The sequence below is a fragment of the Odocoileus virginianus genome, chromosome 4 (genome assembly GCF_023699985.2).
Source record: "Odocoileus virginianus isolate 20LAN1187 ecotype Illinois chromosome 4, Ovbor_1.2, whole genome shotgun sequence".
Classification (NCBI taxonomy): domain Eukaryota; kingdom Metazoa; phylum Chordata; class Mammalia; order Artiodactyla; family Cervidae; genus Odocoileus; species Odocoileus virginianus.
In genome coordinates this window covers 77629341-77701429 of record NC_069677.1, presented here as the reverse complement: position 1 = coordinate 77701429, position 72089 = coordinate 77629341, and the positions used below count along the sequence as shown (strand labels likewise).

Below are 72089 nucleotides of genomic sequence, written 5' to 3'. Positions count from 1 at the left end.
ATTATGCCAGCAAATTTTAAAACTCAGCAGGTACAGGACTGAAAAAGATCAGTTTTCATTCCAATTCCAAAGAAGGTCTGTGCCAAAGAATGTTCAAAATACTGCACAATTGCACTCATTTCACATGAAAGCAAAGTAATGCTAAAAAAAAAAAAAAAAAAAAAAGTCTCCAAGCTAGGCTTCAAAAGTACTTGAACTGAGAACTTCAAGATATTCAAGCTGGATTTAGAAAAGGCAGAGAAACCATAGATCAAATTGCCAACATCCACTGGATCATTGAAAAAGCAAGAGAATTCCAGAAAAACATCTACTTCTACTTCATTGATTAGCCTAAAGCCTTCAACTGTGTGGATCACAACAAACTGTGAAAAATTCTGAAAGAGATGGGAATAACAGACCACCTTACCTGTCTCCTGAGAAATCTGTGTGCAGGTCAAGAAGCAACAGTTGGAACTGGACGTGACAATGGACTGACTCCAGATTGGGCAAGGAGTACATCAAGACTGTATATTGTCACCCTGCTTATTTAACTTATATGCAGAGAACATCATGAGAAATGCTGGGCTGGATGAAGCACAGGCTGGAATCACGGTTGCCAGGAGAAGTATCAATAAATATGTAGATGACACCATCCTTATGGTAGAAAGCGAAGAGGAACTAAAGAACATTTTGATGAAGGTGAAAGAGGAAAGTGAAAAGGCTGGTTTAAAACGCAACATTCAAAAAGCAAAGATCACAGCATCCTGTCCATCACTTAATTGCATTGAGCCATGGGGAAACAAAGGAAACAGTGACAGAATTTATTTTCTTGGTCTCTAAAATCACTGCAGATGGTGACTGCAGCCATGAAATTAAAAGATGCTTGCTCCTTGGAAGAAAAACTATGACAAACCTAGACAGGATATTAAGAAGCAGAAACATTACTTTGCTGACAAAGATCCACATAGTCAAAGCTGTGGTTTTTCCAGTAGTCATGTACAGATGTGAGTTGGAACATAAAGAAGGCTGAGCCCTGAAGAACTGATGCTTTCCAACTGTGGTGCTGGAGAAAACTCTTGAGAGTCCCCTGGACTGGAAGGATATCAAACCAGTCAGTCTTAAAGGAAATCAGCCCAGAATATTCATTGGAAGGACTGATGCCAAAGTGGAAACTCCAATACCTTGGTCACCTGACTCATTGGAAAAGACCCTGATTCTGGGAAAGATTGAAGGCAGGAGGAGAAGGGGACGACAGAGGATGAGATGGTTGGATGGCATCACCAACTCAATGGACATGAGTTTGAGCAAGCTCTGGGTGATGGTTAAGGACAGGGAGACCTGGCCTGCTGCCATCCATGAGGTCACAAAGAGTTGGACACAACTGAGCAGTTGAACAATAACAATGCACAAAATATATGCTGTGGATATTATATTCCAATAAAATTGCTGATAAAAAAGAAAAAGAATCATGGATTGAAGGGAAGCCAAGGTCAGGGTGAGTGGGAACATAGAATTCTTTGTGTCAGAATGGGACAGGTTTGCCCGCACTGTACCACATGATGTCATGTGGACTGTGTGCATATTGGGGGCAGTGGGGTGGGGGTGGAAGAGAAGTGGAATTGTATGTTGAAGAACCACTGGATTAAACAAAATTTAACAGGTTTCTTTACTGCAGGATTTTTGGGAAACTACAAATTCCATGGGCAGAGTGAACCTCAAGAGTAGATTCACAGGCATGGTTACCCAAATTTCTCTGATCTCTGAACACACTGCCACAGACTAATGAAAAGAATCTAACAGATAAAGAACAGACTGACCAAGTGGTATTACTACCTGGACGGCATGGGTCAGTAGGACATCAAAGGTCATCAGTTCCTCCTGAGTAACCAATCACATGCAAAATGCCTTTCTGATCTCAGAATTTTTTTCTAACCAATTCAAGTCTCCCACATGATGGCTGGAAGATCAGGTTTTCATTAGCCTGAAAAAACTCCTCTGTTTTACTTAATGGAAAAAAAAAGTAGAGACTACAGGTGATCCAAGAAGGAGCTTCAATTAGGTAAGCATGAAGATCATGTCAGATGTCAGCAAAATGAGAACCTGGAAAAGTGAGTGTAAGATATTGGATGTAAGTGTCACAACCTAAGTCTAAAATGGGACATGTAGATCTGTAAAAGAGTGACTCATGGAAAATTCACAAAATAAGCATGCAGCTTAGTTAATTTATATATATATAAATGATGTTCCTCCATGGGAATCAGTTGGTAAACTGACTCTCAGAGTAGAAGCAAAAACAAGATTTACAAGAGAATGAGGGTAGGGAGAAAAAACTTCAGTCTTGGGGTAATCTTACCACCTGTGTAGCATCACTAAAACAATCAGGAAGATGTACTAGCCCATATCTACATCACGGGATGTGTTGTTCAGTCACTAAGTCATGTCTGACTCTGATCCTGTGGACTGCAGCACACCAGGCTTCCCTGTCCTTCCCTATCTCCAGAAGTTTGCTCAAGCCCACGTCCATTGAGTCAGTGATGCCGTCCAACCATTTCATCCTCTGTGGCCCCCTTCTCCTACCCTCAATCTTTCCCAGCATCAGGGTCTTTTCCAATGAGTCAGCTATCTGCATCAGTTGGCCAAAGTATTGGAGCTTCAGCTTCAGTCCTTCCTGAAAGATTGTTGCTGAACGATAAGACGTCGGGATTCTTGGCCTCCGGAGGAGACGAATTCAACCCGGGACCAGAGACAAAGCTGGATCGCTCAGAGCTTTTGTGTAATAAAGTTTTATTAAAGTATAAAGGAGATAGAGAAAACTTCTGACATAGGCATCAGAAGGGGGCAGAAAGAGTACGCCCCTGCTAGTCTTCAGCTGGATGTTATATAGTCACTAGCAGTCTGTTAATGAAAAGAAAGTCTTAAAACTCAGAATGGCACCAGATAATTCATCCCAGGCTATAAAACGATTGACCTGAATCTTGTAGAAGGGCAGATTACCATACAAATAGTTTCGTTTACATAGATTAGGGAAACAATAACATATGATATATGTTATCATACTGGTTTGTCAGGTAGGTTCTGAGCCATTTGGCAGAACAGACTTGAAGACAGAGTCTGGGGTAAATGCCTAGCACATTAACATAGTTTAAGACAAACATTTCCATAAGAAAAATGTATTGGTTAGCTCAGGGTTTGACAATAGTTAGTTTCAGGTGAAACCAGGTGTCAGGGCAACACAGTATTTTAAGAGAAACCTCCTTTTAAATTTGTATAGAGAAGGAAAAAACTATCTCTGGTTTGTTTCCTCCTGCCGCTTAAGGGAGATAAAAATGTCTGGCACTTGCAGTCTATTTCCTCCGTTTGGAGACCCCTGGCCTTCCTGCCTGTTACCCTCTCACTTCCAATGAATATTCAGGACTGATTTCCTTTAAGACTGACTGATTTGATCTCCTTGCAGTCCAAGGGACTCTCAAGAGCCTTCTCCAACACCACAGTTCAAAAGCTTCAATTCTTCAGAGCTCAGCCTCCTTTGTGGTCCAACTCTCACATCCATACGTGACCACTGGGAAAACCATAGCTTTGACTGTACAGACCTTTGTGGGCAAAGTAATGTCTCTGCTTTTTAATACGCTGTCTAGGTTTGTCATAGCTTTTCTTCCAAAGAGCGTTTTTGGAGCCCAAGAAAATAAGTCTGCCACTGTTTCCATTATTTCCCCATCTATTTGCCATGAAGTGATGGGACCAGATGCCATGATCTTTGTTTTTTCAGTGCTGAGTTTTAAGTTGCTTTTACATTTATTCTTATTGCTTCTAATATGCTCTCAATTCCTAGATACAGGTCTCCAGCTCAGATGTTTCTCCTGGGCTCTCAGACCTGTACAATCTACTACCTCCCAGACAGCGTGACTCAAACGGCTCCATCCATTGCAAACTCTCTCTGTGCAAGTTGATAAAATAAAATGCATATGCTAGGGCAAAACAAGAAAAAAACAACATAGAATTCTGTCTGTGTGTCTGTTTGGGCCTCCTCCCTTCTTAATGAGTACTGGGTGTTGGCATTTCACATTAACCAGAGCTGCCAAAGACCAGTGTGACTGCTTGACTGTAAAGATCATTTTCTTTCTTTCTTCTGACTCTAACAGTATAACTTCTTAAACAATAGCATTCTTTTCCAGCTCTGCAGGAAGGCAAGGTGACTTGCTGCTCCCTCTGTCTGTTCTTATCTGGGTCATGCATCCTTGATGAACTTTATATAAAATATCACTATGTCATTTTGATGTACAATCCTTCATCTCACTTTTTCCATTATAGTCCTTCTATCTGTTTTTTATTTGCTTCGTTTTCTAAATTCTTTAGTATAACATTAAATAGAAACAGTAAATTAAGCTTCCTGTCTGGTTTCTTCCTTTAAAGCAGGGTTTCTTCCCTTTGCTGAACTATGTATCCAAAAAAATTTTAAGGCCTTTGAGGTGATGTAATTCAATACAAAGGAACTACATGATCTGGGTAGATTAACACGAGTGGGTCTTAGTTTCCTCATGCATTAATTTGTCAGTTAATTGAGTAATCATTTAGTTAATACTCATTTATTCCACTTTGCTAAACATAAAGTTTTAGAGATGCTAAGCACCCTTTTTTGAAAGTATTTTTTATTGAGGCACTGGTTTATAATATTATATGTTTTCTTGAATACAACATTATCTTTTGACTTCAGTGCAAGCTATATAGCATGTTTGCTGCCAAATGTTTAGTTTTAGTGGCCGCCCTATAGTTGACCTCCTTTACCCATTTTGCCCTTCCCCCACCTCACTTCCCCTCTGGCTCTGACTACTCTGTTCTCTGTATCTTGCTTGTTTTGGTTTGGTTTGCTCATTTACTTGATTTATTATTTTTATCATATTTCATATGTGTGCATGCCAATTTGCTTCAGTTCTGTCTGACTGTTTGCAGCTCTATGAACTTCCAGGCAAGAACACTGGAGTGGATTGCCATGCCCTCCTCCAGGGTATCTCCTGACTCAAAAATCAAACCCACATCTCTTATGACTCCTGCTTTGGCAGGCAGGTTTTTTATCATTAGCACAACCTAGGAAGCCCTATATTTCATACATGAGTGCAAAAAGAAAAAGAAAGCAGGCAGGGTTTCTCAGGCTCAGCACTACTGACTCTATAGGAGGTATATCAGCATTCCTGGCCTCCATCCACTGGACACACATCAACCACACCCTCTGCCCCTGCAGGTCTTGACAACCAAAAACATCTCCAGACATTACCAGATGTCCCCTGAGGGCAATGTTGCCTCTGTCCCAGTCCAGAAACACCGCTTAATGGTTTGAATTTTGCTCTGAGCTTTCTGTATACACCAATTAGGGTTTAGGATTACAAACCACAGAAACTGTTTCAGGCTAAACTAATCACAAAAGTCACAACAAAAGAGAGATATCCGGCTTCTAACAAAATCAATGAGAAGGCTCATAAAAGCAGGCTTAGAGAATAGGTATGAAACAAGGAGTGATGTGGGAAGCCAGGGCCCAGGAAAATTTCCAAGAACAACCTGGTGAGAGTACTGACTAGAAGCTCCTTCCCTTGCCCACCAGAGACAGCCCCACACCAGTCCCGCTTCTTTGTGAAAACTGTTCCTGATCAAGGTCACTGGTAGAGCATCGTATCCACGAGGCTCAAGTCACAAAGCAGCTAGAGTGGGCAGGGATGGGATTTGGACTTTGGGACTTTCTAGAGTGGTAAATGGGACCAGGGTCTCACTGACATTCGCAGTTAAGTGGATTTTCCAGATGTAGGAAGGAGATTCAGATGCTGGGCAGCCTAAAAATATGTGCAAATGTTGTTGTTCAGACACTAAATTGTGTCCAACTCTTTGGGACACCATGGACTGCAGCATGCCAGGCTTCCCCATCCCTCACCATCTCCCAGAGTTTGCTCAAATGAATATCTATTGAATCAGTGATTCTATCTAAACATCTTGTCTTCTGCCTTCCCTTCTCCTTTTGCATGAACATTGAGATGTAAAAGATAATCAGTATGCCTTTATCAGGTTAAGGAAAGAGTTTCAAAGCCAATTTGGGGGGGGGGGGGTGCATGAGGGCTAGTTTATGATTTTTTACATCTATTTTCTTTTTACTTGACTTGAATATGAGTTTTCTATTGTTGTGTAGCAAATTGCCTCGTACCATTTATTCTCTCACAGCTCTGCAGGGGGCAAGTCTGGGTGTGCTGGAGAGGGTTTCGCTAAGGACCTCTCAATGTGCAAGGTGTCAGTCAAGCTGGATCTTTATCTGGAAGCTTGGGGGGAGAATTCACTTCCAGGCTCATCCAGGCTTTTGGCACATTCATTTCCTCGCAGCCGTAAGACTGAAGTCCAACTTCTGTGTTTGCTGTCAGCTGAAGATGCCCACATTCCCTGACAACGGCTGCCCCTCCCTTAACCCAGCAACAGCATGCCATTTCCTCAATCTTAGCATCACTGTGACTTTTCCTTCTGCCACTAGCCAGGAGAAACTCTGTGGTTTTTTTTCTTAATTTTATTCTTGGCTGCACTACAAGACTTGTGGGATATTAGTTCCCTGACCAGGGATCAAACTCACGTCCCATGCATTGGAAGCTTGGAGTCCTAACCACTCGACTGCCAGTCTCCTGGAGAATTCCACGAACAGAGGAGCCTGGCGGGCTACAGTCCAGGGGTTTGCAAAGAGTCAGACACAACTGAACACACACACCCACACACCCATCACCCAGATAATAGCTCTTTTCATTAACTCAGAGTCAACTGATTAGTAACCTTAATTACATCTGCAAAATCCCTTAATCCATGTGATACAACATAATCAAGGCTGTGGTGTTTCATCATATTCACAGTTCTGGAAGTTAGGGTGGGAGATCTTGGAGTACAATTTTAGAATTTGGTCCCACCATATCTTATGAAGTTGTTCATTATCTGGCTCCAAATTATCTAGTCTTGTCCTTTTCAGCTCAGGCTGCCATAATAAATACAATAAATGGGGCAGTTTAAAGGACAGATGTTTATTTCTTACCATTCTGCAGGCTCAGAGTCTAAGATCAAGGCCCCAGCAGGCTCAGTTCCTATGTGAGACATTCTCTCTCTCACATCGCTTCTTATATGGGCATTGATCCCATCACAAGGATTCCATCCTCACAATCTAACCACCTTCACAAGGTCCCACCTCCAAATACCATCACACTGGGGGTAAGGGCTGCAATATATGAATCTGAAGGGGGCACAGACATTGAGTCCAGAGCAAGTCATCACTTAGTCCTTCCCTTTGGACCATGACAATATTCCCCCCACCAACTCACCATGCTCCTACTGACATCCGGCCCTTCCACACACACACCTTTTTGTCCCTGAAGACTTCCAGCTCCTCCCACAAGACTGAGTTCTCACACAGGTCTCAGGTTAGAGTTCACTTTTTCTGGAGAGCTCTCCTGGTCCCCCAAGAATACATCAGTACCTCTCTATAGGCACACACTGCACCCTGCATGTAACTTACCAAAGCCCTTATCACACTGCACTGTGAACACCTGTCTGCAAATCATCTCCTTTTTATAGAGCGCAAGAACCCTGGCCCACAACAATAAATGTACAACAAAGATTTGATGAATGAATGCATAGCAGTTGGCAGTCAGTACACTTGGAAATCTAAGCATCTAATTGCTTTAGTATATATGCCTCTGGAGTGAAGTAAGTCAAAAAGAAAAAAAAAATATCATATACTAATGCATATGTGTATTGAATCTAGAAAAACAGTACTAATGACCCTATTATAGGGAAGAAATGGCGATGTGGATGTAGAGAACAGACTTGTGGACACAGCAGGGGAAGGAGATGAGGAAGAATTGAGATAGTAGCACTGACATATAAACACCATCATGTGTAAAAAGATACCTAGTGGGAAAGTGAAAGTGTTAGTCATTCAGTCGTGTCTGACGCTTTGCAATCCCTTGGACTAAAGCTCACCAGGCTCCTCTGTCCATGGAATTCTCCAGGCAAGAATATTAGAGTGGGTAGCCATTCCCTTCTCCAGGAGATTTTCCCAACCAAGGGACCAAACCCAGGTCTCCAGCATTGCAGGCAGATCCTGTAGACCAGTTAGACCTAAACGCTGATGAAATTGACTCCTATTTACATCACCACCAACTGTCAGAAGAATGTCCATGAGCTGATCATGCCCTCTTTTACTATAAAACCTGTCACTGCCTTCCCCAAGTTGGGACAGTTGGTTTTGAGAGCATTAGCCTGCTGTAGTCCCCTTTGCCTGGTAAAGCGATAAAGTTCTCCTTTTATACTTCACCCAAAACACTGTCTCTGAGATTTGGTTCAACAGTGATGTTCAAAGAAGCTGAGCTTTGGGTATCATGGGTAGCATTCTTTCCTTTGGATAAAGCCTCTGTCTTAATTCATATGATTCCCCTGAGACTGTATCAGTCACCATCTATGACCCTAGAAGCTGCAGGGCCATAAGAATGAACCACAATTCAGATGAGGCCCATCAGAACTCCCTCCCCCTCCACCACCCCTAACCTCGGCAACATGGGCATGGGCCTGTGTCACAAGTAGGCCAGTCAGAGGACTTTGAATGAAGGAACAGAAGCTCAAAAGATGCTTTCTCCTTCTGCAGGTGTAACTCCCAGGGTCCATGGCTTCTGTCCACTGGCAGAGAACTTGATTCAATAGAAGAAAATAAGGCTATCTAGTCTTTACTGGTAAGGTCTTTAAGGTAAAATGAAGTTGTTAGGGTGGGCCCTGACCCAATATAACTGGGTGTCCTTATAAGACATCAGGATAGAGGGGGGACCACCTGAGGACACAGGGAGAAGGTAGTTGTCTACACAGAGGTTCCCAACCTCCAAAATCTGATGTCTAATGATCTGATGTGAAGCTGATGTAATAATAATAGGAATAAAATGCATGACAATGTGCTTGAATCATCCCAAAGTCATCCCCCTTGCCTGCTCCCTCTTGCCTCTGCCCACCCACCTGCCCCCACTCAGCCCCAGGACCAAGTCCATGGAAAAACTGTCTTCCATGAAACCAGTCCCTGGTGCCAAAATGGTCAGGGACGGCAGGAAGCCCAGAGGCTTCAGAAGGAACCAGCACTGCCCACAATACCTTGATCTAGAACTTTCCACCACCAGGGATGACAGCAAATAAATGTCTGTAGTTTAAGTCTCCTGCTCTATGGTATTTTGTTACAGCAGCAGGAGCAGACTAGTACATGTGAAAAGAGGTATCTTGATCTTGGGTGGCCTCAGCCTGCAACAACCTGGAGTAAGGCTTGGGTTCCCAGCCCAAGATTGAGGCTGGGTCGCATTGGATCCTAGCCACAAGACCAGTGGTCAGTGACAGGGGCCCTAGCCTTCAGCTTCTACAAAGATGGAAAGTAGTGAAGCAAGTAAAGTATTTGTTAAGAGGAAAAAAGTGCAGTACATGTGAATAGACACACATGTGGGCTCAAAGTCCCTGAGTCTCACTCTCGTGGCATTTAAATTACTTTTATGAGCTATTTCTTCTGGGTTTCATTTGGCCAGTCATTCTGATTTGTTCTGGCTCACAGGCCATATTTGGTATATCTCAGGAACCTCCCATGTGTGTGCACGCATCTCTTAGCCAAGATGAATCCTACTGAAAAGGCCTGTGGGTAGAACATCCTTGATATGACTCTTCTTTGACCTCCAGGGGACCTTTTCTGCACATGTGTGGTCAGGGAGGTCTCCTGACTTAGGGAATGAGAAGTATGTGGTCTGTGCAGGGTCCAGCCTCCTCCCTTAATTGCCCTGCTATTCTTGTCTTGGAGTTTCTGTCAATAGGGAGTGAATCTCCAACTGCTTTACCCTGGGGAAGTGGGGGGCAGTGGGGTGGGGGGGGTGGCATCTGCCTCCTGCCTCGCTTTGACTCAGAGGGAGCATCAATGACAGGGAAGAGAAGAGGTCTGCGATCTCATCCTGGAGTCCTCCAGTGCTGGCTGGCCAGCCTGGGGAGCACACGTGGAACCAGTGGAGGAGCCCAGGGAAGAAGAGGCCAAGGCGGGAGGAGATCCAGCAGAGTTGTGGTCTCGGACTCGGGGGAGGGGAACCTGAGGGAGCAGGCTGGGCTCAGCAGGATTAGACGGTGCCGAGGGTTCCAGCAAGACGCAGGTGCTGGGCAGGTGGGTCGTGGGTGCCTCCACCAGGATGGCCAGAACAGTGGCCAGGTGAGGGAGAACAGGAGCAGAGGAGGGGTGGCGGGGAGGCTGCTCTTTGGAGAGGTAATAATATTAAGGAAAAATAGAGGGAGGGACCCTACTGAGAAAGGAGGGAAGTCCAGTCTTTGAGTGGCGAGTGAGAACACCTTTGTGTGTTGTGGGAACGTTCTAGAAGGGAGGCATGACTGGCACTGCAGATGGGGGAAGTCACAGCAGTGGGGAGTGGAGTCTATGAGGGGAGCATCAGGAGGGGCAGGTCAGGCCTTTCAGGGGACCAAGGACAGCCCCATCTCATCACTGGAGGGAGCGAAATTCTTGGCTGGGTGGTCACCCATCCTTCTGAAACCAAGCAGGACCCTGTGAGGCTCCTGGGCAAGGAAGCCTTCCTGGGTCACCCATTCCTTATTTGTGGAACCTGACCTCAGCCTCTATGACCTTCTTTGTGTCCCAAAAGTGAAAGTAAAAGTCGGTCACTCAGTCTTGTCTGACTCTTTGGGGTCCCATGAACTGTAGCCGCCAGGCTCCTCTGTCCATGGAATTCTCCAGGCAGGAACACTGGAGTGGGTTGCCATGCCCTTCTCCAGAGGATCCTCCCACCTGTGAGATCAAACGCAGGTCTCCCGAATTCCAAGCAGGTTCTCTACCATTTGAGAAAGCCTCACCAAGTGGAAGTGACCACTTGGGGCCAGGTTAAAGGAATGCAGGCCCTGCACACACCCTGATCCCATCAACCCCATCCTCGAATCATTACTATAAACTCCTCACCAAATCCTCCCAGGTGAGACACACAGTTTTGAGGACACGAGCCCTCTGTGTCCCCCTTTTCCTGGCAAAGCAATAAAGCTCTTCTTTTCTACTTCACCCCAAATTCTTGTCTCTATGATTTGATTCAGCACCAGGGCGGGCTTCCCTGGTAGCTCAGTTGGTTAAGAATCCACCTGCAATGCAGGAGACCCTAGTTCAATTCCTGGGTCAGGAAGATCCCCTGGAGAAGGGACAGGCTACCCACTCCAGTATTCTTGACTTCCTCGGTGGCTCAGAAGATAAAGAACCCACCTGCAATTCGGGAAACCTGGGTTCGATCCCTGGGTTGGGAAGATCCCCTGGAGGGAGGAATGGTAACCCACTCCAGTATTCCTGCCTGGAGAATCACCACAAACAGAGGAGCCTGGCAGGCTACAGTCCATGGGGTTGCAGAGTCCAACATGGCTGAGATACGAAGCACAGCACAGAAGCATCACTTTGAAGCTGTCCCATTCTCTGCCCGTCTCTAGGCTCCCACACCCCCGACACACACAGCCTGCACCCCCTTCCTGATTCCCCCTTCTTTTTTTTTGCCCTATTTGCATTTATTTTTGCAGTATTTATTCCCAGACCATAAGTTTTCATTCCTTCAGTTTCTTCTGGGCTATCTTTTTCTTCTGTGCCACCTCCTCTTCTGGTTTAGGAACAATCTGTTTTTTTAAGTAAGGATCATCTCACTGTGGCAGGGAGAGCCCATGTATGGGTCGATCTGCCCATGAGCTCTGTAAGCCCTGCACCGCATCTGGGGGCTTTGTTCACCTGGATGTGCTCAATGACCAGAGAATCTACATCTAAGCCCTTACGTTCAGCACTACTCTCTGCATTTCTGAGCACGTGCAGCGGAAATTCAGCACTCTTTTTGGGTCACCAACCCTGCAACCAGCCTCACTGCTTGGCCTGCGCGCACCTACCAACTCCACCATTGTAATAATGGAATGGCCCATGTTGCTTCTTAAAGGTGACATCCTTCAGATACATGGTGGCTTTTTGGATATGCATACCCTTAATGGCCTGGGCAGTTTCACAAGTGTTCTCAAAGTAAACACAAAGGTCTGATCCTCTTGACTGGAATGACTTTGTGGGGTTTTCTGGGTCAAGCACACCATCTTTAGAAGTCATGTTTAGAAGTCACAGGTTGCTTACCGGAAAAACTTCCTCCAACTTCTAGCTCAAGTCTGAGATGGGCTGAGGTTGCTGTCTGCAGGAAGCATGGGTGGGTGGTGACCTGCAGGTCTGAGGTACCAAAGGTAATGTGGAAAATACACACTCAAAGAAAAATACATCTGTTTTGATCATTTTATTTCCATGTAAATGACACTTTGAAAGGTCAAGGATTCAAGCTCTAGCTCAGAGATGAGTCACCATGAAAATTCTAAAGGTACAGTTGTATCAGTTCACAAGGCTTGAGTTCTTAAACTTAAATGGTAGTTTTAAAAAATAGAAATATACCTGAGAGAAAGAAAATCGCAACGGGTGCCTGCCCCTAAAGCCCCTGGCTTATGAGTCCCGACAGGAGATCTCATCTCTTGCCTCTCACCAGACACTGTACCCTCAGGACCCCATGAAAGTTACAGCCCCATGTCTTTGCTTCCAAACCTCAAGGTAAACAAGGAATCCCCATTTTGTTCAATGATAAGCATGTCAAGGTTGTTCAGCTTATTTTTCTAAACATATAAAATCAAAATTGAATTTTTTAAGTATTTTCCCCAAACAAAAAAATATAGAAAAACATCAATGGGGGGGGGGGTGGAGGCAGATTGTCCAGTTTAAATCTTACACTGCTGACTTTCTAGAACACAAGTTTATCACATCATCAACAACTGAGAACAAACCAAGTTAAGTGAACTCTGCTATCATAATAGCTTAATTTTATTAAAGATAAATATCATTAATATATAATAAATAAATACATATGCCTATTTCCAAAATATGATGACATAAGAGTCTAGTAAATTCTCCTAAAATACAGGGAGACACATTTTCAGGTTATCAGTCAGTAGTATAGAGTTTTATTTTTACTTCTTGTCTTTTAGGTCCCCAGCCTCCAAGATCTAATGCTTGATCTGAGGTGGAGCTGATGTTGTAGTAATAGAAATAAAGTTCATGATAAATGTAATGTGCTTGAATCATCCCCAAACCATCCCTTCCACCCACAGGTCTATGGAAAAATTATTTTCCAGGAAACCAGCCCTTGGTGCCAAAGAAGTTGGGAACCTCTGAAACAAGCAAATTTTGTCCACGAACACATCATGTGGTCTCAATAGGCATTAAATAATTCCCAGGCATGCTGGATTTTTCTTGATGTTTTATTTGACCAGGTGGAAAACAGATCAATCCCCACCCCCACCCTCTGCCATCTGACATTTTCCAGAGCGTAATTTAACTAAGGATATCACTACTTCTTTGGTTCCTCTCTCTCTCTTTTTAATGTTTATCTATTTGGCTGTACTGGGTCTTAGTTGCAACAAGAGAGATCTAATTACCTAATGGGGATCAAACCCCAGCCCCCTACATTGGGAGCACAGAGTCTTAGCCACTGAACTACAAGGGAATTCCCGGTTTGTCTCTTTGTTTGGGGACTCAAGACTTTGCACAGCCTCCCCCACAGCATGTGTCGCAGGAACTCTGGGCCAGGCTGGGTAAAGGCCACCCCAGCCACCCAAACTGTGTACTCAGCCAGAGTACACAGGCAATGGAACAAACAGATAAGGCAAAACAGCATGCCTCCAAAAACTACATTTGGCTACGGAATTCATTTTTCTACTTATGCTTAAGGCTGACTGTGTCTGATAAGAGAAGAATTAGGTTTTTAAATTAATTAAAAGCTAATTTTTTTTTTTGTCTCTACTCCAATCGGCAGGCACTGGGACATAGCCTGCTTCCTTGTCCCCTCGGCTTATCCAGCCTTCACGGTTCTTTAACCCATGTGGGGGGAAGGTGGCTTCACTGATCAATTTCTGATCTGAGAGCAACGAGTTCTTTCCTCATAGTCATGCTGAAAAAGCAGCAAAATAAAGGAACTCAGGTTCCTAACTTCCCACAAGCTACAAATCCTCCCATCAAATTCAAAACAGAGAATGTCAGTACAATTCACCTCCCAGACACACCGTTGGGAGTTTATTTCTAACACACCTCAGCCCAGGCTCACATACAGACTTCTGGATCATATAGAACCAAACAAATAAAAATATGTAATCTAGAAAAGAGGCTTTAAGAATAGTGTTTGAAGGGACCTGCAGTTCACTTCATCTTTTTCTCCAGTCCACCATTCTGCCCAAACATCTAACCCAAAAACTAACCGACAAAGTATCTCCTCCCTACCAGGCAGGGGGCTGAACAGAGAGAAGGTGCCCCTTCTCGGACACCTGCAAGGAGTTGACCACACCTGGGAAACTGCTAAAATGTCAGTCTCGATATGACAAATACTGAAATAAATTCTTAAAAAAAAGAGAGAGAGAGAGAAGAAAATATTCCCCAGTGGGAGATGTGAAGGCGAGATAAGCATCTCATCTATTTTTAAAATCAGGAGGAACAGCAGCTGCTGTATGAAAGCAGGCTTGTTAATTACTTAATCTCTGGTAAAGCCATAGACTTCTGCCTGGAGAACCCATGAGAACCGCCCCAACCTGGTCTCTCCCCTTTAACCCGTGTATTGGGGCTCAGAGGCACAGACCACTCTAAATAGTAGTGTGTGCACACTACTTCTTGCTTCTGGAGAAATACAGCCAAATTCAAGATGCTGTTTGATCTCTTTCACTTTCTTTCACTTTTTCTACAGATCCTGCCTGAAAAGTGCAGTCCGGAAAATCTCTGAACAAGGCGACTCTAGACCATTCCTGCAGCCTCGATTCCCACCACACCCAGTGCAGCATGAACCTGCCCTGTCATAGAGGACAAAGGGATCTCTCAGACTCTCACTGACGCCCCCAGAGCTGAGAACACTGGGGGCTCCTGCTCTTTACACCCCACTTGAGCAAACTTCACCTCGCTCCTCTTACTGCCCTTCACAGACTCGGGGAGGTCAAGTAACACACAGATACTGGCCAGCACTGAGCACCTGTGCTTACAGCCTCAGATCACCCCCACATGCACACACACACACATGCACACACGCTGATAGAAGCTAATGCCTGTAGTGTGGAATCCACACCATTTTGAGGAATAGCTTCTTTGGCAAGGTCTTTGGGTAAACAGAGGTGGAAAGTGGGCTGGCCTGGCCTGGAGGGGTTCATGTTCTGAAGCCAGACACTTGTTCAAACCATCAGATGGAGAGCTGAGTGAGCTCAGGACAGGGCTGGCCACGACAGGACAGGTCAGAGGACCCAGCTAAAGAGGAGGTTCCTGGAACACCACTGGTGACAAAGGCCAAATCCCAGAAGGTCACACAGGACAGGGAAGGAGCAGAGATGTTGTCGACACTTGGGAAAGAAATGGTGGCAAGGGGAACAAAGACAAGATAGCAGACCCCTGGGACAGCTGGGCCGGGGGCAGAGCTGAGCCTTCTGAGAGACTCAGGAGGTTTACCAGTCCCTAAGCACCGTGGGAGGGCTCACCTACCACGCGCTGGTGAAAGGGGAGGCACTGAAGGCCAGGGGGTGAGGGAGGGCAGTCTTCTCACATCTCAGCCTCCCTGTCAAGTCAACAGGTCACTGAACCTCAACTCAAAACCAGGGGGTTGTTTATAATGAGAATGGCTGCTGCGAGGAATTGAGACAGCAGGTGTGGAAAAGGTTCATGGCGTCTATCGACAGAGATGGCACTGAACAAACACTGCTTCTTTTGGTTGCCAAGGGAACAGACACCCCCTCTATCCTCTTGACATCGTGTGTTTGCCCAGCTCTCACTCTGTTTGCAGAACCCATGGCCGTGAACCTCAGCCTGACCCTCATTCCTGGTGTCCTGTAAAAAGCACTGACCATATTTGCCCGAAGAGTGAATAAACAGATGAGTGAATGGCTGACATGAGCTTTCTGATGCTGGTTTCTGCTCCTGGAGATGCTGGTAATTGAAGGACTTGGCAAAGTCACTCCACTTTCCTGAGTCTTGGTTTTCTTATCTGGAAAAAGGAGGCTATTTTTTAGACTGCAGATAACCTCGAAGGCACCTCCACTCCATTTGTTTATCACCTGCTAAGGCTGTCACCCCTTTTGAATGAACTGAGTCAGAAACACTGTGCTCTGCAATGCTGAAGGACACAACAGATAGAAGAACTTCTTCAGGGGTGCTAAGGAATATCAGAAGGAGAGAAAGGAGCCAGAGTTGAACAAAGTCTTAAAGACTCAACCCAAAGATCTCTTGATTGGCCTGCAGATCACTACAAAATGCACCAAAATCCAAGTCCAGACACTGACCTTCAGCAGAACCACTCAAGTCATCAATCAATTCACACACATCATCTTGACTAACACAATAACCCTGTGAGGTGAGAACAACTATTGTCCCATTTTTCAGATGGAAAAAAAAAAAAAACTAAAGTCAAGATAAGTGACTTGCTTGTTGAGTGAGAGAGGGAGGTAAAATTCAAACTCAGGCAGCCCTACCCCCAGAGTAGCCACATTCAAGAGGATCCAAGAACTCCCATGAAAATTAATTTGTTCTGTTTAAAAAGTGCATGTTAGCACTTTATGCCAGCCTTCAGGGGTCAGTGGAGCATTGCTAGAGTGCCCAGAAGGAGTTGGGGTCACCAGTCTGATCTCTGAAGCAGCCAGCAGCTCGTGAATGGGAGGACAGAATTCCCTGGGGGAAATTGTTCAGCTTCCCTGAGTCTCTGAGTTTCCTAATCAGATCATCTTTACAAAAAAAAAAAAAAGTTTACTCTGTTTACAGCAAAATGGATGGATATAGAGAATATTACACCAAGTGAAGTAAGTCAAAGAAAGAAAATATCACATGATATCACTTATATGTGGAATTTTTTTTAAAAAAGATACAAATGAACCTATTTATGATACAAATAAACCCACAGACTTAGAGAACAAATTCATGGTTACCAAAGGGGAAGGTGGAGGGTTGGGGGGTTGGGTAAATTAGGAGTTTGGGATTAGCAGACAGACACCACCATAAATAAAATAAACAACAAAGACATACTGTATAGTACAGAGAACTATAGTCAACATTAACCTATGATGGAAAAAAATCTGAAAAAGAAAAAAATATATATATAACTTTGCTATATACCTGAAACTAAAACACATAGTAAATCAATTATACTCCAATAAAATTTTTTTAAATTACTCTGGATGTAAAGTGGAGGAAAGGTTGGAGGGCACTGTGATTAGATCTGTGAGATCAGTTAGAAACACGCTGTGTAAGGCCAGCTGACCCAAGATGGTGGCCTACACTGAGGCTGCAATGATGGACGTGGAGAGATGGTGTCAAAACCACAGGGATCTGCAACCAACAGGCAAGGCAGGGCAGCAGAGAGGCAGAGAGAAGTCACAGAACTGAAAGAGCAGATGGTCGGTGACAACATTCCCTGCAACTGGAAACTCTGGGGCAAGACAGGGCTCGGGGGCAGGAGACTGAGAATTGTGTTTTCAATGTGCCTTTTAGATGCACCTGGGGAGTGTCTGGGAGCAGGTGCTACTGGGGAACTCCAGGAGAGGAGGCATGGGGAGTTTTGTTGGTTTGGAGTTTTCCTGGTCTGTTGCTACAATGGTGTGCTTTAAGACAACAGGAATTAAGTACCTACGAAGGAAAAAATCAGTACACAACTGTGGGTGTAGCATCAGACTGAGGGTCAGCACCCCTCTGAATGCTGACTTGAAGCTCTAATTCTACAAATCTTGATATTCACATGTAAACTAAAGGGATGAGCTCTAAAACCTCTTGAAGTTTGGAAGCACAGCAACTCTACCTTCATCTGAAACTGCCTTTGTACCTTCTGTTCCAGCTGTCACCATTTTTAGAAATGAGGTCTATTTCCTGACAACTTGGTTTATTGTTGTTATTCTCCTAGGAGTAAAAGTCGGATACAGTTGAGAAAAATAAGTAAATTTCTACAATCAGGAAAACAGAAGGACCTCCATGGTGGCTCAACAGGTAAAGAATCTGCCTACAACACAGGAAACCCGGTTTCAATCCCTAGATCAGGAAGATCCCCTGGAGAAAGGAATGGTTACCCACTCCAGTATTCTTGCCTGGAAAATCCCATGGACAGAGGAGCCTAGTGGGCTACAGTCCATGGGGTCGCAAAGAGTCAGACACGACTGAGCGACTAAACCACCACCAGCAACAGAAGGAGGTTGTAGATGAGATAAGTGGGGTTGGGAGGATGTGGGCAGGCACAGAAAGTACATTATAGAATTCTGTTTACTTCTCAATGTGAGAGATTTCCTATTCCTTAAAAGGAGAGGCATGAAGTCACGAAGCACTACTACATAGCATTTCTAGGTTTTCAGGTCCTAGTTTTCAGTAAAAATAGGATCTCAGCATCCCATTTACTGAATGATACTGGAACTACATGTTGGATCCATAGTGTTGGCTACATTTTAGAACCCCTTCACCTTTTAGTTGAGGCTCCCTGCTTCCCCTTTAAGATCACCTTAAAATGGCCACAAAGGTCATCGCATGTCCATTCAGCAAATATTTGCTGAGTATAGACTGTGTACCAGGAACTGTGCTAAGAATGTAAGGTACATCAGTGGAGAAAACAAAGAACCATTCCTGCACAAAGCTTTTGTTCAACTGGAGCAAGCTATAAACGATAACCAAAACAGATGCATGATAATAAATAGATATGCTATCAGTTCAGTTCAGTTCCGTTGCTCAGTCGTGTCCCACTCTTTGCGACCGCATGAATCACAGCATGCCAGGCCTCCCTGTCCATCACCAACTCCTGGAGCTTACTCAAACTCATGTCCATCAAGTCGGTGATGCCATCCTGCCATCTCATCCTCTGCCATCCCCTTCTCCTCCTGCCCCCAATCCCTCCCAGCATCAGGGTCTTTTCCAATGAGTCAACTCTTTGCATGAGGTGGCCAAAGTATTGGAGTATCAGCTTCAGCATCAGTCCTTCCAATGAACACCCAGGACTGATCTCGAACTCTGTTAGAAATTATCAGTGCAATGAAACCATATAACAAGGCAAGGGGGCACCAGGTGGGATGAGTTGCAATTTCATAGAAAGTGATCAGGATGAGGTTCTTAAAGAAGGGATGATGCATGACCAAAGACATTAAAGACGCAAAGACATGGGCCATGAGACTGTCCAAGGAAAGGGTGACCCTGGCAGAGGCCCTGAGGCCATTAGTGTGTGCCTGGGACATTTCAGGAAGAGCAAGAAGGCCAGTGTGGCTGGAATAGTACTCCCTTTCAGGGAGGCCAGAGTAAGCAAGGGGAGGGCAGGGAGGGACGAGGTTAGGAAATAACATAGGCAGACAATGATTTAAAAGATGGGACATCATTGGAGGGCTTCCTCAGAGATGGGTTTGGAGCAGAGAAGTGAGATGCTCTGGTCCATATTTTCAAAGGGGCAGTCTGGACACTGCTTAGGAAACAGATGAAGCAGATGTGATGATGGAGGCCAAGAGCCCAGGTAGGAGCAACTGCAGGGACACAAGTCCCAGATGATGAGGGTGTGGGGTGGGGGCAGGTGGGGACAGCGATTGGCTTCTGGATATAAAACAAAGGCAGGGCCAATGCATTGGTTAAGAGAGAGGAGTCACAGATGCCTTCAAAGTGTCTGACTTGAGTCTTTTGATGAAGGTGAAAGAGGAGAGTGAAAAAGCTGACTTAAAACTCAACATTCAAAAAATTAAGATGATGGCATCCGGTCCCATCACTCCATGGTGAATAGATGGGTAAACAATGGAAACAGTGACAGACTTTATTTTCTTGGGCTCCAGAATCACTGTGATGGTGACTGCAGCCATGAAATTAAAAGACTCTTGCTCCTTGGGAGAAAAACTATGACAAACCTAGACAACATATTAAAAAGCAGAGACAACACTTTGCCAATAAAGGCCCATCTAGTCAAAGGTATGTTTTTTCCAGTAGTCATGTATGGATGTGAGAGATGGACCACAATGAAGGCTGAGCAGTGAAGCATTGATGCTTTCCAATTGTGGCACTGGAGAAGAGTCTTGAGAGTACCCTGGACTGCAAGGAGATCAAACCAGTCAATCCTAAAAGAAATCAGTCCTGAATATTCACTGGAAGGACTGATGCTGAAGCTGAAGTTCCCATACTTTGGCCACCTGATGGGGAGAGCCAACTCACTGGAAAAGACTCTGATGCTGGGAAAGATTGAGGGCAGGAGGAGAATCAGGGCAGGGATGAGATGGTTAGATGGCATCACTGACTCAATGGACACAAGTTTAAGCAAACTCCAGGAGATAGTGAAGGCTAGGGAAGCCTGGAATGCTGCAGTCCAAGGGGTCACAAGGAGTTGGGCATAACTTAGCGACTGAATAACAATGACTGAAGGATGGAAGGGCCATTACCTGAGGAAGTGAAGGCTGCAGGTGGTGTGGATGAGGAGCTGGGGGAGATGGTTCAGGACAAATTCAGTTGCATATTTGCTCACTTTGTGATGTCAAGTAGGTCATGAAATTTATGAGGCTGACAAGCAAGAGAGAGCCCCAGGCTGGAGCTAAATGGGCACCCTCAGCACAAGAGGATCCAGTCAAGCCTACTACTTTTTAAACAGTGGGGCTGGATGAGACCACCGGAGTACAACAAGGGGAAATAAATGAGGCCAAGGCAGAGTGAGGAGATCGAACAAGCAAAGAGGGGACCAGTGAGAGGAGAGTCCAGAGCATCCAGTACCCCAGAAGCGGGCAAGATCAGCAGTGCAGGCAGGCTAATGAGGACAGAGACCTGACCTTGGAACCCACATCTCAGGTCATCAGTGACTTCAGTGAGAACCATCTGGTGGAGCCAGGCACCAGAGTCTGCTTAGAGGGGATTTCAGATGGAATAGGAGATGAATTTAGGAGGACAAATATGGAAAACTGTCTCAGGCAGAATACCCAAAGGAGCAGACATGGGGCAGTGAAGGGAACAGGCTTAATGATGGTTTGGAAGATCAGAAACAACAGCCTGTCTGGGTGTGTGGGGGCTGAGTTGGCAGAAGGGAAACACAGCGAGGGTGGAAGTACAACCTGAGCAAGGGGCTTGCTCTGTAGAGGTTAGAAGAGCTGGGAATCAAGCCCCAAAGTGGAAAGCCTGGACCTATGGGAGCCCCACTGGTTCCTTTGCATAGTCTCCAGCCCAGCGGAGGACTTGGGGTTCATGTCCTAAAGGGAGGGGGTGTGTGGTGTGGGAAGTCTGAGGAAGGGCCAGACATGCAGCCTGAGCCCCCAAGGCAGGGGGGCACCTGCCTCCCTCTGAACATGGACTGCATCCCTCAGGCCAGCTGACTGCCTAGGGGCAGCAGTGCTAATTGTGACCAACACGTGTGATGCTCCCAAGAACTTGGGTTCACAACCTATTTCTGCTACACTTCAGCTATGTGACCTTGAGCTAGCTGTTCACGCTCTCTCTGCCTCGGTTTCCTCATTTGTAAAGAAGGTTGGATCGCATCACTGACACGATAGACCTGAGATTGAGCAAGCTCCAGGGGTTGCTGATGGACAGGGAAGCGTGGCCTGCTGCAGTCCATGAGGTTGCAAAGGGTTGGACACGACAGTGACTGAACTGAACTGAAAAGCAGGAAAACTGGGTAGTCACCTCCTAGGGAGTAGTTGAGAGCATTTAAGGTAGTAATACTTATGAAGCCCTTATCTCAGTGCCTGGCAATTAGCCTTGGCCATCAGTGTCACAGACTTCCCAGGTGGTAAAGAACCCACCTGCCCATGCAGGAGATGAGAGTTAGACCCCTGGATGGGGAAGTTCCCCGGGAGGAGACGTGGCAATCCACACCAGTATTCTTGCCTGGAGAATTCCGTGGACAGAGGAGTCTGGCAGGCTACAGTTACTGGGATCACAAAGAATCAGACATGACTTAGCAACTGAGCACACACACCTGAGCACACACATCAGCACCGTTCCTCCCTGGAGCTCTGAGTGAAGACACCAGCCTGGCTCCTCTCCAATCCCATTCTGAACTTCACTTTGGGTGCTATTGCAAAAGCCTCGCTTTGCCTCCTAATTTGCACTTTCACAGTTTCTGACTCTCCCATACAAGCAAGACAGCATCACAGACTACACCTCTGGCTGGAACCTGCACTCCATGACAAACAAGCTGGGAAGTCTTGGGCCAGCCTCCGGGTCTCTTTGAGCTTTATTTTCATCCCACGTAAGTGCCGGACCAAATGAGCACAAGGGTCCCTTCAAGCTCTGTAGTCACAAAACATGTTTTTCCTTAGAGTATAAAAGGCCTTCATTATATAAAGAAATAGAATTGGGGATGGGGGCAAGGGATGTGTTTTTCAGAAAACTGTTTCAGAACAGACAGAGGGTGGAGCTGAGTCTGTGCTTATGCTCCTATGGTGAGGGCTTTGAGCAGGTGCTGAGACCAGATCCTGCATGAGATGAACCTCCCCTCCCAGCCCAGTGGCCACATGGACACCCACACCAGACAAGGTGGACATCTATGCAGCCCTATTGTCAAAGACTCCTTCACCCTCAAAGCCCAGAGCCCACCGTTATCTCCCGAATCAGAGGCAGTCTGTCCCACAGGACTGAGGACTGGCCCTGCAAAAATCCAGGCTTCAGAAAACAAGCTCAGTCCCTGATTTTCCCACCTGAGAAGGTAGCTTTTCTGAACATGACCCAGCACGTTCAGAGAAGCTGGGATAAGAAAACACATCCGCCAAGAAGCTCCATCCAGAAATGAGAAACACTGTGCAAAATAAGATGCCACTTTGCAGATCAACCCGGCTGTGACCATTCTGCAGCAGACACCTCTTCCCGTGTTCAGGTCAGAGATTCATCCAACATTTGTAAGTTTCACAGCCATGCGAGGCCTCGGCCCTGAGTGCTGCTAAAGTTCGGTGCAATAAAGTAGAAAGTAAGAACTGATCCTCCTGGAGATTGGGAGCAAGATGGCTTTGTATGTCATGTGACAGTGGTTGAATGGGCCCAAAAAAAAAAAAAAGTGCTTTGTTTCCACACAACCCTGCAGAACAGGCTCTTCCAAACCCCCAGGAGATGCATACTAAAGTCCACATCACAAAATGCAGCTGTTCCTTGGGCATCTGAGGAATTCGGTGACGCTGAGCTGGGATTGGGCTTAAGACACGCACCCATGGAGACGCACCTTGGACCAGGATTCAGTTCAATGTTCAGCATCCCAGGGGCTGCTTGAGAGGGTCTTGAATTATATCATTACCAGTGCCCAGAAAAGCTCCCAGCATCCTTCATGGATGATGCATCCAACCACCCCCAGTGCGCACTTGGGGATCTGAAGTCCCGACCAAGGACAGGTGCAGCCAACAGACCCCTGTCTGTTGGACAGCGGGAAAGAAATGTGGTGCTGTCAGGGATCCCCCACTCAGCAGAATGGCCAACAGGTCCGTACAGCAGGCCAAGCTTCACAGTGATTTCTGAGCTGAGTCTGGTTTCTAAAGACTGGTTTCTATCCGAAACTGGGTGTTTCCTGCGGGTGGAGCTACAGCCACTGCAACTGTGTCTTTGTAGTGAGTTGAGTGCCAAGCTGCTAACAGGGTCTCAGGCCAGCCAGACTCATTGTGAACACAGGGAACTTGGCACCGGAGGGATGGGGGGCTTTGGTTCACCCCAGTCTCTGCAGTATAAAGCACGAGAATGGGACTTGAGGAGGAGGAGGGGACCCTTACAAGGGACTGATGGATGCCAGCAGCAAGGTCCCCCCTTGGAGCCCCCATCACCACCATCCTCTCCCAGGAGGCAGCTCACAAGGGTGGACTGGGATGGAGGCTGCCGCCTGGAATCTGACGGCATGGGGTTCTCACCCTCGCTCTGGTGTCTAAGCTGCTGTCTCCTTGTGTGTGAAGTGGCAACGGTGACACCCGCCACTCCATGTGGATGCTGTCCCCTGACATGAGAAGATGCAGGTGCACATCATTAGTGCCACAGGGTAGGTGCTCAAGAGATGGTGTCAGTTATGGCTTGGGTACCAAATGGGGCTTCATCCGTGGTGGGCATTTACATTTAGACGGGGAAGGCGGCAGGACCTTGTGTTCTGCCTCTTCCTTCCTCGCTCCCTCCCTAACCTAGGGAGTCTCAGCCACACCATCAAAGATCTTTCAAAAGCCATCACCGCGGTGGTCCACAGGCACTTCTAGGCTCCCCTCAGTTATCTGGACACTCTTCTTGCAGAGAACCTTCCAGAGCCTGCCAATACTTCAGAATGTCTCGCGGCCTGATGTGATGGGAGGCCACAATCTTCTTATAACGGCAGGTGGTGAACGGTAACCCTTCGGGGAAGAAAGTCTGCTCAGAGTGAAGTTCCTCCAGCCTGATCTTCAGTCTTTTCAGGCAGAGCCCTACAAAGACATCTTCCAGTTTAATGAAGGGCACGCTACTGGCAACACGATACACTTCACCCGCCACGTCACTAGAGAAAACGTAGCCAGTGCCGGAGCAGAAGGGCGGGTACTTGTCCCATGGGTATTCGTACTTACTGACAAACCACTTATTGAACCGTCTCCTGATGGGATACTCGTTCAGTTTTAGGAAGCCGGTGAAAAATCGAGTTGTTCTGTTTTTCTTCAGGAGCAGTTCGGTCAGATAGTAGATATTGACGAACATGTCAGAGTCAGTTTTCATCACGAAAGTCGTCTGTGGACAAAAGCGGTAGATCCAATGCATCCCCATCATGGTCTTCAGGGTCAGATTGAAATAAACATCCGTGAAGTCCTTCTGGATAATATCACGAAACTTCTGGCTCTCCTTGGCCACTTCTCTTGAGATGTCTTTACTGGGAGAGGTTCCCAGGAGAAAGAATGTTTTTATCCGCTTTCCCTTTATAATCTTTTCTCTTCCCCACGTGCTCCGGATGACCAAGCGGACAAACCGCTGCTCATGAGATGAAGCTACCAGCAATACAAGAAATGGGGGATCCTGCCCGCAATCTATATCTGGGAGCTGAAGGAAGTCCCCAAGTTCATTCTTGAAAATCACTGGTTCTCCTTTAAAAGGATTCAGATCCTCCAGGTTATAAAACAGACAAAAGACTCCCAGGACCACCAGGGAAATATATACCCATCTCATCTTCATGTAAGCCATCTGAAAGGAAAACAATCAAATGGTTAGACCTCAAAAAGCAGGAATATAGCTTTTCCCTGGGTGGCTGAGATGGGGGACGAGGTGAGACCCATGCTTCATGGCTCAAGTTTTAGAAACTCAGGGGTCTTGTTGCAGACACAAGTGGAATAATGAGATTCCACAGGGAGGCAGAGATGAGTGACACCATCTCTCACTCCCTGATGGAAGATTGGGACCACAGGAATCAGGCAGTGGTCCTGGCTCCTTCATGGCGGGAGTCCTGATCTAGAAGGACATGGAACCTCATGGCTCACTAGGTCTGTCCTTCCAGTTCTGCCCTTCTCTGACTCCATAATGACATCTAGCTAGAGAACCTGCAAGGGTGGAAAGCACATGTCCTAGACCCAAATGTACAGACTCCCGGCACTCTTCTCTGACTGATTTGAGCACCATTTCATCACTCCCAGAAAGAAGCAAGACCAGTCTTCAATGTGCATAACTACCTTGGAATTCCATCCATGCAAAGCAGTGGCTTTTTTTTAATTTGTTTTTTTTTTTAAGGTTACTTTTTAAATCTCCTATTCTTTCATTGGGCTTCCCAGGTGGCACTAGTGGTAAAGAACCCACCTCCTGCCAGTGGTAAACAACTCCTGCCAATGCAGGAGATATAAGAGACATGGGTTCGATCCCTGGGTGGGGAAGATCCCCTGGAAGAGGGCATGACATCCCATTCCAGTATTCTTGCCTGGAGAATCCCATGGACAGAGAAGTCTGGCAGGCTAAAATCCATATGGTCTCACAGAGTCAGATACGACTAAAGCAACTATACATGCACACATGTACTTTTGCTCACCTATCTCTTTTATTCTCCACAAACCCAGGGTCACCCATGTCGGCATTATAACATTAAGAAAGCAAATAACTCACCCTTTTCCTGGGTAAGATGAACTTCTTGTTTGAAAGCTAAGCCAAAGGGTAGATTCCAAGAGCTGTCAGCATATGACATTCAGCACAATTAGGTCTTGCGCTTGGTTTGTTTGCCAGAAAATGATGATTCTCTGCCTCAGCAAGCCCTATGAGGAAAAAACCAAGAACAGCGTCATTCAAATTGCTCATGCCTCAGCAGCAGTTCTTTACTATTTGCTGTGCTGAAGCGTTTGCCGTAGTGCCAATGCATTACTCATCGGTAGGACATTATTCCCCAGCCTCACTTTTCTCATCTGTAAAATGGGTCCAATCAAGACACATCCCACCACATGTTTGCTCTGTTGACAATAATAAGAGCATGCAAATATCTGAAAATCCTTTTAGCCTAATGGGTTAGGACAACATTCCAGAACTTTTTGAGGAGACACAGCAGACAACTAAGGTCAGTTACAGTCACATAATAGAGTCCATGGCTGGTGTTTAAATGCTTAACATAGGGAGGAAACACATCAATTTTCAACTCAATGTCTGTGTTTTCAGAATATCATGCTGGATAAGAGGGGGAAATGGCAAGAAAAGAAACCCACTGTGTGAAACAAAGGAAGGGTCAGTTATTTTAACAGCGAAAGAGCACTTTGAAATTTCATTAAGGAAAAATCTGTTCCAAATACATTCCCCATAAAAGAAATGGAACAACTAGCTGACTCTCTGGAGGTCAACTTAATCCAGCTCCTGTTCTCCTAGGTCCCCCGTGGAGCTCGTAATCAGCTGGAGCCCCCATCGACTTCAGAGAAATCACCCCAGGAGGCAAATGGACTTTGAGAATGATACTGAGCCGATGCTGTAAGAGGCTAAGAAGTCTGTCCCTTTCTTCGTGAGACTGTACTTGCAGGGCTAGGATGTGTAGTCTGTTTTGCCAGGGGAAGGGGGAAGGGAAGCCAAATTCCATTTTCTCCTGCCATGTGCTTTAGAAAGAAACATAAAAGCTAGTGCAGGCAAAAAATGCTCTTTCTCAGTTTTGCTAACTTTCTCGGATAAGTCTACTCTTCCTCAGCGGTTGTCTCAATAGTAACCCTTGGTTCTCATCCTCCATCCTGTGCCCTTTCCTGGGATCCTCCATATGAATCTCAGTCCCCAGGAAGGGATGCTCAGCATCCAGGGGGCAGGATGAGTGCCACGCCTGACGTCTGATGGCCAAAGCTTGCAGGGGCTATTTGTTTTCATGTGCAGTTGGAAGAAACTTCCGGTCTACAGTGCAGAGACCAAGAAGCATGCTCTCCAAACATTCTACTTTGCACCCCCAATTACATCTGCATCTCTGATTGAGTACACGGTGTGTCACCAGGACCCAGAACCCAACCCTCCATTGAAGGACCCGAGTTAACGGCGCCTGGAGACAAAGGCATCAGAAGTCAGGGCTGGGAAGCCAAGGGGACCATCTGGAAAGTTAAGTTTAAGGGGGCTGGTGGGAGGACCACCTGCTGAAGGGAAAGATCTGGAATGGACAGCAGTGGTCCACTTGAGGCCAGAGACAGTGCCTGGGGCTGAAGCACACAACCAAGGGGCCTGTGACTGCAAAGGAAAGAGAACTATCCAGCCTGCTGGATAGGCCACGTGGAAGATGTGGTATTCAAGCTCATCCTTGAAGGGCAGGTGTGATGTGACAGGTGCGAACAGGGATGGGAATCCCAGCCCCAGGACTCCCAGAGAACAGTGGGCAGTCCAGAGGGCTGGGTTTCATCTTCAGCACACCTGCTCCAGAGCCATCATCCTCATACATCTGAGAAGACTCGCCATCCCCCAGGCCACTGGAGAGCAGAAGGGCAGTGTGGGGAAAGCAGAAAGAACAAGCGACGTGCAGCCTGAACAACCCAGAGGCTCTCAAACTCAGTGGGTATAAGAATCTCCCAAGAGGCTGGTTAAAAATGCAAGATCAAAGCTTCCATTCCTTTAAAAAAAAATGAAATAATGCCATTTACAGCAGTATCGATGGACCTAGAGGTGAAGTGAAGTAAATCAGGAAGAGAAAGACAAATATCATCCAATATCACTTATATCTGGAATGTAAAATATGACACAAGTGAACTTATCTATGACACAGCAACAGACTCATGGATGTAGAGAACAGACACGGAGTTCCCAGAGGGAAAGGGGTATACGGGAAGGACAGACTGGAGTTTGGGACAAGCAGATGCTAACTATTATAGGAGGAGCAACCCCACATCCAAGGAGCACGGCTTCATGGGCGCAGGAGGGCCAAGAGAAGCTACTCCACATTCAAGGTCAGGAGGGGCGCCATGAGAAGATAGCCCTGGTCCAAGGTAAGGAGCAGTGGCTGCGCTTTGCTGGAGCAGCCATGAAGAGATGCCCTACGTCCAAGGTAAGAGAAACCCAAGTAAGACGGTAGGTGTTGCGAGAGGGCATCAGAGGGCAGACAGACTGAAACCATAATCACAGAAAACTAGCCAATCTGATCACAGGACCACAGTCTTGTCTAACTCAGTGAAACTAGGCCATGCCGTGTGGGGTCACCCAAGACAGTCAGGTCATGGTGGAGAGGTCTGACAGAATGTGGTCCACTGGAGAAGGGAATGGCAAACCACTTCAGTATTCTTGCCTTGAGAACCCCATGAACAGTATGAAAAGGCAAAAAGATAGGACACTGAAAGGTGAACTCCTTAGGTCGGTAGGTGCCCACTATGCTACTGGAGATCAGTGGAGAAATAACTCCTGAAAGAATGAAGGGATGGAGCCAAAGCAAAAATAACACCCAGTTGTGGATGTGACTGGTGATAGAAGCAAGGTCCGATGCTATAAAGGACAATATTGTATAGGAACCTGGAATGTTAGGTCCATGAATTAAGGCAAATTGGAAGTGGTCAAACAGGAGATGGCAAGAGTGAACATCGACATTCTAGGAATCAGCGAACTAAGATAGACTAGAATGGGTGAATTTAACTCAGATGACCATTATATCTACTACTGCAGGAATCCCTTAGAAGAAATGGAGTAGCCATCATGGTCAACAAAAGAGTCTGAAATGCAGTATTTGGATGCAATCTCAAAAATGACAGAATGATCTCTGTTCGTTTCCAAGGCAAACCATTCAATATCACGGTAATGCCAAAGAATGCTCAAGCTACCACACAACTGCACTCACCTCACACGCTAGTAAAGTAATGCTCAAAATTCTCCAAGTCAGGCTTCAGCAATACATGAACCATGAACTTCCAGATGTTCAAGCTGGTTTTAGAAAAGGCAGAGGGACCAGAGATCAAATTGCCAACATCCACTGGATCATCAAAAAAGCAAGAGAGTTCCAGAAAAACATCTATTTCTGCTTTACTGACTATGCCAAAGCCTTTGACTGTGTGGATCACAATAAACTGTGGAAAATTCTGAAAGAGATGGGAATACCAGACCATCTGACCTGTCTCTTGAGAAACCTGTATGCAGGTCAGGAAGCAACAGTTAGAACTGGATATGGAACAAGAGACTGGTTCCAAATAGGAAAAGGAGTACGTCAAGGTTGTATATTGTCACCCTGCTTATTTAACTTCTATGCAGAGTACATCATGAGAAACGCTGGGCTGGAAGAAACACAAGCTGGAATCAAGATTGCCGGGAGAAATATCAATAACCTCAGATATGCAGATGACACCAACCTTATGGCAGTGAGTGAAGAGGAACTAAAAAGCCTCTTGATGAAAGTGAAAGAGGAGAGTGAAAAAGTTGGCTTAAACCTCAACATTCAGAAAACTAAGATCATGGCATCTGGTCCCATCACTTCATGATAAATAGATGGGGAGACAGTGGAAACAGTGTCAGACTTTATTTTTGGGGGTTCCAAAATTACTGCCGATGGCATTGCAGCCATGAAATTAAAAGATGCTTACTCCTTGGAAAGAAAGTTATGACCAACCTAGATAGCACATTTAAAAGCAGAGGCATTACTTTGTCAACAAAGGTCCATCTAGTCAAGGCTATGGTTTTTCCAGTGGTCATGTATGGATGTGAGAGTTGGACGATGAAGAAAGCTGAGCACAGAAGAATTGATGCTTTTGAACTCTGGTGTTATGGCTTCTCGGCCTTTTGGCTAAGATCAAGTGTGAACTGTGGTGTTGGAGAAGACTCTTGAGAGTCCCTTGGATTACAAGAAGATCCAACTAATCCATCCTAAAGGAGATTAGTCCTGGGTGTTCACTGGAAGGACTGATGTTGAAGCTGAAACTCCATTACTTTGGCCACCTCATGTGAATAGTTGACTCATTGGAAAAGACCCTAATGCTGGGAAGGATTGGGGACAGGAAGAGAAGGGGATGACAGAGGATGAGATGGTTGGATGGCATCACCAACTCGATGGACATGGGTTTGGGTAGACTCCAGGAGTTGGTGATGGACAGGGAGACCTGGTGTGCTGCGATTCATGGGGTCGCAAAGAGTCGGACATGACTGAGCGACTGAACTGAACTGAACTATTACATACAGAATGGATAAACAACAAGGTCCTACTGTATGGCACAGGGAACTATATCCAATATCCTGTGATAAACTGTAATGGAAAAGAATACAGAAAAGAAAGTATATACAGGTAAAGCTGAATCACTTCAATGGACAGTGGAAATTAACACATTGTAAATCAACTATATAAAACTATATTTATTTCAATAAAATAAATTGTTTTTAAAAAAAAGGTTCCATCCCACACAGGCTCATATAAAGCAGGTCTGGGACCCAGACCATACTAATCTGCATTTTAGTATGTCCCAGGTGATTCCACTCTAGGCTGGCCCCTTTGAAAACACCAGTGGGCACCACTTGGATAAAGCTGTATGAATGAGGCTCTGTACAACTGCCCCAAGCCCACGCTAGGCCACAGCTCTCAGCTGCCAGCCAGAGTCCAGCCTCAGCCCATTGAAGGAGAGCCGGGGGTCAGCATCTGAAGCTACGGGAGCAACACAGTTCTTCAGGGCAATGACTGTGTGTCAGCTTGCCTGAGCCATGAGTTGCCTGAACACCTGGTCAGACATGCTGGTTGTGTCTGTGATGCTGTTTTTTGCATGATATGAATATTTGAATCAGGAGTCTGGATAAAGCAGATTGCCCTCCCTAATGTGGATGGAACCCCTCCACCCATCCCACCACACAGTGGAAGCTCAGAGTTTGAACCACTGGACTGCCAGGGAAGTCCCTTGAAAGGTTTTCTGTATATTATGATGCTTTTTTAAGGTCAAAACACCATAATAGAGAGAAAATTAAAAACAGGATTAACACAACCCCAGGAAGTCTGGGCTTTACTTTTTCTGCAAACTCTGAAGACTGGATGGCTGCTGGCCTGGAAGGCTGCTGTAACATACCAGTTGGCCAGACATGAAAGGCAGGCTTCCAAATCAAAGTGTGTGGTTGCTATGATGATGCTACAATATTTCATTAATTGCCAAATCAGTATGCACTCCATTTTCCGTTTTAGATCAGTTTAAGATGCTGCAGAGCAGATTCTTAAAAGTCCTCTTTTGTTAACTTCAGGCAGCCTGCTGGGATGGAAAGATGGAGGAATTTGGAAACAAAAGATCTTGTTCACATCAGGCTAGATCACAAGAGAGTGTTATTTGAGGCAAAGTTTTTAAATACTCCCCACTTGTGTCTATGTCTCCAACTGGGGAGAACTATGCCTGCTTCTCAATATGGTGGGAAACCATTAGATGTCTGGTGGCAATTACTTCTGTCATGACTTTTTGGGGCCTTACGGCAGCTCACTCCAAAATATATTTCAATGGCACATGGATTATTTTGAATTCAGTTATTTAAGAAGCAGCCAATGCAAGGGACACTTTGACCCTCCTTTCTGTCCCCCCAAAATAAAAAAATCTCTCATGTGAAAGGTGCCCTCTTTGAATTTGGAAGTAGAGAGACACCTTTGTCTCCAGAAATGAAGAATCTGAGGCAGAAAAGCTGATATAAACAAACCTTATTACTTCTTTAATTTACTACTCCGCCCAGACACTGTTCAGATTCTCCACTAAGGTAGCACCCAAAACTTTAGTTACTTTATCTTGTCAACATCCCACAAGTCTATTGTTTCTTTGTCTCAAAAGTTTAAAGGCTGCCTGCTTTGACCTCTTCTCAAGTCCTAATTCTATGAGATTTCCGTACATAGCGAGCAAAATTGTCTCTTTTTCTCCTGTTCATCTGCCGGGGTCCAGTTTTGCTAAGAGTACAACCAGAAGAGCTCCAGATGGGTGGAGAGGGAAATGTCAGCCTCCTGACTTCTAACTGAAGCAGGATGGGGACATTCCACACTGTCACCTCAGTCCTCCCCTTTCCAGTCTACCTTGCAAGGGGATTCTGTCACAACAAGCAGAAGGTGCCTACCCAGGGATGAACCCAGCCCGGAGGAGCGTGGGAAGAGTGGTCCAGGGATGCCCCAGAGCTCCACCCCTGGCTGGATGCTCACATCACAGGCCACAGCCCTGGAGAGTCTGAGAGCACTAGAGAGAAAACACAGTCTGGTGGGTTCAGAGGACAGTGAACGGAAGAGAACTGGGCCTCCTAACAGTTCTCTGTGGAAATGAATTCTTCCTGAAGCCAGCGGGAGCCACAAACCCCCCACAAACATTTTTATATCATGGAAACTTTCAATGCAGTTCATAAAACAAAAGATACAAGATAACCAAGGAAATCAAGTATTTTGAAATAAATGTATCAAAATACTTTTTAAAGTGTACCAAAATAATACTCAGACTTCCCTGAGGGCTCAATGATAAAGAATATGCCTGCATAGCAGGAGACCCAGAATACGTGGGTTCGAACCCTGGATCAGGAAGACCCAGCACAGCCAAAAATAAAATAAATAAATATAAAATTTTAAAAGAAATGGGACACAGATAGGCACACTGGAAGAACACCAAGCGAAGAAGAAGAAGATGGTGGTGATATGTCTACAGACAGGGATCATCAAGGATTACCAGCAAGCAGACGGGGACAGACTCTCCCCACAGCCTCAGAAGGAACCAACCTTGCCCACACTTGACTGCAAATTTCCAGCCGCCAGCCCTGTGAGAAGACAAGCATCTGTCGACAGCCACACCATCCTGATCCTCGGGTCCTGAGCCCTCGGTTTGCGGTACTTTGTTACCACAGCCCTAGGAACCTAACAGCACCGTATTCGTGATGGAAGGAAGTGCTTTCACTAAGTTTCAGTGAAAGGTTTATGAAAAAAAGAAAGTAATTTTTTCTCCCTTTCAAGGTGCTGGACCTGCTCTGGTGCTCAGTCTTCTGTCACCACTGGTAGACAGGTTGTCACACACGAACTGAGGGATGGTCACGCTTCAAAACCGTGATGGCCATGATCCCAGGAGAGGGAAGATGCGTGCATGCTCAGTCATGTCCAACTTTTGCGACCCCACAGACTGAAGTCTGCCAGCCTCCTCTGTCCATGGGATTCCACAGGCAAGAATACTAGAGTGGCTTGTGACTTCCTTCTCCAGGGGATCTTCCCGATCCAGGGATGGAACCCGAGTTTTCTGCATTACAGGCAGATTCTTTACCACTGAGACACAGGGAAACAGGAGGAAAGATAGCAGTCCTAGCTATTTGAAGCACAGGGTGACATCACCCCCACATTTCCAGTCCCTCTAAGAAGGTTTTAATACTTGTTTTTATCTGACCTCCCTCAAGGGCCTGGGCGTCAGGGCTGAGGTTGGGTGAAGTGGAAACTTTGCACATTTTTACCACTTTTGGGGGGTAAAATATATTTTTCAGTTTCATGGGTGGGGGGAAGGGTGATGGTGGCTGACCATTTTAAAATTTTTTTCTATTTAACAAAATAAACCATCAACTCTATTTCAACTCCTCTCCCATTTCAGAAATGTTCAAAACCATCTGCTCTGGCTCCCTGTGCCAGCTCCGTGAAGGTCCCCCCTCCCTTCCCCTGGGAGGCGTCCTTGGACTGTGGCCACGCACACCAGCTGCCTGTGATGCTGTGGGTCATCGCTGGGCCAGTGGCCGGAGTCTGGGCACAGAGGTGTTCAGAGGGCATCTGGGGCCTCCTCTTTGGGAGAAGGGAATTTGAACATCCAGACCCATGACAAATGGTTTCTTTCTCTGCCTTTCCCATCACCTCACGACCTCAACCAAGGACCGTGAACAAAAATCCCATTCACCATTCACCGCTCCTGCTGCTGGGACTGCAGGAAATTATATTGGTGAAGTGTCCCCACTGACACAGCCTCAGGGGTCATCCTGTGCTCGTCCTCTATGGCTGACCAGCTAGGGCAGGAACACTTCCTACTTGAAGAGCTTTCATGAGGGGGCTAGCCCGGGGCCCTCACAGCCTGGATGTTTTCACTGCCTCAGAAAACCTCTTCTGAGTGTCTCCTCTGCGGAGGAGGGGCGGGGTCCAGAGACCTGGGGCTCAAGGATAAAGAAAGTAAACTTCTGAGGTGCTCACAGCCCTCAGGATGAGCATAGCTATAATGGACATGACACAACAAGGAGAACCTGCCTATGAACCTGAAAGACCATCCTTGACAGAATTTCCATCAGCCTCCTCTGAACCCCCTTCTCAGCAAGACCTCAGCCTCGGACTCCCGCGCCATCTTTGAGTCACCCAGCTTCATCAAGCATCCTGCTAAGTGGGTTTACCCAGAATCCTTCACCCTCAATATCTGGTCAAGGGCCTTCCCTGGTGGTCCAGTGGTTAAGAATCCACCTTGCAAGGCAGAGGACACGGGTTCAATCCCCAGTCGGGGAACTAAGAACCCACACGCCTCAGGACAACTAAGCCTGGTTGCCACAACTACTGAGACCATGCACGGCCACGAGAGAACCCACATGACCTAATGAAGATTCCACATGCCGCAACTGAGACCCAACACAAATAAATAAGTTTTTTTATTATTATCTGGTGAAGTTCCCTTCCCCCAAACTTGGGGCCCACCTTCGGCAATCATCCTGTCAAATTCAGCTTGGCCAGAACTCCTTGACCCCTAGTGTTTCCTCACAGTAATTCCCCAGCCACGAACCCACTCCACCCCCCCAACCTCCTCCTTGGCTCTAAGTCCCCAGTTGTCGAGGCCGTACTCAGAGTTGAGCTCAGCTTGTGGCAAGGTCAAGTTTCCCCTCTGACAGTACTTCTGGAATACAACCTGTTCTTGCTGTTTTATCTGCATCCCACTCTGGCTTTGCTTTACAGCACAGAGGAGAGAAGTCCTACCTGAGGATGCTCAGGATTGCTGCTCCAAGGAGGCCCACAGGCAGAGGCAGGAATCTAGGAAGGACAAAGGGGAAGCTTGGAAGTGAGGCTGGAGACCAGCATGGCCTCGAGGAGTCTGACTTTTCTGAGGATATCAGGGAGTTGGTCCAGAGCTTCTCTAGGGTTTATGAACTGCTGAGTCTGGGGTCCTGGGGTGGGAGGACCTCTCTCCCCATCCATAATACGACACAGAAGCCTCCCACTTACTTTGAACATGGCAGCTCAACTACCCCAAGTGGCTGAGAAAATAGAGCCCAGAGATTCACACCAATGATCTCTGGTCTCAGAACCAGCGGATGCTGAGCTTTGAGAACACATTTAGTCTCCAGTTCTGTTTTACAGTATTTAACTATTATCACAGAAAAGAAATGGCCAGAAGAAAGCCATGATTGTTAGTAAGTTAGCACTTAGCGACTTAAAATACACCAAGGCAGGATAATTTCACTGGTTAATAATAATGCATTATATGAATTGCCTGGATAGAAAACTCACAGGCAAGATTGGAATCAAGACTGGAATCAAGATTGCCAGGAAAAACATCAGCTACATCAGATATGCAGATAATATCACTTTAATGGCAGAAAGTGAAGAGGAACTAAAGAGCTTCTTGATGAAGGTGAAAGAGGAGAGTGAAAAAGCTGGCTTAAAAATCAACATTCAAAAAATGAAGATTATGGCATCTGGTCCCATCACTTCATGGCAAATAGATGGGGAAAAGGTGGAAACAGTGACAGATTTTATGATTTGGGGCTCCAAAAAGCACTGCAGATGGTGACCACAGCCATGAAATTAAAGGACACTTGCTCCTTGGAAGAAAAGCTATGACAAACCTAGACAGCAAGGTCTGTATAGTCCAAGCTATGTTTTTTCCCACTGGTCATGTACAGATGTAAGAGCTGGACCATAAAGAAGGCTGAGCACTGAAGAATTAATGCTTTCCGACTATGGTGCTCGAGAAGACTCTTGAGAGTCCCCTGAATTGCAAGGAGATCAAACCAGTCAGTCTTAAAGGAAATCAACTCTGAATATTCATTGGAAGGACTGATGCTGAAGCTGAAGTTCCCATACTTTGGCCACCTGATGGGAAAAGCCGACTCACTGGAAAAGACCCTAATGCTGGGAAAGATTGAGGGTAGGAAGAGAAGGGGGTGACAGAGTATGAGATGGTTGGATGGCATCACTGATTCAATGGACATGAGTCTGAGCAAACTCCAGGAGAAGCCTGGAATGCTGCAGTTCACGGGGTCGCAATGAGTCGGACACGACTGAACAACTGAACAGCAACTATAATAATGCACGTGTTGTATCTATTTGCACTTCTAATGGGACAAAAGGAGAAAAAATAAAGGTAATGAAGCCTGTTGCTGTTGGAATTTAAGTTGTTCAAAATAAATATAATTCTATATGGTACTCCAGAAATAATGCTCTACTGGTAATTCCACCCCTCTCCCAACCCATATTGAGACAGAAGGAAAAAACAAGCTTAGTTATTTCATATGTAGACTTTAAACATTAAAAGCACTAACAATTATGATGTTCTAAAGATATTATTAGGACATGGATGAAATCCTAATGAAGAGTCGAGTGTGTTATTTCATTTAGGTAAAAGTGAACAAATAAGTTTAGGCAATGCAGCTAGTTTAAAAACAAAGGGGAAATGATATTTTATGAATTCATTCAATGTGTGAAAATTCAATGAAACTTGTAGTTATGGTATTTTTTTTTCTGTACGCATATTGTTCTTTAAGGAAAAGTTATCTCTGAATTTTTTTTTAAGGCATTTTAAGGCAGTCTTAATAGAACACCATTGACATGGAGGCTTAAACCACGGACATTTATTTTCTCACAGATCCCACGGCTGGAGTCTGAGATCAGGCTGGCAGTAGGGCTGGGTTGCAGGAAAAGCCCTCTTCCTGGCTTGTGATGGCTGGTTTTTCCTTCTGTCTTTGCGTGGCTGAGATGAGAAAAGAGGGAGGAACGGAGGAGGGGGAGAGAGAGAGGCAGAGAGAATGCACCAAGTCGAAACCTAGTCACCTCCCAAAAGCCCCAACCCCAAACATTACCATATCATCACAGTAAGCGAAGTAAGTCAGAAAGAGAAAGACAAACAGCCTATGATACCACTTATACGTGGAACCTAAAATATGACACAAACAAACCCACCTGTGAAACAGAATCAGGGACCTAAAGAACGGACTGGTGGCTGCCAAGGGGGAGGTGGGTAGGAGACGGGAGGAGTGGGAGGCAGGGATTAGCAGATGCAAACTTGTATATATAGGATGAGTAACCAAGGTCCTACCGTAGAGCACAGGGAACCATATCCAATATCCTGTGATAAATCATAGTGGAAAAGACTATGAAAAAGAATATATGTGTGTGTATAACTGGGTCATTTGCTGCACAGCAGTAATTAACACAGCATTGTAAATCAGCCATATTTCAATAAAAGAGAGACAGAGAAAAGATTGTCTTCATTTAGAGAATAGAGCACACACAGTAATTTTTGTTGTTGTTCAGTCGCTCAGTTGTGTCTTTGCGACCCCATAGACACCAGACTTCCCTGTTCTTCACTGTCTCCCAGAGTTTGCTCAAACTCATGTCCACTGAGTTGGTGATACCATCCAACCATCTCATCCTCTGTTGCCCCCTTCTCCTCCCACCCTCAATCTTTCCCAGCATCAGGGTCTTTTCCAATGACTCGGCTCCTCCTCCAATGGCATCAGGTGGCCAAAGGATGGTAGCTTCAGCCTCAGTCCTTTCAATGAATATTCTGGGCTGATTTTCTTTAAGATTGACTGGTTTGATCTCCTTGCTATACAAGGGATGCTCAAGAGTCTTCTCCAGCAGCACAGCTGGAAAGCATCAATTCTTTGGCACTCAGCCTTCTTTATGGCCCAACTCTCACATTCATACATGACCACTGGAAAAACCTTAGCTTTGACTATACAGACTTCTGTTGGCAAAGTGACGACTCAGCTTTTTAATATGCTGTCTAGGTTTGTCATAGCTTTTCTCCCAAGGAGCAAGTGTCTTTTAATTTCGTGGCTGCAGACATACATAATAAACCATTGCTGTCCGGAGGCAACATTCAAAAGCCTAGGTCACTTGTCAATACAGCAGAGTGACTTTTTTAAGAAGCAGATAAATCTCTGGCAGAACAGCCTCTTGACTTACAAACCTGCCCCTCCACAGCACAAGCAGATAACCCTCAACCAGAAATTTCCTTTCAGTGTGAGGTGACTTTCTCACCACGGATTTCATCACTCAGCGGCTCACTCTCAAGCATGACAGTCAACAATCAAAGAAATCTACAAGAAGACTGGGGAAAACTGAATCCAAACACAAGCAATCACATCCACACAGGCAGGCCCACTCAGCCCATGTTACTTATGACTGTCGCCATCTGTCTTCCGCTGAAATGTCCTTTGAACTGTGAGCTATTTCAGGTCCTAGGCGTCACTGCAAGAAGTGTGGTAGGACAATCTGATTTCACAGTGGATGCTCTTATAACAAGTGCATGATGTCTACCCAAGATGACCAATACTTCTTTAACTCCATCATCTTTTCCTCTATAGTAATCACATAGCTTCCTCCAGCCTGTTGTTACTCACTGCTTTTCTTTAAGGAAGTGGGTAGATTCTACTGATGACCTGTGGCTAGTAAAGGAGCTCTGTTTTTCTAGCAAACATACAGAAAACCTCGTGACCTCTGCGAGGTTTCCCTGGTGGCTCAGTGGTAAAGAACCTGTCTGCCAATGTAGGAGACACGGGTTCAATCCCTGGGTCAGGAAGATCTCCTGGAGAAGAGAACAGCAATCCACTCCAGTATTCTTGCCTGGGAAATCCCATGGACAGAAAGCCTGGCAGGCTACTTCAGCCCATGGGGTCGCAAAGAGATGGACGTGACTAAGTGACTAAATAAATGGGCTTTCCTGATAGCTCATTGGTAAAAAAAAAAAAAAAAAAAAATCTGCCTGCAATGTGGGAGATCCCAGTTCAATTCCTGGGTCAGGAAGATCGCCTGGAGCACGGAAAGGCTATCCACTTCAGTATTCTGACCTGGAGAATTCCATGGACTTTATAGTCCATGGGGTTGCAAAGAGTCAGACAGGACTGAGCAACTTTCGCTTTCTTTCTTCCTTTTCTTTAGTAACTAAACAGCAGTAGAAATAGCATGACTTCTGCTCACTGAGTTCAAGATCATTTGTCCTGGCCTGAAGCAGACCCTGTCCCCAGGATCTAGACAAAATGTTGAAGCCATGACGCTTGGCCAAGAAATTCACTGATGGGGGAGAGTTAAGACCCCCTTTTTCTTTATTCAAACACTGACCTACACAGTTGCCAAGAGACTTCACTCAAACTCCCAGATTTTCATTTACAAAAATCTTCGTGAAGAGTAAACAGTAAACATTTGTGGAGAATTAGCAACTAGGAGGAAAGATTGAGCAAACATCTCCGAGGTCTTCTCAAGAAAGCAAATTTCCACATGACATGCTAGATAAAAGTTTCCCAACTGCCACATGTATATAAATATTGTGCTGGTTATGAACATTCCTACTTAGACCCTAGTTCAGACCTTGTCAAGACCCTTCCATAGCAATATCTGTTAACCATCCTGTATTTCCAGGCCTTAGAGAGTGCAGAAGCAAAGAAAATGAATGCCACTGCACAATATTCACTAATTTAAACGTGACCTTTCCTTACATTTTTAAACTTGGGATCACCTACCATAGTGGTGACAGGTATGCTGACAGGTATCACACATACTTTTTTTTTGAGGCCATTATTACCAAAGGACTTCCCTGGTGGCTCAGATGGTAAAGTGTATGCCTACAATGCAGGATACCTGGGTTCGATACCTGGGTTGGGAAGATCCTCTGGAGAAGGAAATGGCAACCCACTCCAGTACTCTTGCCTGGAAAATCCCATGGACAGAGGAGCCTGGTAGGCTACAGTCCATGGGGTCGCAAAGAGTCGGACACGACTGAGCAACTTCACTAATTATTACCAAGGGGCCCAGGTATAAATACAGCTAGTCGTGTGATGGATGGAGCCACCTGTCTACATCTGCCTCCCCAAATACAGCAATCATGAAACCATTCCCCTGCTTACAGACTTAAAAGACTCGGTCTTTTAATAGAAGAATTCAATAGCCAGTTACCATTGGGAATTTTTGGGTTAGGAAAAAAAATTAGCAAGGGAATGATGGGATATTCTGTCCACCTGCTACATTCCCAGGAACCCCAAAGAACAGCACAATTGGAAGGGAATGGTGGGAGATGCACAAATATTTGCTGAATAAATCATCTGGGGGAAGTCTATGATCATAAAACAAAGGACACTTTTTTCCCTGCATCATTCCCTATCATTCTCCTCATTCCTTCCCCTCAAGGTGGACTCCCATTCACAGCTCACCCTGTTCTCATAATGTTTAAACATCTTTAAGTAGAAAGTGGGGCTTCCCAGGTGGTTTGAGGGGAGAAGAACCCACCTACCAATGCAGAAGACACAAGAGACATGGGTTCAGTCCCCGGGTCAGGAAGATTCCCCTGGAGACGGGAATGGCTACCCACTTCACTATTCCTGCATGGAGAAATCCATGGACAGAGGAGCCTGGAGGGCTACAGCCCATGGGGTCTCAAAGAGTCAGACACAACTGAGCACACACACACAGTAGAAAATGTTCCTATTCTGGGATCCAGGTTTCTGGCTGGGGATGGGGAAGGATATTGTGAATTTCTTCCTCATCAGTTCCAATGACAATACATATTGATAACAAGGAATGCAAATGGTATTGTTTCTTTCTCTTAAGATAACAGCCACTACCTACATGAATTTCTGCTTTAAGTATGGTTTCAAAACAAAACTTCATTCCTCCCCCCAAAAAACGATTAAGGAACCTTATCTAAGTAACCTGACATCTTCTAGTAAGCCTCTTATTTTCTTGTTTCCAAATCAAGCTTCTGGAATAAATAGTCTCCACTCACCACTTTGGATGGTCTTATCCACCAATGAATTAATCTTCAGCACACTGTAATCTGCTTCTGCTCCTGTTGCTTATCTAAAAGCATTCTAGCAAAAGTCACCATTACCCTGCTTTGGGTCAGCAAACAGTTAACAGAGGAATACTGACAGGCTATTCCTCTGACCCACTCTGCCAAGAATGCTGCCATTACCAACATGCTCCTTGAATGGAATTAAGGTCACAGTTCAGTTCAGTTCATTTCAGTCACTCAGTCGTGTCCGACTCTTTGCGACCCCATGAACCGCAGCACACCAGGCCTCCCTGTTCATCACCAGCTCCCAGAGTTTACCCAAACTCATGTCCATTAAGTCGGTGATGCCACCCAACCATCTCATTCTCTGTTGACCCCTTCTCCTCCTGCCCTCAATCTTTCCCAGCATCAGAGTCTTTTCCAATGAGTCAACTCTTCACATGAGGTGGCCAAAGTATTGGAGTTTCAACTTCAACATCAGTCCTTCCATGAATACCCAGGACTAATCTCCTTTAGGATGGACTGATTGGATCTCCTTGCAGTCCAAGGGACTCTCAAGAGTCTTCTCCAACACCATGGTTCAAAAGCATCAATTCTTTGGCACTCAGCTTTCTTTATAGTCCAACTCTCACATCCATACATGACTACTGGAAAAACAATAGCCTTGATGAGACAGACCTTTGTTGACAAAGTATTGTCTCTGTTTTTTAATATGCTGTCTAGGTTGGTCATAACTTTCCTTCCAAGGAGTAAACGTCTTTTAATTTCATGGCTGAAATCACCATCTGCAGTGATTTTGGAGCCCCCCCCCAAAAAAAAAATAAAGTCTCTCACTGTTTCCACTGTTTCCCCATCTATTCGCCATGAAGTGATGGGACCAGATGCCATGATCTTAGTTTTCTGAATGTTGAGGTTTAAGCCAACTTTTTCACTCTCCTCTTTCACTTTCATCAAGAGGCTCTTTAGTTCTTATTTACTTTCTGCCATAAGGATGGTGTCATCTGCATATCTCTGGTTATTGCTATTTCTCCCGGCAATCTTGATTCCAGCTTGTGTTTCATCCAGCCCAGCATTTCTCATGGTGTACTCTGCATATGTTAAATAAACATAGTGACAATATACAGCCTTGATGTACTCCTTTTCCGATTTGGAACCAGTCTTTTGTTCCATATCCAGTTCTAACTGTTGCTTCCTGACCTACATACAGGTTTCTCAAGAGGCAGGTCAGGTGGTCTGGTAGTCCCATCTCTTTCAGAATTTTCCACAGTTTATTGTGATCCACACAGTCGAAGGCTTTGGCATAGTCAATAAAGCAGATATAGATGCTTTTCTAGAACTCTCTTGTTTTTTCAATGATCCAGCAGATGTTGGCAATTTGATCTCTGGTCCCTCTGCCTTTTCTAAATCCAGCTTGAACATCTGGAAGTTCACGATTCATGTATTGCTGCCTGGCTTGGAGAACTTTGAGCATTACTTTACTAGCGTGTGAGATGAGTGCAATTTTGCAGTAGTTTGAGCATTCTTTGGCATTGCTTTTCTTTGCGGCCACTGCTGAGTTTTCCAAATTTGCTGACATATTGAGTGTAGCACTTTCACAGCATCATGTTTTAAGATTTGAAATAGCTCAACTGGAATTCCATCACCTCCACTAACTTTATTTGTAGTGATGCTTCCTAAGGCCCACTTGACTTCACATTCCAGGATGTCTGGGTCTAGGTGAGTGATCACACCATCATGATTATCTGGGTCATGAAGATCATTTTGTACAGTTCTTCTGTCTATTCTTGTCACCTCTTCTTAATATCTTCTGCTTCTATAAGGTCCATACCATTTCTGTCCTTTATGGGCCACAGATGAGGGAAGAATTGAGAAATACTGAAAAAGATAGAGAGCTGCCAGAACAGAAGAAAATCAACATGGAAGATAAGAGGTGCCAGGATCAAAGAAAGGGATAGGGAGGGTTGCAGACACAATGGAGGATTTAGAGCAAGGGGACAGGGTAACTCAAAAGGCAGAAAATTACAGGGAGGGAAGAGGGAGAATTTAAACTTATGTTTTGCATTATGAATGGAATCGCCTTTGGTGTTCTTCAAAAGATTTCAGGGAACCTCCTTGGTGGTCCAGAGTTTAAGAATCTGCCTGCCGATGCTGGGGACACAAGTTTGATCCCTGGTCTGGGAAGATCCCACGTGCCGCAGAGCAGCTAAGCCCACAAGCCACAATTATTGAGCCTGTGCTTTAGAGACCCAGAACCACAGCTATTGAGCTGTCATGCTACAACTACTGAAGTTCAGGCACCTAGAGCCTGAGCTTTGCAACAAAAGAAACCATGCAACTAAAGAAAGCCTGCATTTAGCAACAAAGACCCAACGAGACAAAAATAAATAAATAAAAGGTTTCAGTAAAGATTCTAAATGCCTTTTGGCTATCAAACTGCTGATATTTTCATATATATCAGATGAGACTGTAAAAGATATACTGTCAAGACTGAGCCACAGGAATGTCCCTGGTGGTCAAGTGGCTAAGACTCTGCTCCCAATGCAAGGGGCCTGGCTTCAATCCCTGGTCAGGGAATTAGATCTCACATGCTGCATCTGAGAGTTGCTCATCTGTTTCTTCTCTCAGCACTCTGAGTTTTCATTCTGACTCTCTTTTGTTAGCTCCTGTCCTCATCTTGCCCTTAAAATTGAGGTGTGCTCTTGACCCTCTCTTCTTACTTAACACAATCTCACTTATCCACTTCACTGGTTATACACAAAATCATCCCTCAATCCATATTGTCCTTCCACACTTTTTGATACATGCTCACTCAGTCACTAAGCTGTGTCAGACTCTTTTGCAATCCCATGGACTATAGCCCATCAGGCTCCTCTGTCCACGGGATATCCCAGGCAAGAATATTGGAATGGGTTGCCACTTCCTTCCCCAGGGGGCCTTCCCGACCCAGGGATCAAACCCGAGTCTCTCGCATTTTCCACATTGGCAGGCAGATTCTTTACCACTGTGACACCTGGGAAGCCTGTTCCATACTCCAAATCAAAAAGCCTATGAACATCCATAGACATCTCAAATCCATCTCCTTTTTTCAGGCTTAAGGGTCTTTGAATCTGCCCACAAGAAGCAAACTCGAACCCATTTTCACTGCTTTATCTCACCAACACTAGACTTAATCGCCTCCACTCCAGTCTCTATGTTGCATGACTCTGAACTTTTCAAAACCACAAGTCCAACAGCATCATCCCAGCACCTAAAACTTTCCAGTGTCAATGGAATATTACTCACCCTTTTAAAAAGAATGCAATATTGCCATTTGCAGCAACACGGATGGACCCAGAGACTGTCATAATGAGTGAAGCAAGTCAGACAGAGAAGAACAAATGTCATATGATATCACTTACATGCAGAATCTAAAATATATATATATATAATATACATGAACTTATTTACAAAACAGAAACAGGCTCACAGACTTAGAAAACAAACTTAAGGCTACCAAACTAAACATTCTCTGCGTGTATAAATAAATATTACTGTTAATGGTTTGAATTGTCTTTCCCCTAATCCATATGAAGTTCTAACCCTCAGGACCCCAGAAAGTGGCCTGATGTGGAAACAGGGTCCCTGCAGATGTAACTACTTAAGATGAGCTCACACTGGAGCATGGTGGTCCCTGGTCCAATATGACTGGGGTCCTTAGTGAACAGAAATTTGGATGAAGATGAGCACACACACAGAGAGAACACTGAGTGACAGTGAAGATAGAGATCAGGGTGATGCTTCCATAAGCCAAGGAACATCAAAAGTTGTCATCAAAGCACCTGGAGCCTGTTATACAGGGTGAAGCAAGTCAGAAAGCAAGAAACAAGTACTGCGTATTAACACATATATATGAAATCTAGAAAGATGGTACTGATGGTATTTGCAGGGCAGGAATAGAGACACAGACATAGAGAAAGGACTTGTTCACAGGTGGAGAAAAGGGAAAGTGAGATGAATTGAGACAGCAGTACTGACATGTATACACTACCAGTGACACACACAACTACCACAGACAGACATACACTACCACAGACACACACACACCCACAGACAGACATACACTACCATTGACACACATACACTACCACAGACAGGCATACACTACCACAGACACACATACACTACCACAGACACACATACACTACCACAGACAGACATACACTACCACAGACACACACACACCCACAGACAGACACTACCACTGACACACACACACCGACAGACAGACAGACACTACCACTGACACACATACACTACCACAGACACACACACACCCACAGACAGACACACTACCACAGACACACATACACTACCACAGACAGACATACACTACCACAGACACACACACACCGACAGACATACACTACCCACAGACACACATACACTACCACAGACAGGCATACACTACCACAGACACACACACACCCACAGACAGACATACACTACCACAGACACACATACACTACCACAGACAGACAGACACTACCACAGACACACACACACCCACAGACAGACACTACCACTGACACACACACACCGACAGACAGACAGACACTACCACTGACACACATACACTACCACTGACACACATACACTACCATTGACATACTTATACTACCATGTGCAAAATTTGATACCTGACTCCTCTGCCTTTTCTACAAGAACCAGAGATCAAATTGCCAGTATCCGTTGGATCATAGAAAAAGCAAGGGAATTCCAAAACAACATCTACTTCTGCTTCATTGACTATGCTAAAGCCTTTGATTATGTGGACCACAACCAACTCTGGAAAATTCTTCAAGAGATGGGAATACCAGACCACCTTACCTGCCTCCAGAGAAACTTGCATGTGGGCCAAGAAGCAACAGTTAGAACCAGACACAGAACAACGGACTAGTTCAAAATTGGGAAAGGAGTGCATCAAGGATGTATATTGTCACCTTGCTTGTTTAACTTTTATGCAGAGTGAAAATGAAAGTGTTAGTCACACAGTCATTTCTGACTCTTTGCAACCCATGAACTGTAGCCTGCCAGGCTCCTCTGTCCATGGGATTCTCCAACCAAGAATACTATACCACAGTGGGTTGCCATTCCCTTCTCCAGGGGATCTTCCCAACTCAAGAATTGAACTCAGATCTCCTGCATTGTAGGTGGATGCTTTACCATCTGAACCTCATACGAAATGCCAGGCTGGATGAATCACAAGCTGAAACCAAGATTTCTAAGAGAAATATCAACAACCTCAGATATGTAGATGATACCACCCTGATGGCAGAAATTGAAGATGAACTAGAGAGCCTCTTTCTTGATGAGGGTGAAAGAGAAGAGTGAAAAACCTGGCTTAAAACTCAACTTCCAAAAAACAAAGATCATGGCATCCGGTCCCATCACTTCATGGTAAACAGATGGAGAAAAAGTGGAAACAGAGACAGATTTTATTTTCTTGGACTCCAAAATCACTGCAGACAGAGGCTTCAGACACAAAATTAAAAGACACTTACTTCTTGGAAGAAAACCTATGACAAATCTAGACAGCATGTTAAAAAGCAGAGACATCACTTTGCCAACAAAGGTCCATATAAGTCAAAGCTATGGTTTTTCCAATAGTCACGTATGGATATGAGAGTTGGATCTTATATAAAGAAGACTGAGCACCAAAGAATTGATGCTTTCAAATTGTGGTACTGGAGAAGACTCTTCAGATTATCTTGGATGGCAAGGAGATCAAGCCAGTATATCCTAAAGGAAATCAACCCTGAATATTCATTGGAAGGACTGATGCTGAAGTTGAAGCTCCAATACTTTGGCCACCTGATACGAAGAGCCAACTCATTGGAAAAGACCCTGACGCTGGGAAAGACTGAGGACAGAGAAGGAGGTGACAGAGGATGAGACGGTTGGATGTCATCACTGACTCAATGGACATGAGTTTGAGCAAACTCTAGGAAATAATGAAAGACAGGGAAGCCTGTCATGCTGCAGTTCATGGGGTCGCAAAGAGACACACCACTTAGCAACTGAACGATATGTAAAACAGACGGCTAGTGGGAAGCTGCTATATAAGACAGGGAGCCCAGCTCTGTGCTCTGTGATGACCTAGAAGGGTGTGATGGGGAATGGTGGGAGGGAAGCTCAAGAGGAAAGGACCTATGTATACTCATAGCTCATTTACTTTGTTGTACAGCAGAAACCACCACAACATTGTAAATCAATTATCCCCCAATCAAAAAAATTTTTAAAGGAAAAATGAAAGGAGAGGCCTGGAACAGATTTCCCCCTCACAGGTCTCAAAACCAGTCCTGCAGACACCTTGACCTCAGAATTCCAGCCTCCAAAGCTGTGAGACAAGCAATTTCTATTCTTTAAGACCCTCACTTCTGGTCCCTTGATATGTCAGCCCTAGAACACTTCAGCATTTACTAAGTGAATAAATGAATAAAATTACTCAAAGCAGTAATTGCCTGAATATCAGCAATGCACCTGTGCAAGCTTTGCTAAGTGCAAACACAATAGCGGGGTATTAGGCAGAATTCCGCCCACAAGCCATACTGCATTTAGATCTGTCAGGATAGACTTCCTCCTCTCTCTATGAATATTTTGAAAGGAAAACAGTTTTTTCCATAATTTTTACCCACTAGGTTTTTATTTCTGTTTAAAGAAAGCTCGAAAGGCAGGAACTGTAACTGAAGAGCAGACAGATGGTTACAACATTCAAGAGTCGAAAACAGATGGAAGTACTTCCATTCAGCTGTGTCCCCTCCTTTCTTAATTTTTCCTGCCACATCTTACCTCTCCAGAACTGCCCCCCTTTCCTGAGAAATGGAGTATTTCCTGCCGTATCAATAAACAAGATTGTCACAACCATCAGCAACTCTGGCCCTCCAAATGTGAATTTCTGATCCGCGAGGGCACCCAGGAAGAACCATACCTATGATCTGGCAGCCCACCCACTCCCTAAGGCAGTACTGAGGAGCTATGGGGGGAGGGACACTCACAGACACACACACACACACACACACACACACACACACACAAAACAGGATACAGTCCCTTAAATAGCAAGGAGATTAAACCAGTAGATCCTAGAGGAAATCAACCCTGAATATTCATTGGAAGGACTGATGCTGAAGCTGAAAGTCCAATACTTTGGCCACCTGATACGAAGAGCCGACTCATTGGAAAAGAGACCGATGCTGGGAAAGGTTGAGGGCAGGAGGAGAAGGGGGTGATGGTTGGATGGCATCACTGACTCAACGGATATGTGTTTGAGCACACTCCGGGAGACAGAAAAGGAAGCCTGGCATGCTGCAATCCATGGGGTTGCAGTCAGACCGACTGAGTTACTGAACAACAACTAGCCCCAGACAGCTAAGGTGCATACGAAAGGAAGTGATTTCAGTGAGACCAGACTCTTGCATCTTCCCTTACAGAGAAAAGTGCAAAATTCCTTGAGATATCTGCTTTTCCTTAACTAACGATAATCTTTCGATGTTCAGACTACCTGCCCTTTGCTGCAAAACTTCTATATAACCTGGCCCCCCTCTTCACTTCCTTGGAACAGTTCTCTCAGAATCACTTGAAATGTATTATCTAGGGTCTAACAGATCACCAGCCCAGGTTGGGTGCATGAGACAAGTGCTCGGGCCTGGTGGACCGGGAAGACCCAGAGGGATCGGGTGGAGAGGGAGGTGGGAGGGGCGACTGGGATGGGGAATACATGTAAATCCATGGCTAATTCATTTCAATGTATGACAAAAACTACTGTAATGATGTAAAGTAATTAGCCTCCAACTAATAAAAATAAATTAAAAAAAAAAAGAAAAAAAAAAAGAAAAAAAAAAAGAAAGAAATGTTGTCTCCTAGGCTTGAAGTCCTAAAAATTCCCACCAAATAAAATGTAACTCTCACTTTCTAAGTTGTGACTATTTTTTTAAGTTGACATTCCTCTGCCACCTCTAGGTCATCATAACTTGTCAGTAAATCTACATAAACCACCTTTCCTGAAATGAAAAAGAAAATACTAACATGCAAACATCATCTCCTGCCTGGATCAAATGCCAGTCATTTCCTTGTGTCTTTCATGGTTTCTCCCTTGGAAACCCAGCACAGACACCATGAATCAGTGGAAGAAGGAGAAATATGTGAGAGAGACATTTCACTGACCTAACTTACCAATTCCCAAGTAGTTCTGAATGAGTCACTGCCTTGGGACATCAGGGATTGTGGCTAAGATTGCCCCGAAGGAATGAATAGACCCGAGTCCCACATGCTCAGGAAATTTCCCCTCAGGCACTTGGGTTTCTAATGGATTCTGCTTCCAGCTCACTCACATTCACTTTGATCCAAATCTGGCTGAAATCACACAGCTTCATTAAATATAACATTGGCAGGAAGACCATAGATTTTAATGTGAAATGATTCAAAGTGAAAATATGACACTTTGGAAAAGCTCATTAAAATTGTTAAATGCTGATGGGTTTGTTAGCTAGTCCTACTGTTCAACTTAACAACAGCTCTTCATTTTTTCACTCTGTGCTGGTTGTTACAGAACAGATTGGAACCATTTTCCTATAAAAACCAAAGCTAGAAATGTGCCCTAAGAATTTTATTGAGAATATATATTTTATTTTAATAATAAAAGAAACAAAGCACAACAGTTGGAGATACAATAACTCAAAATTTATACTAAAGTAAGTGAATTATAGGAGAAGGCAACGGCACCCCACTCCATTACTCTTGCCTGGAAAATCCCATGGACGGAGGAGACTGGTAGGCTGCAGTCCATGGGGTCGCTAAGAGTCGGACACGACTGAGCGGCTTCACTTTCACTTTTCACTCGCAGGCACTGGAGAAGGAAATGGCAACCCACTCCAGTGTTCTTGCCTGGAGAATCCCAGGGACGGCAGAGCCTGGTGGGCTGCCATCTATGGGGTTGCACAGAGTTGGACACGACTGAAGTGACTTAGCAGCAGCAGCAGCAGGTGAATTATAAGCACTGTTCTCAAATCCTGCTGATTTTCATTTCAAACCAGCATTTCCATAATTATAACTACGCATATTTCTAAATAGCAATATAACTGTATATAGACTTAAGAGGAAAACAATGGGCCATCATTGCATCAATAAACTAAAACCAAGAAGTAACATTAAGTTTAACAAGAAGAGAATGGCTACCCACTTCAGTATTCTTGCCTGGAAAATTTCATGGACAGGAGCCAGGCAGACTACAGTCCATGGGGTCACAAAGAGTCAGCTATGACTGAGCGGCTAACATTTTTTAACAAGATCATCAAATCCCAGTCACTTAGAAATAAAGAAAATTAACTATGAGGTGAAAAGGAGATATTAAAGATGTAATGACAGATTACTTAGAAAACAAAAAAGAACACTAGATAAGATCCTTGAGAACGTGTTCTAAGTTGCTTTCAGAGGCAAATGTTATTAGCCTTAAGTATTTCCATTATTAAAGAAAAGAAGGAAAGTAAAGGACTCAGCTCATAAAAAGAATTTAGACAACAAATGAAAATCACAGAAAAGAGTGAGAATAAAACTAAAAGCAGGATTGAAATCATTCAAACATTAAAATGAGATATTATTGATAAATCACACACATCATCTCTTTGAAAGGAACTAAGCTCTAGTGTATCTAAGAAATATAGGAAGGGGGGCAGGAAAGAATAAAATGAGAAATGGAAAATGGGAAATGATACATATAAAAGACAATCAAGATGTTAAGAGTTCTGTGTTTGGAACCCAAGGAACTGGGTCAAATCTTAAGTCAGTTACTTGTTAGTTATGAGACTCTAGGCATATCTACTTTCTTAAGCCTATTTTCTCTATAAATGAGAAATGGAAAATTTCTAAAAAGAGAAGATAATACTACATCCCTCCTAAAGTTTTTGCAAAAGTCAATAAAGTACCTCAAAGTATAGGAACTAGTAAGCACCAGGCTCTATTCTAGATCATTCCTAAGATTTCCGTGACATTAGTTTGATTTGTAAAGCCCCACCATCCCTTCTTACATTCGCTCAAAATATAATCACTTAACATGGTCCTGTTCAGGGCATGGTGCAGGGTGACACTTGTGATTTCCTCTTCAAAATAATGCAATTCAGGGACTGTCCCGGCAGTCCAGTAGTTGAGACTTTATCTTCCAATGCAGAGGGTGCAGGTTTGATCTCCGGTCAGGTAGCTTAAGATTCCACATGTCTCATGGCCACAAAAAATCAAAAAATAATACAAATGCAATATTGTAACAAATTCAACAAAGGCTTTATAAAGAAAGGCCTACATCAAAAAAAAATCTCAAAAATAAAAAAAAAATGCAATTTATGGAAATAAGTGAAAGATCAAATTTGTCCAGGCTTTAAGTGGAACTGACATGGCTGTGTATGAGATGGTGAGGGGGCAACTGACATGGAGTGCTTTGACAAGGAACAAAATGTCCTCTCCAAAATACATCTATACAGCAGTTTCATGCTATAAGAAGTCTCCTTTTAAAAGGTAGAGAAGTGACCTGGTGAGAATCTGCCTGCATAAAGGTGGACATTGAAATGATAAGAACAAGACAATGTCTAGGAGAAGAACAATGAGAAGCAAAGAACAGAAGTTAGTAAACAAGAGTCAGGAGGGGAACAAACAGAGGTGAAAAGGGATTAACTGGACACACAAGGGGAAAACCAATTACATTCACCCCTCCATGTCTACGGGAGGCTGGTCTAGCACCCCTGAGGACACCAAAATTCAAGGAAGCTCTAGTCTCATAAAATGGCAAAGTATTTACATGTAATCTATGCACATCCTCCTGTATACTTTAAATCATCTAGAGATGATACATCTCTAATACAATCCAAGTGCCACATCAACACTAGCAGGTACAAGGCAACTTCAAGATTTGCTTTTAGATACTTTTCATAATTTCTCTTCCTGAATATTTTCTATGCACAGTTGGTTAAATTCAAGGATACAGAGCTCCCTGATATGGAGGACCAACTGTAATGTCCCAGTAGTGGCTAAAAATGAACACTTCCTGTGTGTGAACTACTGTGTCTAAGCAGGTTTCATGTGATACTCATTCCGTGCTCATCACACATCTCCAAGGTGGATGTTAATGATCTCCTTCACTGAGGGGAATCCCACAGAATGAAGTCACCAGCCTGGTTCTGAGAGTGAGTTCATGGTCAAAGCTGGCATCTGCACCCAGGCAAAGGCCCATAGTTCTAAACCCCACTGCTCACTCCCTTCACAGAGAAGTGTCCCAGGGACCAAAGGAGCCTCAAGAAGGAAGAAATCATCATTAGTGTCAATTCTACAAAAAAAAAAAAAAAGTGGAGTCAGAAGCTCCTGGACTTCCCATATGCAAATTCAGTGGAGGAATTGTGGCTAAAATCAGAAAGCATAGGACAATCCTTAGGAAGAAAAAGAAAGCAACAGACAGCTGGCTTAAGTAAAACTCTCCAGCCAAGGAATCAATGGTTAAAAAGACAAGAGTCCAAACAAGGGATGTGGGAAGGGAAGAGAAGGAATGGATGTATTGGGTCAACTCTGAGAATACAACAAACTAGGACAGCAATAAATAATAACTGATAGGGAACTATGATGGAGAGAGAAAAGCAGAAAATAAATAAAGTGCCAGTCAATATCTTTCCCCAAAGTAAAGTTCATGACAGTAAAAATATCTTCAGTTCAGTTCACTCAGTCATGTCCCACTCTTTGTGACCCCATGAATCTCAGCACACCAGACCTCCCTGTCCATCACAAAATCCCATAGTTTACTCAAACTCATGCCCATCGAGTTGGTGATGCCATCCAGCCATCTCATCCTCTGTCGTCCTCTTCTCCTCCTGCCCCCAATCCCTCCCAGCATCAGGGTCTTTTCCAATGAGTCAACTCTTCACATGAGGTGGCCAAAGTATTGGAGTTTCAGCTTCAGCATCAGTCCTTCCAAAGAACACCCATGACTGATCTCCTTTAGGATGGACTGGTTGGAGCTCCTTGAAGTCCAAGGGACTCTCAAGAGTCTTCTCCAACACCACAGTTCAAAAGCATCAATTTTTCGGTGCTCAGCTTTCTTTATAGTCCAACTCTCACATCCATACATGACCACTGGAAAAACCATAGCCTTGACCAGACGGACCTTTGTTGCCAAAATAATGTCTCTGCTTTTTAATATGCTATCTAGGTTGGTCATAACTTTCCTTCCAAGGAGTAAGCGTCTTTTAATTTCATGGCTGCAGTCACCATCCGCAGTGATTTTGGAGCCCAAAAAAATAAAGTCTGACACTGTTTCCACTGTCTCCCCATCTATTTCCCATGAGGTGATGGGACCAGATGCCATGATCTTAGCTTTCTGAATGTTGAGCTTTAAGCCAACTTTTTCACCTCCTCTTTCACTTTCATCAAGAGGCTTTTTAATTCCTCTTCACTTTCTGCCATAAGGGTGGTGTCACCTGCATATCTGAGGTTATTGATGTTTCTCCAGGCAATCTTGATTCCTCCAGCCCAGCATTTCTCATGATGTACTCTGCATATAAGTAAATATCTTACCTGTTAACAAATAGGGGCTCATCAACAACAAAAAACAAACACCCTGATTTAAAAATGGGCAAAAGACTTGAATAGACATTTCTCCACAGAAGATATTCAGACAGCAAATAAATGCACAAAAAGATGTTCAACATCACTAATCATTTGAGAAATGCAAATCAAAGCCACAGTGAGCTACTACTTCACAACCCCCTAGGATGGTTATACAATCACAGGTTTTTAAAAATTAAAAAGTGCTTCCAAGTATGTGAAGAAATTGAAACCTACCCTGTGCACTGCTAGTGGAAATATAAAATGATGAGGCACCATGAAAAACAGTATGGCGATTCTTAAAATAAGAAGACAGAGGCATACCATATGATCCAGTAGTTCTCCTCTGAGTATAAATTCAAAACGAAACCAGGGATTTGAAAAAATATTTGTACACCCATGTTTATAGCAGCATTATTCACAATAGCCAAAAGGGTGGGAGCAACCTAAGTGCCCAGTGAAAGATTAATGGATAAACAAAATGTGGCATATTCATACAATGGAATAATATTCAGCCTTGAGAATGAAAGAAATTCTGATACACTTTACAACATGAATGAATGTTGAAGACTTGATGCTAAGTAAAATAAGCCAGTCACACAAGGAAAAATACTTATATGAGGTTTCTGGAATGGTCAAACTCATAGAGAGAAGGCAGGATGGGGGCTCCCAGGGGCCAGGGTCTCTGGGGAGAAGTGAATGATAACGGGTATAGGGTGTCTCTATGAAATGATGAAATGTTCAGCAACTAGATAGTAGAAATGGATGCAAACCATGAAGGATGCACTAAATGTCCTGGAATTGTGGCTAAGGTAATCAACTTAATTTAAATATATTTTACACAAGTTAATAAAAAAGAATTTCAGATTCAATGAATTGTAAATTCTATGCATAATATATATGTTGTGGCTATTATATTCCAATAAAACTGTGACCACACTGTATACCACATGACATCAAGTAGTTGCTAAGACTTTCTGCGACCCAATGGACTGCAGCACACCAGGCTTCCCTGTCCTTCCCTGTCTCCAGGAGTTTGCTCAAGCTCATGTCCACTGAGTCAGTGATGCCATCCAACCATCTCATCCTCTGTTGCCCCCTTCTCCTGCCCTCAATCTTTCCCAGGATCAGGGTCTTTTCCAGTGAGTCAGCTTTTCACATCAGGTAGCCAAAGTATTGGAGTTCCAGCTCCAGTACAGTCCTTTCAATGAACATTCAGGGCTGATTTCCTTTGGGATTGAATGGTTTGATCTCCTTGCAGTCCAAGGGACTCTCAAGGGTCTTCTCCAGCACCACAGTTAAAATGCATTAATCCTTTGGTGCTCAGCCTTCTTTATGGTCCAACTCTCACATCCACATGTAACTACTGGAAAAACCATACCTTTGACTAGTCAGACCTTGGTCGGCAAAATTACATCTCTGCTTTTAAATATGCTGTCTAGCTTTGTCATAGCTTTTCTTCCAAAGAACAAGTGTCTTTTAACTTCATGGATGCAGTCACCGTCCACAATGATTTTGGAGCCCAAGAAAAGAAAATCTGCCACTGTTTCTTTTTTTCCCCATCTACTTGCCATGAAGTGATAGGACTGGATGCCATGACCTTAGTTTTTTGAATGTTGAGTTGTTGTGTTTTTTTTTAATAAAAATCATTTCAATAATTAACCTTTATTGAATGCGTATATGTTCTTTGCACTTTGCATACATCAGCTTTAAGTCTTACAGTATAACCAGTGTATAAAATTATTGCCTGTCTTTTATAGATAAGAAAACCAAGACTCATACCTTTCTCTGTTTCTTAATAAGGTCACAGGTTACTAGTGACAAAGCCTTGAACAAAATCAAAACTTTTTAATACTTTTGACATATTTGGGCTTTGGTCATTTAAAAAGTATGCCTTAGTTATGTCGAGAATTTGTCAATACTGAATAACCCAGTTTCATATTTTTTCAAATCAGGTACATTGAAAGGCTAAATCGTTTTATTTTTTTCAAGGTTTTTTTTTTTCTTTTTTCCATTTATTTATATTAGTTGGAGGCTAATTACTTTACAATATTGTAGCAGTTTTTGCCATACATTGACATGAATCAGCCACGGATATTCCCCATCCTGATCCCCCCTCCTGCCTCCCTCTTGAGTGTTGAGTTTTAAGCCAGCTTTTTCACTCTCCTCTTTCACCTTTATCAATATGGGACACAAAAATGGCACAGAAGTAGACCAAATACGTGATTAAATTTAATTAATTTATATCCATGTAAAGAATTAATTTTTCATGTCTGAAAAGTGATAACCAAACTCTAGAAACAGTTGAAAAATAAAGGAGGGCAGTTGTTTGATAATTAAAGTGTGCCAAGGTCCTCGTCATGATACAGAAATTGATAAAAAATGCTGAAAAACTTTAAATTATATATGGTTAAAATGCTTCACTGAAAAGACCCTGATGCTGGGAAACATTGAGGGCAGGAGGAGAAGGGGGTGACAAAAAATGAGATAGTTGGATGGCATCACCTACTCGATGGATGTGAGTGTGAGCAAATTCCAGGAGATAGTGAAGGACAGGAAAACCTGGGGTGCTGCAGTCCATGCAGTCACAAAGAGCGAGACACAACTGAACGACTAAACAACAAAAATGGACCCGACTGTTTCCTCCCACAAACAGCTCTAACCCCAATTTGACTGGGGCTTTTAGAAGGTCATTAAGAATAAATGAGGTCATAGGGTGGGATTCTAATTCAACAGGATAATCTTTTGAGAAGAGGAAGGGCAAGATCTCACTCTCTTGTGAAGACACAGCCACAAGTCTGCCACAAGCTAGGAAGAGGGTTCTCATGAGAACCCAACTCTGCTGACACTATGCTATCCCACTTCCAGCCTCCAGAACTGTGAGAAAATACATTTCTGTTGTTTAAGGCACCCACTCTATGGCATTTTTGCTATGGCAGCCTGAGCAGATCAAAATAACCAATAAAAGAGAAGAGACAGCCTGGAAATCTACATGCATACACAGAGAAATGGTATCACAAATCACCAAGGAAAGGACTTGACTACTGAATGAATGATCTGGGGCTAGTGATAATTCAAATGGAAAACTTCAATTTGAAACCCTAGCTCACAACATACTGTCAACTACAAGTTGCCACAAGCCAAGGGCGTTTGCCATCTGCCTCTGCAGAGATTGAATCCACGCTGCTGCAGCTGTTGGCCTTCCTGAAGGAAGTTCACGGTGGAGAACGAGGCACTTTGTGCTCCAGGAAAACTGGTAGAACAGCTTTTCCGATAGATATTTTCAGGACCTGATTTCATGGCCCCAATCCCTGTACCTCCTCATATCTAGAAAAGCACTAAATCCCTTTATGGTGATATCAGCTACTCAAGACTAACAGAAAACCGTTTGTAAGATAAGTGCTTTAATGCATCGAATTTCCCCTTCACCAAAATCACATATACTGACCTTCCACCACTACCTTTTTGGAGCAGTTTCTCAGCTCTCTGAGGCGCTGTGTCCCAGGCTGCAGTCCTCATTTCTGCCCCAAATAAAACGTAACCCCCAACTCTTACGTAGTGTGTCTTTTTGAAGTCGACAACAGCAAAAGTAAATTCAAGGAGAATTAAAAATCTGAACATGAAAAGCAAGAAGTAAAGATGATTAGAAGAAAATATACAAGGCTACTGGTAAAAAGTGGGGAAAATTTTAAGACAGAAGAAAAAAGCACAAACCATAAATGAAAATTAGCAAATTAAAAATGAAAAAATATAAGCCATAGGCTAGTAGTAGATATTTACAAGGCATATTACTGACATGAAGGATCTAGAATGTGTAAAAAAGACTTCTCTAGATCAAAAAGATACTCCCACATGAAAAAGGAGCAAAAGACATAAACAGACCATTCATAGATGAGTCATTACATATATATGTATACATATACATTTTTATTATTACATATATATATATATACATATATATATGAAAAGATGCTCTACTAGAATCAGGCAAATGCACATTAAAACAGAGATGCTATTTAGATAGCCAGTGGGAATTTGCTGCATGCTCAGGGAACTCAAACCTAGGCTCTGTCACAACCTACAGGGGTAGGAAGTGGGAGGGAAGTTCAAGAGGGAGGGGACATATGTATACCTATGGTTGATTCAAGTTGACATATGGCAGAAACCAACACAATACTATAAAGCAAGTATCCTTCAATTAAAAATAATTTTTTTAAATCAGCATAAAAAACTATACTATTTCACACCCATCAAATTAACAAAAATTTTAAAGTCCATGATTCAGCAATTCCACTCCTGGGCATACATCTAGACTAAACCATAATTCAAAGATACATGTATCTCATATGTTCATAAAAGTCCAATAATTCTAAGCAATGAGGGGGCTACAGAGAAACAGAAACTGTACACTGAATAGGTGGGGGCATAAATTAGTACAACCACCTTAGAAGGATGGAGTTAACATGACTTTTTATCCATTTACTGTCTGCTGGAAATGTACTCTAAAGGGAACACACCTGTGTGCAAAAGGAGACACAAACATACAAGAATGCTGTTGTCATATTGTGAATTTCCAAGAACTTTCCAAGAAACTTTGAATAAAATGACAGGAAAAACAGATACTAAATCCACCAATCATGATTGGTGGATCCAATCCACTAACATCATGATTAGTCACAACTCCAGCTACACCATTAAAAAATAACTAAGCTCAAAAAAATAATAATAATAATAACTAAGCTCGTAGAACCCGGTCCCATCATTTCATGGCAGATATAAACGGAAAAAGTAAAAGCAGTGACAGATTTTCTTTTCTTGGGCTCCAAAATCACTGCAGATGGTGACTGTAACCATGAAATTAGACGATGCTTGCTTCATGGAAAGAAAGGCATGACAAACCAAGACAGCATATTAAAAAGCAAAGATATCACTTGCTGACAAATGTCCATATAGTCAAAGCTATAGTTTTTCCAGTAGTCATGTATGGATGTGAGAGTTGGACCATAAATAAGGCTGAGTGCCAAGGAATTGATGCTTTTGAATTATGGTACTGGAGAAGACTCTTGAGAGTCCCTTGAACTGCAAGATCAAACTGGTCAATCCTAAAGAATCACACTGAATATTCATTGGAGGGACTGATGCTGAAGCTGAAGCTCCAACACTTTGGTCGCCTAATGTGAAGAGTCAACTCACTAGAAAAAACCCCTAAGTTGGGAAGGACTGAAGGTCAAAGAAGAAGAGAATGGCAGAGGATGAGATGGTTAGTAACATCACTAACTCAATGGACATGAACTTGAGCAAACCCTGGGAGGTAGTGAAGGACAGGGAAGCCTGGCGTGATTCAGTCCATGGGGTCGCAAAGAGTCGGACACGACTTATGCCCCAACAAAAACAACCAGCTAGACCTTCTCCTCCTTCATCTCCTCAGGCAACAGAAAAGCAGATAAAGCATGATGTCCAGGATGCAAACTGAAGCTCAGACAAGAAAACACTTCTCACACAAGGACAGAAGCCATCAAGGACAAGTGACAAGGAGAGCTGAACCTGCCCTTCTTAAATATACTTGACATAAAAAGAAATGGCAGAGCAAATACACACAACTATGACAAAAGTAAAGAAGGAAAACCAAGTGCAGAAGCCAGCCTGGAAGGAAATATCCTCCCAGAAATGGGTGAGAAGTTCTTATACAGGTCCTGGTGATAGCCAACATAAGAAACGTACCTCTGGGTGGCTATTTCTCCACCCTTGATTCCATCTCTAGATCAAGCATTTTTTGCCTTGAGCCTGATTTGGAATATTTCATTAGAAACTGGAATGATTAGTACTTCTCAACTCTTTTAAAGCTGTCTGTGGAACATCCCCTGGTCCAGTGGTTAAAGACTCTGCACTCTCAATGCAGGGGGCATGGGTTCAATCCCTGGTCAAGGAACTAAGACCCTGTGTGACTCGAGGTGTGGCCAAAATATTTTTAAAAATTAAGCTATCTGTGTCCTACCACTCACTTCAAGCTATAAAAGTGTTGACCACACTCTAAGCTACAAAAAGAAAAAAGTTCTTCCAATAAATGATCTACTATGAAAAATTAAGAACATAAAATCAGCAAAACAAGAAAGAAAACATGAGAGGACAAGGCAAAGAAAGGAGATTACAAAGGGAAACTATAGAATTCAGGAAACATCCTGAGAGCAAAACACCTCTACAAAACTAATAAATAAATTAGAAATGGTGAGAAATAGCATAGACAGTGTTGAAAACTTAAATAGTAATGCCCAGGAATGGCTTGAAATAATTACAGAGAGTCAGAAGTTAAATAAAAGGGTTTAGAGACCAAAACTGAGACATCAAATTAAATACTACAGCCCTGACATTAGTTATTTTATTCCAGCAATTTCTACTACTGCTCAAAATAGTTTGGGCACCTTTGGGGGACAATTGCTTTTAAAACCAAGGTGGCTTTTTTTTTTTAATTTAATAAAAGAAAACTAGCTTTGTTACTTTATTTTCATTTCTCATTCTTGACCCTCAACAATTGTATACAACATGGTTAAAGGCTTGGCCCGTAAAAGGCAAATAACAGTAATAGCTGTAACTTCTATAACACATATCACATAATGGCACTATTGTAAAACTTTACACCTATGAAACCATTTAATCTCATAACCATCCCCCAAGGAAATAAATACCATTATTATCTCCCATCTCAATAGAGTAAAGTGCAAGTGTTAATTGCTCAGACGTGTCCGATTCCTTGTGACCCCATGGACTATAGCTCGCCAGGCTACTCTGTCCAGGATATTCTCCAGGCAAGAATACTGGAGCAGGTAGCCACTCCCTTCTCCAGGGGATCTTCCCAACCCAGGGATGGAACCCAGGCCTCCTGCATTGCAGGCAGAATCTTTACCGTCTGAGCCAGCAGGGAAGCCACTGCGGAAAGTGAGGAAGAGAGAAATGAAGTAACTTGCCCAAGATCACTAAACAAGTACCTGACGCAGCTGGGATGTGAACTCAGGCACCTGGGTCCAGCATTCAAAATCTTTCTCCCTCCACGAATGTGTGAATAAATGGCCGGCTGCTTCCTTTACCCGGCTTGGTCCCACTCCACTTCTTACTCTTTTTCTTCTATTGAGGCTATGGGAAACCGTTCAAAATCAGCTATAAAAATTCTGGTTGATGTCTTCTTTCAAGTGCATCTCATTCCACAATACCCATATCTCCTAATCTGGTTTTCTTTTTTTTTTTTTTTCATTTATTTTTATTAGTTGGAGGCTAATTACTTTACAATATTGTAGTGGTTTTTGTCATACATTGACATGAATCAGCCACGGATTTACATGTATTCCCCCATCCCGATCCCCCCTCCCACCTCCCTCTCTACCCTATCCCTCTGGGTTTTCCCAGTGCACCAGGCCGGAGCACTTGTCTCATGCATCCAACCTGGGCTGGTGATCTGTTTCACCCAAGGAAGGTCACACTTGTTGTCAAAATGTCTAGAAGCCACCTTACCCATCCCTTCACCTTGCCTCTTCAGACACAGGTTCAGTCCCTTAATAAGTGAGGTCTTGTCAAAACCCACGAGAGGCCAGTCACAGAAGCAAGCTCAGGCCAAGGGCAAAAGAGAAGAGTCTAGGAAGGCTGAAAGAAGCCCCTACCCATTCAGGGGGCTTTCCTGGAGCAGAGGGGAGCAGTCGCAGAGGGGGTCAACAGAGCACCACAGGAGGTCACACACCTGGCATCACCCAAGAGCATCAGTCGGGGATGGGGTGGCAGTAGACCAAAACCAGGATTCTACACAACAAAGTCAGTGCGCTCCGGGCTGGTACTGACAGTTATATTCAGAGGGGTAGGAATGAGGTAGTTCAAAGTCTCCAGGCTCATCTCAGGCAGCCTCCCAGGCATCTGGGGAGAGAGGCTGACCAGGGTCAAGCTGAGTTTCAAGCCCACAGGAACCTGGATCCACGACAAGGATCTACCTTCTGGCAGAGAACCAAGTGAAAATTTGATCGGAAGCTGGGTCAAAATAGACAAGCATCCTGAGAAACAAAGGACTCTCCTGGGACACCAGCGCCTGGCTTGAAGTCCAAGTCCAAGTCCATGCCCAGGTAGGCAGCAGCGGAGCCCCTGACTCCCTTCCAGAATTGGTCTGAACTGACCTGAGTCTGCACTTGTCCACTGCCTGCAGATGAGCAAGTAGGACTGAGGAAGGAGGGTTGCACACTGGCCCGTTCATGAAAGGATGAACCTGTCACCCCACAAGGAAGCCTGGGACAGGAATGTAGCCTCTCAGAAAATCAGACAAAAATTATGATCCTTGTTTATTCAAAAGAGGAGAGTGAAAAAGTTGGCTTAAAGCTCAACATTCAGAAAACTAAGATCATGGCATCTGGTCCCATCACCTCATGGCAAATAGATGGGGAAACAGTGGAAACAGTGGCTGACTTTGTCTGGGCTCCAAAATCATTGCAGATGGTGATTGCAGCCATGAAATTAAAAGATGTTTACTCCTTGGAAGGAAAGTTATGGCCAACTTAGACAGCATATTAAAAAGCAGAGACATTACTTTACCAACAAAGGTCCATCTAGTTAAGGCTATGGTTTTTCCAGTAGTCATGTACAGATGTGAGAGTTGGACTATAAAGAAAGCTGAGTGCAGAAGAATTGATGCTTTTGAACTGTGGTGTTGGAGAAGACTCTTGAGAGCCCCTTGGACTGCAAGGAGATCCAACCAGTCCATCCTAAAGGAGATCAGTCCCAGGTGTTCATTGGAAGGACTGATGTTGAAGCTGAAACTCCAATACTTTGGTCACCTGATGTGAAGAGCTGACTCATTGGAAAAGACCCTGACGCTGGGAAAGATTGAGGGCAGGAGGAGAAGTGGATGACAGAGGATGAGATGGTTGGATGGCATCACAGACCCAATGGACATGGCTTTGGGTGGACTCTGGGAGTTGGTGATGGACAGGGAGGCCTAGCATACTACAGTTCATGGGGTCGCAAAGAGTCGGACACGACTGAGCGACTGAACTGAACTGTTTATTCAAAACATCTACTGAGGAATCCTACAGAAGAAAGGGTGCCCATGTGTGGAAGACTCTTTCCAAAGACAGCATTGTCCTTGTCAATTTTTTAAGGTTACAATTTAGTGAAATATCTTTATACTCGAGTTGCATTTGTAGGAGTTATATGTCAATGGATCTCATATTGAAATCCTCTTTGCACATATCAGAGCTTAATTTTACCTAACAAAGGAACTACTTAAGGTGAACTGACTTGAGAAGAGAAAGAAAAAATGAAAAGACATAGAAAAGAGATCTTAATAGATTATGCACCCATTCCTTAAAAGGAAGATTTGGGAGAGAGATTTATTTTTCCCTTGTATTGATAACATTCTCAGGATGTATTTCTCTTATAACCTTGTAACTTTTGAGCATCTTCACTCATTCTGCCTAACACCCCTCTACCCCAGTAGTAGGAATTCCTAATAATGTACTTTCACAACCTTGAGAAATTCCACCAAAATAGCACATGCAAAAATGGTGTATATTAAGAAACTGTGTTAATGATTATCTTTCATGCTTTTCTTAGCATAATTGCCTTGTTACAAACTCCAAGGCCAGACCCAGAAGGGATCATAACTGGGATCATGAAAGCATGGACCTTGGAACACCGGGTTCGCATCAGGCATGAACACTGCCTACGCACTTGCTGACTGTTCCTGAGACTAGCCCAGAAGGAAATGGCCTCGGGTAAAAACAAGGAGATCTGGACCATGTCAGCATAGTGTCTTGAGAAAGATAAGATCAAAGAAAGTCTTGTAGCCTGCAATTAGGGATAAAAGCTAGACTCAGAGTGGCCTCTGCGCCTCAGTCCAATAGAGGCTGCAGGTCCCCTGACCCATTGCACCAGATTTCATGTTCTGTCTTCATTCATGTTGCTCGTTCCTGGACCATTAGGGCAAAGCCCCCCAACCCCACCTCCACCCCCTACTCTCGCAGCCTCTGATCACTGCCATCTGTTCTCTATATCTCTGGGTTCAGTTTTGGGGAGGTTTTTGTTTGTTTGTTTTAGATTCCACACATAAGTAAGATCATACAGTGTTTGTCTTTGTCTGACTTATTTCACTTAAAGGAAAATACGAAATGCTCTCCTTGGAAACAATTTGCTTCTTACATGTAGCTATTTAAGAAGAAACCCCAGGGCTTCCCTGGTGTCTGGGTGGTCACCTGTCAATACAGGAGACACAGGTTGGATCCCTGGTCAGGGAAGATCCCACATGCCCCAAGTAAGCCTGTACGGGAGTATGCCATAACAACTGAGCTTGTGCTCTAGGGCCTGGGAGCTACAACTACTGAAGGCTGTGTGCCTAGAGTCCGTGCTCCGAAACAAGAGAAGCCGCAGCAACGACAAGCCTGCACACCACAGAGAAGAGGAGTCCCTGCCACAACTAGAGAAAGCCCACCCGCAGAAACAAAGACCCAGCAGAGCCAAAAATAAATAGATAATTAACTAAAAAACAAAAATAAAAACCCATCCGTTTATTTAAAAAAAAAAGAAGAGGAAGCGCCATAAAAGATGGCCATCTACCACACTCTGTAACTTAACTGAAATATTCTGTTACATGTAAGGATGGTCAGAACCAGCATGCATTTAATAACAAATGTGACTCTAGGAATTTCCTGTCTATAAGACACTCTACACAGTAGCCATGCCCCACCACCAGTGCTCACTAGAATATGACACTTTCCCCAGATCCCTATCTTCATTAAATTCTACTCCTCCAACTCAAGATGCAGGGCCATAAACAGTAAATGAGGGAGACAAGGGGATGGGAGGTACTACTAATTATTTACAAAAGGCAAATACATAACAAAGATTTTTTTAAGTTTGTCATGCTAACATAAAGAGAAAGTGAAAAATAACTTCACAGTATCTGATTACTGGTGATTTGGAAAGGATTTTGGAAGCTGTATTTATCCCCAACACATCAAATACCAAAACAAACAAACAAAGGAAGTGAAACAGAAATAGGATTCTTTAAAAAGTTAGGCGAAATGTTTACCATGTATAACACACACACACACACACACACACACACACACACATGACTAGCAGAGATATTACTAAAATGTTGATTATAAAATTGTAAGGCATTTAGGAATGAGCTAAAAAGACTCAAAATCAAAACCCTACAGGCACTCAGTGAAAAGACGTCTTTTCAGTCTTTTCACCACATCGCCTGCCTGTCAGCACCCCCACAATGCCCACACTCTGCAGGAGCTGTCTGGGCCCAGTGCTAAGGAATTGATTTTTTTTTTCTTAAATTGGCTTATTCGTTTTAACTGTGAGACCTTCTATCCAGTGTTAATTCCCTAGTCTTCTGCTTGCACTGTGTCCAGTCAGTAATCCAACTTCCTGGGCGTGTAATGAGTAGGGATAACACTTCAGAAATCAATACAGTTATCAATAGCATGCATGCACGCTCACTCAGTCATATCCAACTCTTTGCGACCCCATGCACTGTAGCCCACCAGGCTCCTCTGTCCATGGGATTCTGCAGGCAAGAATACTGGAGTGGGTTGCCATTTCCTCCTCCAGTTATCGATAACAAGAAATAAACAAAGCATCCAATTTAAACATGGGGAAAAAGCAAGGAATCTTTCTTCCCAAGAAGACATACTTATGGCCAACAGGTATGTGAAAATGTGCTCAAAAACTGTAATCATCAGGGGAATGCAAATCAAAACCACAGTGAGACATCACCTCACACCTGTTAGGATCCTTATTATCAAAAGAACAAGAGAGAACAATGTCCCCCAGCATGTGGAGAAAACAGTAACAGAACAGGTGTACTATTCATGGAAATGCAAACTGATGCAGCCACTGTGGAAAACAGTATGGAGGTTCCTTAAAAAGTCAGAACTACCATAGGATCCAGCAATTCCGTCTCTGAGTACAAAACCTAAAGGAAACGAAAACATCATCTCAAAGAGCTAACTGTACTCCAATGCTCACTGCTGCATTATTCACAAGAGCCAAGATACAGACACAGTCTAAGTGCGGACAGGCAAAAGATAAAGGAAATGCTATATGTATGTATATGTATGGATATAGATAAAGATATACAGACACTCCATGCGTTCAGCCTTAAAAAGTGGGGGGAAAATCCTGCCCTCTGTAACACCATGGATGACCCAAGAGGGCATTATGCTAAGTGAAGTAAGCCACAGAAAGACAAGCGTTGCCAATATTACCTGGTATCACTTATATGTGGAATCTTAATTTTAAAAAAAAACAAAGTGGAAATCATAGAAACATTAGAAGAATGGTTGCCAGGAGCTAGAGCGGTGAAGGAACTAGTGCTTCTGACAACCTAAAGTTTATAGCAAGGTGGCTATATAGCGACCCCATGGACTGTAGCAGGCCAGGTTCCTCTGTCGTGGAATTCTCCTGGCAAGAATACTGGAGTAGGTTGCCATTTCCTTCTCCAGGGGATCTTCCGGACCCAGGGATCGAACCTGGGTCTCCTACATTGCAGGCAGACTACCGTCTGAGCCACCGGGAATGAAGACAGTTGATAACACTATGTTGTATAACAGAAATCTGCTAAAAGGTTAGAACTTCTCAACAACAAAACAACAACAGCAACAACAAAAAGGTAAATTTTTTAAATGAGTGCACGGTTACAGACCAAGTTTGGTCAAATCTGGTCTTGTAACCATTTCCTTAATTCACAAAGCAGAAAGAGAGAAGTCAAGCCCGCAGTAGGCTAGGCGATCCTCAGAAGTGCACGGGGCCCGCGCCCCCGCCTCCGGGTCCCCCGGGGCCTCATCTCGCGCGCCCCCGCACCGTCCGCGCCACGCGCCGCGCCGCCGGGCCTCACCGTGCGCCCCGCACTGCCTGCGCGGAGCCGAGCCGCTGCCCGAGCTCAGAGCCGCACTGCGCCGTCTCTGGAGTAGCCGGGTCCTGACGGAGCGCGGCGGTCCCCTGCGCTGGCCTTTAGGAGGTGGGAGGAGCGGCGCGCGGTGCGCACAGGAAATCTGATAGGTGAGCAGCCGGCGGGCGGGCGGGGTCTCGGGGCGCTGCTGCCGGGGGTGGCTGGGCCCCCCGCGTCCCCAGCAGAGCCCCTGGGGGAGGTAACTGGACCCCAACGCCCAGCGCCAAGGGAGGCAGCAGGCACCATCTGCGCTGTTCCGCTTTGGTGGGCCCCCAGCGGAAGAGCATCTTTCGCGCAGCACCGGACATTCTCGGCGGCGGAGTTTGCTCAAATTCCCCTTGTTGTTGTTGTTTAGTCGCTCAGTCGTGTCCAACTCTTTGGGACCCCAGGGACTGTAGCCCGCCAGGCTCCTCTGTCCATGGGATTTCCCAAGCAAGAATACTGGAGTGGGTTGCCATCTCCTTCTCCAGCAGAACACCCACCCACACACACACGCACACACACCTTGAGGGGAGGGGGGAGCTTTGAGTATCTCTCCCTGCCCACCATGGAAACGGTCCCGAAGTTAACTTCGAGAAAACCAAAGTGCCCTCTGTGCGGGAAGGCCCCCGCGGTCCCGCACTTCCTCAAACCCCAGATGCCTCGAGAAGGAGCGCCTCCGCTCTTTCAGAAAAGAGATGCCATTTTCAGAGCCGTTTGGTGATGAGCAGATTCGAGGTCAGATAACAGAAGGGCAAATTACGGGGACTGTTTAATCCTTAGGACCGCCGAGTGAGGTAGGCCCTGTTCCCACTTAACAGATGAGGAAACTGAGGCGCAGGGAAGTTAGGGAGCGTGAGGAGGTCAGATGGATGAGAAGGTGCTTGGGAGACCCCAGCTCTCTCTGGCAGGGAAAATATAGACAGATGGATACTCATGTGGGCTTCCCAGGTGGTTCGGTGGTAAAGAGTCCACCTGCCAATGCAGGAGCTGCAGGTTCAATCCCTGGGTCAGGAAAATCCGCTGGAAGAGGGCATGGTAACCCACTCCGGTATCCTTGCCTGGAGAATCCCATGGACAGAGTCTGGCAGGCTACAGTCCATGGGGAGCGCGAAGGGGGTCAGATGAATGAGAAGGTGCCTAGAGGACCCCAACTGTCGCTGGCAGAGAAAATATAGACAGATAGATATTCATGTACAAAGATATACATGTATGTTCCCTGGTGGCTCAGCTGGTAAAGAATCCACCTGCAATGCAGGAGACCTGGGTTCGATCCCTGGGTTGGGAAGATTCCCTGGAGAATGGAAAGGTTACCGACTCCAGTATTCTGGCCTGGAGAATTCCATGGACTGTATAGTCCATGGGGTCGCAAAGAGTCGGACACGACTGAGCGACTTTCGCTTCTCTTTCGCTTTTTTATTTTTATTTTTTTAAAGAGCGGGGGACTTGTCCATGATCATCTAATTCAGGGGTTGTCCACCCTGGCCGCACAGTAAAATTGCGTGGGGAAGTTTTATAATTCCCAATGCTCAGGCCCTACCCCAGGCCAAATGAACTGACTGCTTTTCCTTAAGCTCGTATCTGCCATAACCTCGGGAGACTGTCAGGCCTTATTTCGCCACGGGTAGCACGTGATCGTTCTGGCGCAAAGATAAAGCGCGCTCTCATGGGGGGAAAGGGAGGAAGAAGACCCCGAATATTTAGTGAGCTGCAGCGCCAAAGCCTAAGAGGCGCAGAACCGCCCTTTTGGGCTTGCAGAGAAAGGAAGTGGCTCCCGGGACCCAGTGGGCGGAGCTGTGTGGCGGGCGGACCCCCGGGGAAGAAGCTGATCTGATGCGAGTCAGCACTAGTGTCAGGGTGGCGCGATCACCCGCCTCCCCCGCGCCCCTGCTCAGCCCGCGGTGGATACCGCATGTTCCCTGGGATAACCAAACGGCCTCACAGCTGAGCGCTTATCGACCAGCATGACCAGGCGGATGCAGGCTCCACAGCGGTTAGGTGGGGCGGGCAGAGCGCAGCGGGTGAGCAGATGAGCGAGGTGCAGCCTGGTCTCCCAGGGACCCCTCTCCTCCCTCTCTCTCTCCCTCTCTCTCTCTCTCCCTCAGCCAAGTCCCTCCCAATCTCGCGCTCCTTTTTCTGAACGTGGGTACCAAGTCGCAGACACTTCAGCTCCGTGGGCTGAGGGCTTCGCTTCTGGTATCCCTAGGGACCGTGACAAGGAGCAGATATATTTTAATCTTGAGGGAGTGGGGAGGGGGTGTGCGGCGGAGCAAGGGGAGTTCAGGACCTAGAGAAAAGAGCCTGCGGACATGGGCCCCGGGGTGGAGGCCAGTGTCCCCCTGAGATGAGAATGCTGAAAAGGCAGAGGGAAGGCTGAGACTGGAATTTGCCTCTCGGCGGCTCAGCACTACCACGTGCTGACTGTGGTGGGTGTGCACAAACCACGCAGCATTGAACACACCTGTCCGGAAAGGGGAAGTGCCATCTTCTGGATCCCAGGACGCTGGGATTAGCTCTGACGCTGACTGGTGTTTGCTGAGCTCCAGGAGCGGCGGGACGAGGGGGTAATTCTGGCTGCTCTGCCTGTCACCGTGGGGTGGATCCCCATCTGCCCCCTCGCCCAGCCCGCCATAAGTGCTGTGAACTGCGCTCCCCTTGAAGAAAGGGTTTTGCTGGGTGGGATGTTTCAAGAGAACAGCATCGAAACATGTATATTATCTAGGGTGAAACAGATCACCAGCCCAGGTTGGATGCATGAGACAAGTGCTCGGACCTGGTGCACTGGGAAGAACCAGAGGGATCGGGCGGAGAGGGAGGTGGGAGGGGGGATCTGGATGGGGAATACATGTAAATCCATGGCTGATTCATGTCAATGTATGACAAAAACCACTACAATATTGTAAAGTAATTAGCCTCCAACTAATTAAAAAAAAAAAACATCAAAAGAAAGGGTTTTGCTGAAACAGAGGCATCTCTGGCTCTGTGTCCACCGCCCCCTCCAACCCCCCCCCACCCACCTCCACTCCTCTCTGCACCAGGGACGTGACTGCCAGTCCCACGCCATCCGGACCCAGACCAGAGTGCCCAACCTCAGCACAGTGAACACTTTGGCTCAGAGAACTCCGCTGTGGGGACCATCCTGTGTGTTGTGGGGTATTTAGCAGGAAACCTGGTCTCCCCACTAGATGCCAGGCATGCTGGTGTGTGTGCAAATACACACACACACACACACACACACACACACCTGTCTCCAGACATTGCTTCGTGTCCCAACGGAAGCAAAGTTGCCCCTAATTGAAAAGCACTGCTCTAATAGGAAGGTAAGGGACCCAGCACCCCACAGATCCTACAGAACACGTCTTTATCAGTGATGGCCCCATGGAAAAGGGCCGTTTCTCAGATTGGAAGGCTTCACTGCATGTAGAGTGGGGACTCTGGCCAAAGTCCACTTCCTGTGGTCACAGCCGACTTCCTGTGTCTCCTGATCAGGTCGCGCTCACTGCCATGGCAGGGTCTGGGCCCCTCCTCATCCCTCTGGAATGTTCCTCCTCCAGATATCCCTGGGACTCTCCCTGGCTTTACTCAGACCCTGCTTGGGTACCAGCTCCCAGACAGGCCTGCCCTGAACACCACTAGTGCCCACATGCTCCACGCTCGTCACTCCCTATCACGTGACTACCCTTCTGCCCCCTGGCCCTGCCAAGACCATCTGCTCCCTTGTATGTGTTTGTCGCACATCCCCAGCACAAGTTCGCCCTGGCACAGAGTGGATGCTTGAACCACACTTGCTGGATAGACAGGTCAGAGGCAGGACCAAGGGCAGAGAGTCCCGGGGCGCCGGAGGGATGGAGAAAGCTCCCCTTATGCCATTGGGGTGGGTCTCAGGTGTTGTGGGAGGCAGGGTGAGATCCTTCCCCTCATTGGTGATCACAGGAAGTGGGCGTGTTGCCTACTTCTCACTTGTGTTAGAGAGGAGAGAACAGCTGCCAGCGAGGAATCCTGCACATCTCGTTCAAGAAGCTGGTGGAACCAGCACCCGTGGGACGGTCCCCGGGCCCTCATGCAAATTAGAGAGCTGATCAGAGGGTCCTTGAAGCCTGAAAAATGGTGCTCCTGGGGAATTCACTACCAATTAGAATGACTGGGCCAGTGAGGTTTTTCAGGCCATCAGCAGTTTGCTGAAGCCTTAAAAAGATTCTCATGGACCAAGGTGAAGGGTTTGGGAACTGATATCCTGAGCTCAGAGGAAGTGGCTGAAATTAGCTCAGGGTTTGGTTATGTGGGCTCCCCAGGTGGAACTAGTGGTAAAGAACCCACCTGCCAATACAGGAGTCAGTGAGGAGATTCTGGCTAGAGCCAGGTTGGCCCATGTGGTCCTAACAAGACAAAGCTATGGCCAGTCATGCCCTACAGATTGGAATAAGGGTGGCTGCTCCTTCCTATAAGTAGATAGGACCACACTTTCCCAGATAATAAAGAGCTTCACATTCTGAGGGGCACCAGAGAGACAATCTTTCAACTAGAGAGGGTTAGAGTTAGCTAGGTCAGGTTAGGGAGGAGGGCTGAGTTTAGATGACCCCAGCCACCTCAGAAAAAAATAGAGTGCTTCAGCCCTCAGGGCTTGGCCGGAGTGTATATAAACCCGCATCAATACGTTCTGTATTTTGTACTTTCATGTAAGTATTTTACTGGGGAGATTATTCCAGAATAATGCACTTTTATGGCACATAAGAAACCCGAGGACTCTTAGAAAATGACCCCTCTGACTTTCAGCTGTTGCGAGTCAGCTCTAACTTCTAACTTCTCTGCATAGTACACATTATTATGCTGTATACTGGGCAACCATGGTGTCTTAGATGGTGAAGAATCTGTCTGCAATGCAAGAGACTGGGGTTTGATTCCTGGGTCGGGAAGATCCCCTGGAGAAGGGAATGGCTACCCACTCCAGTATTCTTGCCTGGAGAATCCCCATGGACAGAGGAGCCTAGTGGGTAACAGTCCATAGTGTTGCCAAGAGTCAGACAGGACAGAGCAGCTAACACTTTACTTTCATGCTGTATGCTAACTTCTGACCATACTGACTTTTAACTTCTCAACACAGTATACATCATTCACACAGGGACATGCTCCCCTGGACATCTCCAGTGAATGCTGGAACATCTAAACCTAACCAGATTCTGAAGTCTGCAAACAGATGTTCGCCTTGCATCTTAAGGATAGAAGTTCCAAGTCAGGGAGGTGACAGAAAGGTGCAGTCACTGAG

General features: G+C 44.9%; 1 protein-coding gene across 2 annotated transcripts; it reads right to left on the bottom strand.

Moving 5' to 3' along the window:
* Window positions 1-12278: 12278 nt before the first annotated feature.
* B3GALT5 (beta-1,3-galactosyltransferase 5) lies at window positions 12279-66890 on the bottom strand. Of its 2 annotated transcripts, XM_070466790.1 has the most exons (4): window positions 66794-66884; window positions 60900-61044; window positions 26054-26199; window positions 12279-25147 (listed from the first exon to the last, which is right to left on the bottom strand). In XM_070466790.1, exon 4 carries the CDS (start codon window positions 25145-25147, stop codon window positions 24212-24214), a length of 936 nt encoding a protein of 311 aa, XP_070322891.1. In that variant the 5' UTR covers window positions 26054-26199; window positions 60900-61044; window positions 66794-66884; the 3' UTR covers window positions 12279-24211. The 2 variants fall into 2 exon arrangements, with proteins under 2 accessions (XP_070322891.1, XP_020762385.1); XM_020906726.2 differs by lacking the exon at window positions 60900-61044 and having other exon boundaries at window positions 66794-66890.
* Between the last annotated feature and the right edge of the window lie 5199 nt (window positions 66891-72089).

What these genes read in the sequence shown, in the direction of transcription:
- B3GALT5 (XM_020906726.2), bottom strand. Translation starts at nt 25,147, where the DNA reads ATGGCTTACATGAAGATGAGATGGGTATATATTTCCCTGGTGGTCCTG.